Below are 72,089 nucleotides of genomic sequence, written 5' to 3'. Positions count from 1 at the left end.
TGATGTGGTTTGGGCTTAATGCCTAAGGTGTTACCTGTGCCCCCAATGTGCTATGTCACCTGGCAGCAGGTCCTAATCAGGATGTCTCTGGGGGCTCCAAGTTGTGGTCCAGGCTAGCTGTAAGGATGGCCTTAACCTAAAAATGGTGAAGCCTGAGTAATTCCAGTTGAAAATGAACCTGCAAGTCCACCAGGCACAACCTCCTGAGCCCTCTAGTATTAATCAGGCACAGCCTGATAAAGACAAGTCTGTCCACAACCCAGAGGAAACTCAGAGTGAAGTTATGGTCACTTGCCTTCACCCTGACGGGAGTTAGAGTTGAGAGGTCAGGGCAGAAATTGTCAAATCAGAAGTCGTGACCTGAGAATGTAAGACGTTACTAAGAAACACGGTAGTAGCTGATAGGGATTGAAAATGTGAGCAGAGCCCCAACATTTAGTAGAAATGATGGAGCAAGTGAACAGACATTGAGCCAGATGCACTCAGGGCCACATGCTTAAGAGCCTGATGAGGTCCTGCACTAATATCCCAACTCTTGTCATTATCTGCCTGATCCTCTGCATCATCCTCACTGCTCTGGAACTCTACAGCCACATCTTGACCCTGGTGAGAATGGTGACTTCCTCTTAGTCTCCTCAACCAGCTGTCACATCCAGCCCAGGAGAAGCGTCCATCAGTTCCTGATCTGATCACTGTGGTCTGAATGAGTGAGCATCTACTGGACTTCAACCCTAAGACTTGAGACTCTAAACTTGGCACTTGAACTGAGCATGCAAAGGGAATGTTTGTAATGAGTCTGGCATGATTAAGTGTTTGCTGTGCTCAGAGTTAACTTAGGATTTTTAGTTTTGAATTGATTATGTGTATTGCAGTGCCCAACATTAAGGATTATCATTTTCTTGATTAAGAACCTATACAATGAAGTTGTATTGTGTGATTTGAGTGAACAAAGCATTGAAAAATGCATTAGTGTGTATATATGATTTATTTCTCCCCTCCACTGCAGATGTCACACCTTTACCCATCCCAACACTAGCCGGGTTCCCTTGGTCCATGCCCACTTCCACAGCATTGTCCTCACTTTATCAATAATCTTGTGGGCTTTACAACATGCTTACTGTACATTCTCTCTGCTTAAATGTACCTGGGTTAGTTTTTGATACTAAGATCCCTGGTTGCCAGTTACAGTGGCACATGCCCGTAATCCCAGTGGATTAGGAGGCTGAGATAGGAAGATCACGATTCAAAACAGCCTCAGCAATGGCAAGGCACTAAGCTTATCAGGGAGTTCCTGTCCCTAAAGTATATTCACAATTTTCCTGGGGATGTGGCTCAGTGGTCAAGTTCCCCTCTGAGTTCAATTCCTGGTGCCCACCACAAAACCAATGATTGTTGATTTGTGAAAATATGTAGGGTTCAAGTGACCTAGAGAGAAAACTCATATGTGAAAATTATACTCCCTAGCCAAAGGCCAAGTACAGCCTTCATTCAGTATCCACAGTGAATTGATTCCAAAACTCCCCCCGCCCTTTGTATACCAAACTCTGCACAGGTTCAAGGTCCAGGTATAAATGATGCACTACAGGAGCTGAGGCAAGAGGATTGCAAGATCACAGACATACTCCAGTGTGCTTTAAACCATTTTGAGGTTCCTTATAACATTTAATACAATGGGAATATTATATAGCATTTTACACTGTGCTGCTTAGAGAATAATGACAAAAAAAAGACTCTACACATTCAGCACAGATAAACTTATTTTCAAGCATGTTCAAACCAAGATTGATTGAGTCCAAAGATCCAGACCCTACAGCCTCAGAGCCCAGATGAGAGACGCAATAGCACAGAAGTGTGAGCAGAGGCAGAAGCAAACAGAGACATCAGATAGAGAAGATGACCAAAGAACCAGGAAGAGCAGCCTTGAGAATTAGAAGCACCACAGCTCTGACATCTGCTTGGTGTTGGAACAAAAAGCCCTACACCCCTAGGGACAACAACGACATTTCTGAGAGACAAATAAGACTAACAAAATGCACCTGATAAATTTCATTCAGTGCCTAGGTTTCAATAATGAAGGGAATTGTGTCTCTATTAATATTTTAATGAAACAGTTCAATGTTTCATCTTACTTCAAAGCAATAAGCTTCAGAAATCAGGAACTGAACTAATAGGAAAGGCGTAATTGCCCAACATGTTGTATAATGAAACTATTCATTTGCTATAACTTGTATTTACTGAATTTAAAAAAAAATGCTAGAACTGTGGCTCAGTGGTTTAGTGTCCTTGGGATCTACTCCTGGTACCACAGGGGGGGAACAAAGAGGAGAAAAAGTAAAAGTGACTTATTTACCTTGTTCTTTTGCTGAATAAAATTTTGGAGTGGGTAGCTTTAATAAAGGTGGATTGCAGTGGACACAGTGGCAAAACCTCTAATTCCACCAACTCAGGAGCTGAGGAAAGAGGATTGCAAGATCACGGACATTCTGAGCAAGTTAGTGATAACCCCTCTCAAAATAAAAAATAAAATGTACTAGGGATGTGGCTCAGTGTTAACATAGCCCTGGTTTCAATCCCCACTCCCTCCATGAAAGGGGGAGTTTGGATGTGGTTCAGTGTGTAACAGGGGTTTACTTGATGCTTTCATTAAATCCCTTGTGGCTTTGAATCTTACATATTTTTTTTCTTTCCCCCAAGTCTTCTCCATAACTTCCTCCTTTGATCTTCTTGTCCCTAGTGTTCTCCTTCCTTGTTTCTTTTCTCTAATCTAATTTTCTCAGAATCACCTCTAAAAAACAACCTGTTCAGCACTAATCTCTAGGGCATATAAAGAACTCAAAAAGCTAAGCACCAAAAAAAAAAAAAAAAAAAAAAAAAAAACAAACAAACAAGTAACCCAAACAAAAAATGTGCCAAGGACCTGAACAGGCACTTCTCAGAAGAGGATATACAACCAATCATCAAACATATGAAAAGATGTTCATCATCTCTAGCAATCAGAGAAATGCAAATCAAAACTTCTCTAAGATATCATCTCACTCCAATCAGAATGGCAGCTATTATGAAGACAATCAACAATAAGTGTTGGTGAGGATGTGGGGGAAAAGGCACACTCCTATATTGCTGGTGGGACTGCAAATTGGTAGAGCCAATACAGAAAGCAGTATGGAGATTCCTTGGAAATCTGGGAATGAAATTACCATTTGACCAAGCTATTACTCTCCTCAGACTATACCCAAATGACTTAAAAACAGAATCCTACAGGGACACAGCCACATCAATGTTTATAGCAGCACAATTCACAATAGCTGAACTGTGGAGCCAACTTAGATGTCCTTCAGTGGATGAATGGATAAAAAATATGTGGCATATATACACAATGGAATTTTACTCACATTAAAAGAGAATAAAATCATAGCATTTACAGGTAAATGGATGGCATTGGAGAAGATAATGCTAAGTGAAGTTAGGAATTCCCCCCTCCCCAAACAAATGCCAAATATTTTCTCAGGTTTAAGAAGGCTGACTCATAGTGGGGTATGGAGAGAGACCATAGGAAGAATAGATGAATTCTAGATACGGCAGAGGTGTGGGAGGAAAAATAAGGGCGCAGGGGATTAGCAAGGATGGTGGAATGGGATGGACATCATTATACAAATACATGTATGAAGACAAGAATTGGTGTCAACATACTTTATATACAACCAGAGATATAAAAAATTGACAACCAGAGATATAAAAAATTGTGCTGTATACATGATATAAGAATTATAATGCATTCTGCTGTCATTTATTTTTAAAAAATCAAGTAAAAATATAACAACCTCTTCCTCTGATAGGCAGAATGACAGTCTTTAAAACTCCCCACCCCAAAATTTTATTCAGGAAAAGAACAAGGTACCCAAGTCACTTTTTCTTTTTCTCCTCTTTTTCCCCTCTTTGGTACCAGGAGTAGACCCCAAGGACACTAAACCACTGAGCCACAGTTCTAGCATTTTTTTTTTTAATTCAGTAAATACAGAGTAGTGGGGAATTGCTCCTCCAGGCAGAAGACCCCTACCACTTGGGTGTCAGGGGGAGATCTTATACCCCTGTAGCCATGGTAAAGGGTACTTTCTCCTTCAGGTGGGTGACCCCTCCCACTTGGGTGGCTGGGGAGTTCCTATACCACTGCAGGCGGGGTAGAGGGAACTCTCCCCTCCAGACGGGAGATCCCTTCTATCTGGGTGTCCTGGGGAGCTCCTATAAAGCTGCAGACAGGGTAGAGGTGAGTCCCAGCTCCAGGAGGGAGACCCTTCCAAGTGGGTGTCAGGGGGAGTTCATATACTGCTGCAGGCAGGGTAGAGTGGACTTGCCCTTCTAGTTCGGAGACCCCTCCCACCTGGGTGTCTGTGTGAGCTCCTATACCTCTGCAGCCAGGGTAGAGAGCACTCGCCCCTCCAATCGGGAGACCCCTCCCACCTGAGTGTCCAGGGGAGCTTGATTACTTCAGCATCCAGGGTAGAGGGGACTCGCTCCTACAGGCAGGATCCCCACCCAGCTGGCTGTCAGAGGGAGCTCCAATGCTGTGACAGCAAGGGTAGAGGGAACATGCCCCTGCAGGCAGAAAATCCCTCCCACCTGGGTGTACTAGGAGCTCTTATATGACAAAAGGTAAAGTAGAGGGGACTTGCCCTTCCAGGCGGGATACCCCTCCCACCTGGGTGTCAGGGAAGCTTGTATACCGCAAAAGCCAGGGTAGAGGGGACTCTCCTGTCCATGCAGAAGACCACTCCCACCTGTGTGTCTGCAAGAGCTTGTATACCTCCACAGCCAGGGTAGAAGGGACTTATTGCTCCAGGAGGGAGACCCCTCTCACCTGGCTATGGGGGGGGCTCCTATACCCCCTCAGCCACTGTAGAGGGGACTCGACTCTCTAGTCGGGAGACACCATAACCTGGGTGTCGGCGGGAGCTCCTATACCACCAGAGTCAGGGTAGAGTGGACACGCACCTCCAGTTGGAAGACGGCTCCCACCTGGGTGTCAGGGGAAACTCATATACTGCTGCAGCCAGGGTAAAGTGGACACGCTCCTCCAGGCGAGAGACCCCTCCCATCTTGGTGCCAGGGAGAGCTTGTATTCTGCCTTAGCCAGGGTAGAGGGGACTCGCCCCTCCTGGTGGGAGACCCTCTTTTACCTGGTTGTCAGGGGGAGCTCTTATACTGCTACAGCCATTGTAGAAGGGACTCGCCCCTCAAGGCAAGAGACCACTTTCCCATGGGTGTGGGGAGGAGCTCATGTATCTCCAGAGCCAGGGTGGAGGGGACTCGCCCTTTCCAGTGGGAGACACCTCCCATCTTGGTATGGGGGGGCTCCTAAACCACAGCAGCCAGAATAGAGGGGACTCGCCCCTCCAAGCAGGAGACCCCTCGCACCTTGGTCTTGGGAAAGTTGGTAAGCCCCTGCAGCCAGGGAAGGGGGAAATCACCCTTTTAGGCTGGAGACCCCTCCCACCTGGGTGTCAGGTGGAGCTCATATTTCCCAGCTGCCAGGGTAGAGGCAACTTGCACCTCCAGGTGAGAAACACCTCCCACCTATATCACCTTAGCCAAGGTAGAGGGGTCATGCCCCTTCAGGCGGGAGACCCCTGCCATCTTGGTATGTAGGAAGGATCTCTTATACCACAGCAGCCAGAATAGAGGGTTTTAAGCAGGAGACCACTCCCACCTGGGTGTCTGGGAGAGCTGCTAAGCCCCCGATGGGTAGTGGGAAGTCACCCTTCTAGGTGGGAAACCATTCCCACCTGGGTGTCAGGGAAATCTAGTATATCACTGCAGCCAGGGAAGTGGGGACTCGCCCTTTCATTCAGGAGACCCCTCACATCTGGGTATGAGGGGTGCTCGTATACCAAAGCAGCCAGAATAGAGGAAACTCACCCCTCTAGGCAGGAGACCCCTCCCATCTGGGTGTCTAAGAGAGCTGGTACACCCCCTCAGCTAGGGTAGAGGGAAGTCACCCCTCTAAGTGGGAGTCCCCTCCAGCCTGGGTGTCAGGGGAATCTCCTAACCGCTACAGCCAAGATAGAGAGGATTCGCCCTTCCAGGTGGAAGACCCAATCCACCTGGGTGTCAGGTGGAGCTCATATACCCCAGCAGCCATGGTAGAGGCTACTAGCACATCCAGGCGAAAGACACCTCCCACCTGTGGGAATGGGGGTAACTCCTATACTGCCTTAGCCAAGGTAGAGGGGAATCACCTCTCCAGGGGGAAGACACCTCCCACATGGGTGTCTGGTGAGGTGGGGATCTTATACACCTGCAGATGGGGTAGCAGCAAATCACCCCTCCAGGCGAGATACCCTCCCTCCTGGGTGTCTGGGGGAGCTTGCATACCACTGCAGCCAGAACAGAGTGGACTCACCTCTCAAGGAGAGAGACCCCTTCCACCTGGGTGTCCTGGGGAGCTCCTATACCACTGAAGCCAGGTTAGAAGTGATTCGCACCTCTAGGAGGGAGACCCTATCCACCTTAGTGTCAGGGGGAGTTCCTATACCTTTGCAGCCAGGGTAGAGTGGAATTGCACTTCCAGTTGGTAGACCCCACCCACATGGGTGTCTAGGTGAGCTCCTATATCTCCACAGCTAGGGTAGAGGGGGCTCGTCCCCCCTGCATGTAGGGGGGAGCTCCTATACCACCGCAGCCAAGGAAGAGGGGACTCACCCCTCCAGGCGGGAGACCCCGCCCCCCTGGGTGTCAAGGGAGCTCCTATACCACTGCATAGAGGGAACTCTATCCTCCAGAAGGGAGACCACTTCCACCTGGGGAGCTCCTGTACCGCTGCAGCAGGGTAGAGGGGACTCCTCCCAATTGGGTGTCAGGGGAGCTCCTATACTGCAGCAGCCAGGGTAGAGGGGACTCCCAAGTCTAGGCAGGAGACCCCTCCCACCTGGGTGTCAGGGGCAGATTTTAAACCACTGCTGTCAGGATAGAGGGGACTTGCCCTTCCAGTCAGGAGACCCTCCCAAATGGGTGTCTGGGTGAGCTCCTATACATCCCATCTGCATCCAGGATAGTGGGGACTTGCCCCTCCAATTGGGAGACCCCTCCCTCCTGGGTGTCCAGGAGAGCTTGATTACTGCAGCAGCCAGGGTAGAAGGGACTCGCTCCTACAGGCTAGAGACCCCCCACCTGGGTCGGGGTGGGGGCCCCTATACTGCCACAGCCAGGGTAGAGGAAACACACCCCTGCAGGGGACACCCCTCCCACCAGGGTGTACTGGGAGCTCTTGTCTGGTTAGAGCTAAAGTAGAGGGGACTCACCCTTCCAGGTGGGATACCACTCCCATCTGGATGTCTGGGAGAGCCTGAATATAGCCACAGTGAGGGTAGAGGGGACTCATTACTCCAGGTGGGAGACCGTTCCCATCTGGGTGTCTGGGGGAGCTCATATACCCCTGCAGCCAGCGTAGAGGAGACTCACCCCTTCATTCGGAAGAACCTATATCCTGCATGTCCTGGCAGCTCCTATAGAGCCAGAGCCATGGGAGTGGGGACTGGATTCTCCAGGTGGAAGATCCCTAACACCTGGTTGCCATTGGAGTTCATATACTGCCATAGCAGGGTAGAGAGGACTTTCCATTCAAGGCAGTAGACTCCTCCCACCTGGGTGTAGGGGGGACCTCCTATACCACTGCAGCCAGGGTAGAGGGGACTCGCCCCTCCAGGTGAGAGACCCATCCAACCTGGTTGTCATGGAATGCTAGTAAACCACTGCAGCCAGCGTACAGGGGACTCGCCCTTTCAGGCGCAAGATCCCTCACATCTGGTTATGTTGGGGGCTCGTATACCACAGCAGCCAGAACAGAGGGGACTCTCCCCTCCAAGCAGGAGACCCTTCCCCTCTGGGTGTCTGAGAGAGCTGGTACACCCTCTCAGCCAGGGTAGAGGGACTCACCCCTCTAGGCTGGAGACCCCTCCCACCTGGGTAACAGGGAAAGCTCCTTAACTTCTGCAGTAAGGATAGGGTAGCTCTGGGGAAATGCATGACACTGTGTGCTGCCTGGTCTGACACCAAGATCCCCTAAATGATGGCTCCTGCTGAGGGCTCATGCTAGTGGGGTTGTGCAGTGACCTAAGCCTTAGCTTCCCATCTGAGGGGAAGGAAGTCCACCCAATTTTTATTTGAGTTTTCCTAAAGCTGCTTGTTTATGTGTTTTAATTTGAACCTGAAGGCTTCTCCACACATAGTGAAAGGGAACTGAATTTGATGTGTAACAGACTGTAGCTCCCTCTAGGAACAGGTAGCAGAGTCCCAGCCATGCACAGCCAGCCCATCTGGCCCCCACACAGAGATCTTTGTGCTTCACCACAGTTTATGACACTTCCTTTCCTCGGGCTCTAAGTCTAGCTTGCACATGTGGCAGGTGGAAAGTTCAACAGCATTTATTCTGCACTACTGCTGGATTTAGGGTCAAATAAATGCAAGAAAGGTCTGCAGTATGAGATTCGTCATTTGTTCTTTTAAGGATCTTCATGATCAAAAAGGGACTTTAAGATATTCTGGTGTGTCCAGACTCCTTGAATTGTATAAGGACTGTGAGGTCCATGTGTCCCCATACAGCCCTGGGGATTAAAGCACCCAGACTGCTATTTGAGCTCCTCATCTTTTGACTCTAGTTTTATGTGTGCTGTGAGAGAGCATACGAATATAGGATGTCATGACAAACAGGACCGGGTGTGTAAGTGTGGCTGGGTCAGAAGGGGACTGGGTTCCACTCCCTGGAGTGCTACTCAAAGATGCACATTCCTTTGTGCATCTGCATCAAAAGAGTCTAGATCCCCTTCTGGGACACTGGCCAATTTCACCTGTACAATCTAGGAACCCAGAACCCATGCTTTTCTACAGAAATGAATGAACTTCATAAAAATTAACTGAGGGCCTGGGGACATAGCTCAGTGGTAGAGCACTTGCCTATCATGTGGAAGGACCTGGGTTCCATCCCCAGAACCACAAAAGCACATAAACAAATAAGTGAATAAATAAATCCAATATTGACATGATTCCAGAGGAAAGTTTTCATTTGAAGAAAATTGTCTGTCGGGAGTCTTGAAAAGAAAAAAACAGAACCCACGTGAAAACAATGGATTGCATTTTGTAATTGGTATGCACAGGAATGGAAAAATGATCTCCTTAAAGATTCTTTTTCCAAACACAACAGAAATCCTGGGTTGGTGTGGAAGGGAAAGTGAGGAAGAAGAGACAGATAAGCAAGAAATGAAAGATGAGACCAAGCAGAGATACACAGGAGAGTTTATTTTTCAGACTTGACAAGTAAAGGCCATCTCTCTATAGGAGAGAGGGGCAAAACTGGGAAATTTATGGGGGAGGATCAGGAATCAGAGCCAAGTGGGTCCTCATGCAGATGGTTAAGTGTTGGGTTTGTATGAAGATGAGGTGAGCCTTTCTCAGAAATGCCCTTTGGTGGGAAAATGAAATGTTTTCTTTAATATGGGAGCTGTCACTTAAGATGGCCATCCAGGTGCTAAGCAGTGACCTTATAGTGAGAAACTGATGTGACTCCATGTTTGAAATAACCAGCCTCTACCTCAGAGCAGGGCCTGTCCAAAGTGGGGTGGGGGGAGATCCAGCATTCCTAGGCACATAGCTACCCCTAACTGCAGTGACCAGATAGCCTTGACTCAACAATGCAAGACCAAAGAATGCTTGAGACCTAATTTTGGTCTATAGCAACAACCAATCAGAGTGAGACAGGGAACATATCTGAAATGCCAGGTAGTTTTGGTGATTGATAACATGTTAAAAAAAACATGTAGTTTAGCACATACACCCCTCACTGCTTAAACCAATCAGTTCAAATGTATCCACCTCTTGAACTAACCAATCACCCTTACCCAACTTGTTCCCACCAGTGAATGTGCTAAACAATGCTAAGAGTTTTTGTTTGATTTTCTCACGGTGTGAAATGGTTTGCTGTGTGATGGATGTTGTGATGCATAGAGTATCCAAAAAAAAAAAAAAAAAACCCTATAAATCCTCACTGAACTAAGGGCCAGGACTCATTCCCTGGGACTGCTGCATTGGAAATGGTTGTGAGTCCAATCTGGAGCTTGCAATAAAGACTCTTGTGTGATTGCATCAGATTCAGCTCCTGGAGGTCTAATGGGGTCCCATGAATCTGGCGTTACAATAGGTACTAAAAAGAAAAGAAAAATTGTAAGGGAGTTGTTAGAGACACAGCAGAGACTCCTGAAACCTTACACTACCCTTGGGGACAGGCACAGAGAAGCAGTCTTTGGTTCCCCTACAAGGAAAATGGTGTTTGGGGGGATTGGCTCAGCAAACAGGCTTGAGAAGTATAAGATTCTTGCTTAGTATCTGGATGGCCATTTTAAGTGACAGCAGCCATTTTAAAGAAAAAATTTTGCTTTCCCACCCAACCCTAACCACTCATATTAGGACCCACCTTGGCTCTGATTCCTGAGCCTCCCAGCATCGGGTTCCCTGGTGTGCCCAATCTCCCCTTTGAGGTTCAATGAGTTTCCCCTGGCCTCAATCTGGATTCCATCATGGAATTAGGCTTCTCCATTCTGCCGAAGGCCCTCTCTGCCCCCACCACCATACATTTCATCTCCAGTCAACCTAAAGGACCTACAGTTCCTGGGAAGTGATGGGTGATCATCTGGCACTCTATGTGGTTGGGGTCACCCCAGAACAACATTCACAGCTACTGCTGATCCCTCCTATTGACTCAGTGTATAAGTGGTCATTTATTTGGGTCCTGGGTTTTGAGACAATACCACCAAGGATGATTGGGAGTTGTTCCTGGTAAGACTACCTCTCAGCCTTGGGTTAATCTCTATGAACTTTTCCTCCATTTATGGGTGTCTGTCCCTTATGCGGCTTTTGCTCCTACTACATAGTCCTGGCTGGTTCCCAAGTGCCTCTATGGGCTCCTGGTCTTATGCTTACCCAGCGGGGTTGATAGACACTTGAGCATAACCATGCTCTCAACAAGACTGGGGGACAGCCCACATTTAAACTCACATCCTATGTCTCATGGGTGGCTTTTCACCCATCCCCTTCCAGAATCCTCTAGGCTGCCTCCTGGTTAACCTAGGGTCTCTTTCACCCCAGATCTAAACCCTGTGTTAGAGTCTGTAAACAAGTCAGGATGGCGCCTGGCATTTTGCCAGGGGAATGTTAGAGTCTGTAAACAAGTCTGGATGGTGCCTGGCAAAATTCCAGAGGGAGTGGTTTGTGAAGTAAGGCCAGCGAGCCATTAAGTGTGGAGATTTCTTATTGGTTGACTGATGTATCTAGTTTATGCTAATTAAGATAAGCTGTGTGGAATGTATAAATACTGCTCCTGTCCTACAATAAATGGGTTCCACTCCTGCTGTATCAATCTACACAAGTTGTTCGTCAATCCCTGGCTATTTTGCTGCAGCCGGAATGCGGCAACCCTGCAAAACTTATCTGCTTGTGCAATCAGATCTGGTTTCAATATCCTTTGAATAATGACTCTTAATTGCTGCTTGAGGGCACTCTAGACCCCTATGCTATCAGGGATCTCCTCAACTATTCTGAGTGTTCTGGAAAATGGAAAGAGAAATCATATGCTCAGGCCTTCTCTTTTCCATGACCTAATCCCTCTCTCTCCAGCTCTTGCTCTACCACACAAGTCCTCTTAGCCCTCACCTCCCCTACACCTTCTTCCAAAGGGACAGAGAATTCTACCCAGGGCTCTTCCTCCTTTGACCCAATGGGTGAGACACTCACCTTGCCACAGTTCTCCTTCTGATGAAGCTACCACAGCAACTGTCCCCTTGGCCCCTCCACCTTCTCTCCTCCTGCCACACGCTCACAGGCTGCCAATGCCCAACCCATATCTCTGTGTCTGATACACGAGGTGGCTGGGGTAGATGGTATAACCCGGACTCATGTGCCTTTCTCTTTGTCATATCTTTCCGAGACAGAAAACTGGCTTGGGTTCATACTTCAAGCCCCACCACATATATCAAAGAGTTTCAATATCTGACTCAATCATATAATTTGACCTTCCATGATGTCCATTTGATCTTGTCTAACACCCTCTTGCCTGAGGACCATAGGCAATTTTGGGAGCAAGCTAGAAATTATACTGAAATACATTATACATCAGACCTCCCCTGCCCATCTGATTGACATTGAAGCAGTCCCTGATTGGGACCCCAACAGGGATTATAATTTTCCTGGAGGAATAACTAGTAGAAACCAATGCATTACTTGCCTCATGAAAGAACTTAGAAAGGCAGCCCATAAGGTTACCAATTATGAAACACTACAAGAAGAATTCCAAGATAATAATGAAAACACTTTAGCATTTTTAGATCACCTGACTAAGCCTTTATTACAATATATTAATCTGGACCCTGAGGCTCCAGATGTGAGACAACAACTAAGGACATAATTCTTCCCCCAGATTTTCCCTGATATTAAAGCCAAACTAAGGTATGTTGAGAGGAGGCCCCTAACTCCCCAAGTGAGGTTCTGGAAGTGACCTTTAAGGTGTATAATGAGGGGGATGAGAAGGCCTGAGAGCAGAGATATCACATGCTTGCTCAAGCCATCTATCTGGCCTCAGCATCTATGCTTGGTTCCACTGGCCCAAGTAAGTGTCCTTCAGGTCTGCTCAGACCCCATTTTAAATGTGGTCAGATGGGTCACTGGGCTCGTACATGTCCTAAGCCTTGTAAGGCTCTAGGTCTTTGTCCTAAATGCCATCAACGGGGACACTGGGCCATTGACTGTCCCCAAGCCCATAGGAGCCCCCAGAATCCAGCCCTCCTGGTTCCTCTTTTCAATTCTTGGAGTGGCTGCAGAGGACTGACAAGACCCAGGTCCCCATCACCCAACCACTACCATCGCTCCATTGGAAACTCAGGGTAACACTGCATATATCAGGTAGGCCCGTCTCCTTCCTCCTAGACACTGGGGCTACATATTCAGTTCTCAAGGTGTTTGGGGGGCCGACTACCAACTCTCATAGACACCTATCCTTGTTTGTGCTTGTGGCTCTCTAATTTTTACTGGTTCCTTTTTGGTCTTTCCACAGTGCCTGTTCCCCTTCTGAGAAGGGACATCCTCATAAAGTTGGAGGCTATGCTCTCCTTCTCCCCTCATAGACGCTTCCATGCAGACTCACCTGCTGTTCCCCTGACCCTCATCTTGGGACTATCCCCTACTCGGTTGGCCAGTGCCTTCCCATTACCTGCTTCTGAGGTGGACGTTTCCAGTCCTCCTATCACCTCAAAACACGAGCCCATTCACATCTGTCTCAAAACCTCCCCCATTTTCTGCCCAATCACAACACCTGCTCTCCCTCCCCTGCTGATGCTGTCCCTCTCTATGCAGAGCAGCCTTGATCACATTCTTCCATCAGCTTTGCTCTTTCATCCAGGTATTGGGCTGCTTTGGACCCTGGCCTGAGGGCTCAGGACAATGACCCCACACTTTCTTCCATTCACCTAGGGCTCTTCTTTACCACACACTGGATTCCCTTGGGGAAGTGACTTTGCTCTTCCTCAACCTTCCTTCTCACAAGTCTACTTCCTAGAGATGGCAGTGACAAGTCTCCACTCTAGAGATGAATGTTAACTTAGACCTTGGCCCAGCACCAAGATTCTCGATATTCCCATCCATTCCCCTTGGCGAGTTCACTCTCGAGTCTTGGTTCTCAGCTCCTCTGCAGAGCTCATGAAAGCCCTGGCCAGGCACCAAGACTCTCTTTGGCAAATCCTGGAACTAGGGGACTAGCGGGTGAGGACTCCCTTCTCTCAGTTGCAGGAAGGCTTCAGCTCCAGGGTGAGAAAATTGTGTGGTGGTGATCCCTTTTCACTCTGTCCTCTCTCTCACTCTGATTTGTCCTAGAGCTGGGGATGCCTCCATGTAGCCACTCCAGAAATCCAACTTTTCATGGACAACTCCCAGTCCAGAATCCCATCTGACTCACCTCTCAGCTGCCCCCTCACCCATGTAGTTTCACTCCATTTGGCTCCTGAATAATACCACATTCCACTCAGTCATGGCCCTTTTATGACTTGGAAAATGACCACCTAATGGCACCTTAGGGTCCAATATTTTATGGAATCTTTATAACTTTTGAAAGCACTCAGGAAATGGATGGAAATCCCTTCTATGAAGGTTTCTCCTCTGTCCACTCTAAGCCTTCCCTGGCTCCTCTTGCTTCTGCGCCCAGCTTATACTTGCCACTAAATCTCTGGATTCCTCCAGAGACCTTCCTTCTAGACAAACAAGGACCCAGAAGCATCCTCCCTTCTTCTATTGGCATTGAACCTTGTCAATCTCTGGGCAGCAATGTCCCTGGCCAAGGCCACACTGAAGCTAACATTGAAATACAAAGGACAGACTTGGCTGGCTGGATAAAAGACCTAAGACTTAAAAAAAGTGTCAATTTAACTTTTCCTTTGGCTACAATACAGAAGAAAAATTTCTCTCTCTCTCTCCATCTCCCTGACTCACATGCCATTTTCACCTTTATGTGGTTGAAAAACAGTGGTTTGCTCTACATGTCCTTGGACACATGCTGGTTCCAACCTTTGCCCCGGGTCATTTATCTATTGAAGGGTCTTGACCCTACTGTTCAGAGATTGGCTCCTTGTGGCTGCAGCCTCTGGACTCAAACTAAATTTGCGGACCCAACTCAACATCCTGGCACCCCCTCATCTAAAGGAACTCCCCACCTACAAGGGCTTACATTCCTTACCCCCCTGTCGCCTTTAATATCCTCATTTTTTTCTGGTGGAAGATCCTACTCTTAGTTTCCACACCTGCTCACTTTTAAACACTGAGACTCCCATTTCCGCTCCTCAGGACTCTTCCACCTCTTTTCCTGCTAACCATTCATGCTTAGAAACTTTGGAGGAGCTTCTTCACCATTCCTTCCACACAAAGTAAGTCCCCTCACTCCAGGCAACATACACATGGTTCACAGATGGCTCCCCCTTAATTCAGGTGGGAATTCACTGGGAAGGGTAGGCAATAGTCTCTCTAGCCTCAGTTGTGTAAGAGCCTCCACTCCCAATATCAGCAGGCTGAACTTGTTGCCCTCATCAGAGCCTTCACTTTGCAAAAAGAAAGCCTCCCTCAATGTCGATTGCCCCTTGAATTACATTTAGACTGAACCAAACTCCTTCCTTGGCTCTTCCTTTGTCACAGGCCCTCCAAAAAAAGCCACTCAACATCTCCCCTTTGAGCTTCTATATGGTCAGCCCACCTCCCTGTTCAGCTCATCACCCTCTGATTCTCCACTACCCCTTGTTCCGCATCTTTTCTGGCCCCTTCTTGCATACACTAGGATCCTTCTTTGGCAACACAGGGATGTTGTTCTGGCAAAGCCAATTCTACCTCTTCTCTTTCTCCCACTCTGTCTCCTGGTGACCTGGTACTTTTACCACCCCCAATAAGCTCCTCTCCTCCTCTCAATTCTCTGCAAAATGGACTGGACCCTATTATGTCATTCTTAACCCTTGCTTGGTGGCCCACCTTGAGGGCATCCCATATCGATTTCCTAACCCCCATTTATAACAGTCCTCTCTGCCCTCTTATACACTGAGACCCACAGGCCCTCTCAACTGTGTCTCTCCAAAGTTGAAACCCCAATCTTCCTTTGGTCTCTGAGGACCATGAGGACACTGCAGAACCATGAGTGCCATCTTCCCTTTTTTCATTTTTGCCCTCCTCCCTCACTCTGCACTCACCTCCCGCAGGTGCTACCACCAGGGACTAACATTCCAGTTTCCAGGAGACTTACAGCAACTTGCTCAAACCATACTAGCCATACATTGGCAGCTTGATTCTTTAGCTGCTGTGGCTCTGCAGAATCCAAGAGGCCTTGACCATTTTATGGCCAAGAAAGGTGGATTTATCTGAACCTACAAGAGAAATGCTACTAACATGTCAATCAATCTGGTATAGTAAAGGACAAGTAAAACAACTCCAATAAGACCTTGAACACAGAAAAACATAGCTCTCCTCTGCTGAATGAATACTAATCCCTCACCAAAACTGGGCCACCTGGGACAGCATTCCACTACCACTGAACCTCCCTCATTGTCCCAATGATTCAAACACTGCCCCTTCCCAGCAGTAAGAAGTTAGAGAAGATTGACCTACATTCCTCTTCCCTATGGGGCCCAACAAAAAAAAAAAAAAAAAAAAAAAAAAAAGAGGGAATTTAAGGTCCTTGCTGAGTACCTGGATGGCCATCTTAACTGACAGCTGCCATCTTAGGAAAAAAGCTTCACTTTCCCACCCAAGGGTGTTTCTGAGAAAGGCTCACCACCCCCTCATACCAACCTGACCCTTAACCACCAGCATTGGGACCCGCTCAGCTCTGATTGCTGAGCCTCCCCCATAAAAGATCCACAACTCAAGCCTGTTTTGCCCTCTCTCCAGAGAGATGGACTTTCCTTGTCAAGTCTGAAAAATAAACTGCCTTATGTATTTCTGCCTGGTCTCCATCTTTTACTTCTAACTTACACTTCAATCTCTTCCATTAGGTTGTATTTACTGAATTCAAAAAGACTAGAAATATGGTTCAGTGGTTAACTGTCCCTGGGTTCATGACTGGTGCCAAAAAAAAAAAAAAAAAAAGGAAAAGAAAAAAGTGTCTTGTGGCTGGGGATGTGGCTCAAGCAGTAGCATGCTCACCTGGCATGCATAGGGCGCTGGGTTCGATCCTCAGCACCACATAAAAATAGAATAAAGATGTTGTGTCCACCGAAAACTAAAAAATAAAAATTAAAATACTCTCTCTCTCTCTCTCTCTCTCTCTCTCTCTCTCTCTCTTAAAAAAAGTGACTTGTGTTATCTTCTTTTACTGAATAAAATTTTGGGGTGGGTGTTTTAAAAAAAGTGGTTGTAGTTGACACCATGGCACACACCTGTAATTCTGCCAACTCAGGAGTTGAGGCAGGAGGATTGCAAGCTTAAGGACAATTTGGGCAAGTTAGTGAGACTTTGTCTCATTATAAAAACATAAAGGACTGGGGATGTGCTCAGTGATCAAACAATCCTGCATTCAATCCCCAGTTCCTCCACAAAAGAGGGGGTTGGGAATGTGTAACAGGGCTTCACTTGATGCTCTTTTATTATTGATATGCTCCAGTTCGGGACCCCCAAAAGACCACCAGAGACTGAGATCGATGTAAGCAGCAAAGAGGCATTTATTGCGAGCCAGCTGGGTCCTCTGTGCACACAGGAATTGGGGACACTGAGAGGCTCTGAGCCCAGGGTTTAAGCAGTTTTATACACTCTTGGGGGAAGGCAAAGACTTCACATACATCATAGCAGCTCTTAGCAAATTATCACACGCCATGGGAAAATCATAAAACAATTCTAAAACAGGATTAGCACATTCACTGGTGGGAACAAGTTGGGTAGGGGTGATTGGTGAGTACAAGAGGAGGATTCTTTTGAACTGATTGCTTTAAGCCATGAGGGGATTATGTGCTGATCTACATGGTTTCCCAACATGTTATCAATCACCATAAACTACTGGGAGGGTCATCTGGCATCCCAGGTATTTTCCCTGTCTCATGCTGATTGGTGGTTGCTAGGGGGTTGCTATGAGTCCTCATGTAGCCTGAGTCAGGAACACCTGGCACTCCAGATCTCTCCTGTTATTTGTAGATAAACAACTCAGCAGGGTGGTTATATGCCTAGGAGTGCTCTGTGGGTTTTTCCAAGGACAATGGTCATGCCCCCTTTCTTGGACAGGCTTTGCTCTGAGGTAGAGGCTGGTTTCTCAAAAATGGAGTCACATCAGTTTCTCACTATATCCCTTGTGCCTTGAAACTTACATTCCCCCCCCCCCAAATCATCTCCCTAACCTTCTCCTCCCTGAACTTCCTTTCCCTGATATTCTCCTTCCTGGTTTCTCCTCTCTAATCTCATTTTCTCTGAAACACCTCTTTAAAAACAACCTGTTCCTGCTGATGGGAAGATCACAGCCTTTGGGACAGGTGTCCTCTGTGCTCCTCCTTTGCTAGCAAAGTAATAAATATTATTTTTCCTTTTTCTGAAAACTGTGTCCTGGTTATTGGATTGACACTGGGGACACCGACCTTTTACTACCCTTGTATAGAGCCCCTGGGTTCAATCTTCAATACTAAAAATAAATAAATAATTGGGCAAGCAAGCAGGATCAGCATACCTATCACTAGGCCATTGGCGATTATTTCTTTTATAGTCCCCACGCTTGCCTTCCTGATTTTAAAGGGTTTTAAACACCTTACTACAACCACACACACTCCAAACTGTTGCCATCAGTTTCAGACAACTCAAGGAAACCAACACTTGTTGTGTTCTTGCTGAGGATGTCTATGAGCCATGAACTCCTGTGTACTTACAGGTGGAGATAATTGTGAAAGTTTTCCATCAAAATGACACCACTCCATGTCAAAGTCTGACAAAACAGGGCTGGGGGGAGGTGCTAGGAAGAGGGCATCTTGAACTACCCAAGTAGCTGGGATTACAGGGGCATGTCACCAAACCAGCTACTACACTATATTTTTAATAGACTGAAGTTTTCTGATCTATTTCTTTCCCTGGATTTCACTCCACAGTGGCACACTGTCATGTGTACAGGATACACATGACAATCGAGCCCCATCTCAGAATTAGCATTTTCCATCTCTTATTTCCAAATGCTCTCAAATACTATATGTGGCTTTTAGCATGGCTTACATTTAAACTGAGCATGGTGGTACCTGCCTATAATCCAGCTATTCAAGAGGCTGAAACCAGAGGATCATGAGGTTGAGGCTAGTCTGGAAAACTTAGTGAGATCCTGTCTCAAAATAAAATATGGCTAGGAGCCAAATGTTGTGGCAAGTGTCTGTAATCCCAGTGGCTTCAGAGGCTATGGCAGAAGGATAATGAGTTCAAAGCCAGGCTCAGCAACTTACCATGGCCCTAAGTAACTTAGTGAGAACCTGCCTCAATAAATAATAAAAAGAGCTGGGGATGTGGCTCAGTGCTTAAACACCCCTGAGTTCAATGCCCAGTATGAAGAAAGAAGGAGATGAAGAATGGGGAGGAGAAAGAGGGGCAAAAAGACAATAAGGAGGAGGAGGAGGAGGAGAAGAAGGGACAGAAAAATAAAGCAGCTAAGGCAAAATGCACAACCCCGACCTGAGGCAGAGTCCACCCAGGAGCTGACCATTCCCTCTACTGGGCACAATGAAACCTGACTCTAGAACCCAGCAGTAGAAAATTGCTTGGGGGAGAGGGGATGCATTGGGACAAGCCTGCCCCCTAGTGGCTAATTTACAGGTGGGTCTGGCTTCAGATTTCATTTTTCTGTGTTTGGTGCTGTCTCTGGAGAGTAGACTTGAAAATTAATTCAAAACTAGATCTTCCCCATCCCAGAAAGTGATTTTCTGTTTGTTTCTTTTTGTTATTGGACACAGTGGGTGGGGGAAGAAACACTGTTCGTGCCCCTGGGTAGTGTCTTGATGCTTGGAGAGCTTGAACTTGAATGCAAAACGATGTTGGCCTTCGCATCTTTTAGGGCTCACCTTGAGGTCTCTGTCAGCTAGATGTGAAGGTGCTGGCCCCAAGGACTTGATTTCTGCACCTGAGATAGGGGCATCTTGGAGGTCTCTGGGTAGATGAAACTGGAAAACTGGATCCTAGTTGCTGGTGAATCTAGCTTTCCTGCTGGGTTTTGCTTTTCCTGGACTAGGGATCCTGTGACTCCTGCTGCAGGCAGAGCCTGGCTTCATGTCATCTCTGGGAACCCAGGGCCTCAACTCCTCATCTGCCTTAATGGCCAGTCTTGCTACCCTTGTCACTACAGAAATATCCCTGACCCAAGAGAAGCTTTACTCCTCTATGTAGTGCAAATCATCAGCCTCCAGTCAAGTTGCCCAGGGTGCCAAGTCACTCAAGTACAAGCCAGTCTTCCCCACCTGGTGCCACTGAGTCCTCTGATAGTGTCCCTATTTCTTGTTAATTCACTCTGGGGAACTTGGTCCTCTCAACAGCCTTCTGGAAATGAAAATGACCTCAGGCCATGTTGAAACATGATGCAAGCCTGCCAACTGCCTTTTGGCAAGCTTTGCCCTGGGGGCACCTCTCCAGCCCCACCTCCCTGCTCTCCCTAGTTCAAGGTGATGAGTTGCCATTACCCCAGCTAAAACCAGTCTAGTCAGAGGACCTTAGCAGGCAGAGTCCAGTCTCTATAAGCTCTTTGAGAAATTGGGGAGAAGTGTACATGGGTCAAAGGCATGTGTCCCAGTCATGGTTTGGGTATGAGGTGTCCTCTAAAAGCTGTTGTATTAAGAAGGGTTACTCACCCTTTATGTGAGAAGGACAGTTTCACTGAGAAAGCCAATGTCACTGAGAAAGCCCAGAGGCCCCTTTAAGTCACCAACCCCCAGTGGCAACTTCAGTGTTTAGTAGCAGAGGATTTGCAGCCTCTCCCAGCCTGGGCCAAGGATTTAGGAGTTTCTAGGTGCTTTCTATGGCCCACCCCTCCTCGGCGAGATGCCTTGGTCCCCTAAACTTTAGCATGCCTGAAAAGCCACCAAGGAAATTGTTCATCAAAGATTCCTGGGTCCCACTCTCACAGACTCAGGGTCGGAGACTGAGAATTTGAGTGTCCAGCAGCTCCGAGGTGCTCAGTGCTGAGAGCATTGATGGCTCCCCTGATGGCACTGCCCTGTCTGCTCTTGGGGACTTCCTTCTAGGTGGGCAGTGCAGGACCGCCTCATCACAAGCTCTTTTTGTGCTGTTGTTATTTCTGGAACAAGACCTTAGAAGGGCCCTGGATCCCTTGGACTAGGGCAGTGTGGAAAAAGTTGGAGAAGCTGGCGGGGCGGGGGAGGGGTTGGAGCAAACCAGGTGGAAAGTGGGGAAGTGCCCTTCTGTCCAGATGGGGAAGCTGTAAGTCCTTGCAGGAGGCAGAGACTTCCTAAGCTGCCCCGAAAGCCAGCCTTTAACTTCAGAACGCCCAGGTCTGCAGGGAGAGCTGGTGGGGAACCCAAGGGCCACACCACAGATAGCGCACCTGGGAGGAAAGCTACCTGCAAGGACTCGCATCTGTTCCCACTGTGCTTTGGGTGTTCCCCTCAAGTCCTTGCTCACTTTGCTTTATTAGAAAAAAATTACATAAGATTTACTTACAATTTTAGGGGCCATTAGCAAAAATCAAACGTTTTGGAGTCAGAAGTCCTGGTAGCCCTCCCCTTGCCTCCACGAGGTTGGGAGTAACCATGTAGGAAATGGTGGAAAGGCTGGGGGCCTTCTCCGAGTCTGTTTCTTCATGATTGATGGGTCAGTAATGCACAGGGCTGTTCATGCGGATGGAGCGATAGAATATGTGCGCAAGGTAGCCCCAGCACACCATGCCACTGCTATGTAGCCTCCAGCCAAAAGAAAATGATTCAAATAATTTAGGCTTTTTTTTCCCCACCATGGAATTCTCTTCCTTCCTGCATTTATTTTTATTTTTATTTTTTTATTTTATGGAGCCAAACCTGGCCTTCCTCAACCGTATTCCTGCACAATGTCCCTGGTACAATATTGGCACATCCATGTGAATTCTTTAAGTAAATGGATAGAAACTTGAGAATTCAAGGGATGAACTCTTTGGTTTCCTGTTGTCAACAATTTCTGAAGTGGCATATCCCAGTAAATCAGTAACTCTCCTGTATCCTCAGGGGACACTTTAAGACCCCAGTGGATGCTTGAAACCACAGACAGTAGCAACCCTGAGTTCTTTCCTGCACATACATACCCATGAGGAAGTGTGATTCATACATTAGTCACCATAAGAAAACAATGATAACCAAAAATAGAACAATTTATTACAGTATATAAGTATGTAAAAATACACTGTAATAAAAAAAAAAACCTTTAAAACTTAAAAAAAAAAACAGCTGCTATATTAATGCAAGAGGAGAAATGATCAAAACAAGAGAGTTGTAATCTAATCAGTGGATTAATCCATCCAATGGATTAATTAGTCATTTTCCAAGCACACTCAAGTATTTTCCAAGTATATTCTGATAATTAGCATTTCTCCCTCATATTTAACAATACAAATAAAATCAAAACAGAACCATGATATTGTCAACCACAAATAAGAAAACTAACAGCTAGACATTGGTTCAAAGGAAATTCTAGAGGCAAATAGAATTTCTCTTTATAAGATAAATTATAGTTTTCTGTATGGGATGGATAGTGATGAACCCAGCCTGATTCCATCTTAAGATTGAGAACCATCTCGTCACAAAGCCATGAAAAATTCATTTCTGTTTTACTATAAATTACTGTAATTTCTAAACTTGTTTGCAATTCCTGCCTGTGCCTTGAACTCACCCATGCCTGGCTTTCCATGACCAGATAACAACCTTCTCTGAAACCTCAGTGGTGCCTCATAAATTCTAATATTGGGATTTAAATTTACTCCCTACTTTGAAATGTCATGCCATGTATATCATTAACCTAATATCTGCCTTTGTATTATACTTGTCAAAATCCTGTTAGCTATAAGTTCTCAAGACATCCCCTTTGCAACTTTTTGTGATATAAAACCTTGTTCCTGTAGTGCTGAGGGGCTGGTCATTAGCCTGTGTTTGGAGGGACAGCCACTGATCAGTCTCATCATGTACATAAACACAAACTTGCTTTCATTTAATTTAAAATTGGAGTTGGTGGTCTTTTCTTTGCATCAGTGTTCAAAAATAGATGCTTAGGGTATATTTGTAGAGGAACTCAATCATGCTTAATTGGAGATGATATATGGGGTTTACTTTATCAAATTCATAGAAATTTTTTTGTTTGTATCTAACTTAAACTGTTATAGTTCAAGCTTTGTCCCAGGGTTTCATAAACTGACTTCCAGACCACTCATGTATAATCAAATCAAGCCTTTATTGAAGCACACTGGTGGCGTCTGACCAGAACATAAAGCTGTTCCCCTGATCAGCCCTGAACAATTGCAAGGGCACTCTTTATAAGCCTGAAAACCTCAAAAGGGATGTTCAGGGGGTCTAGCCAATGCAAGCAAGCCAGGTTACAGAAGCAGGACAGTGCAGTCAGGCGGAGGGAAGCCTAAACAATCACAGTTAGCCCAGTCACCCCAGTTACAGAAACAGAGCCCTGTTACCCTAGTTACAGAAACAATGCCCCATTAGGTAGTTCTGTGTTCTTAAAGGTTTCTTTAGCAAAAGGAAAAGAACATCTTGCCCCAGTCATGACTCTTTTACTTGGCATGGTTGTTTTACAGGATGAAGTCATAAAACAAAATGGAGTCACATTTGCTCCTATTATCACATTCCCCACTGGTTTTAGTAGGTTTGATGTCAATCTTGCACATCATTAGGCCTCAGTTTTTGTTCCCTCCTTCTGTGTCTAAGGGACTATACTGGGCTCGCAAGAGCATAAGTCTGACCTCATCTACATTCTTGTGTATATGGTTTAGGAGGGTTTTTAAGAGGCAAGGTCCTACAGTAACACCAATCAGGAAAAGGACTAGGGGCCCAAATATGGCTGAAATGATGTTAGTCAACCAAGGGGACCATGAGAATAGGTTTTTGGAACCAATTGTCTGAAGTTTAAATTTATATCTATTTGATATATATCCTGTGATAAGAACTGCAGTTTCTAAAGCAGTAGATCCAGCTATTCCCAAACCAGCCAGGAGGGGAACTAAAATGGGGGCAGCCACTCTATGTTGATAAATCAGTGGGTCCTGGCCTTTTAATAAGTCCAGGTGTTCTTTTCCTTTTACTCCATCAAAATAGTTAGGTTACATAGTTTAGAGTTATTGACAGTTTGGAGATTTAGTCAAGGAGTTCAAAGTGGGACCCAGGAAGCACAATTTTTGGTGAATAGTGAGTTGTCCCACTTATAAGTTGGGTTGTGGAAGCAAATGTCTCTTTATGGGTGATCACCCAGGGTGTTCTTGGGAGCAGTTTCCCAGGTACATCTTCCTGAGCTAGACATATTGACGAACATCTATGTTGACCGTAATTTTTCCTCTAATATTAGGGACCTCCAACTGCCATAAGGGAAAAGGGTGATGACCGTTCTTGCTACTTCCAGCTGAAAGGAGGGCGATGTGCAGTGGGCAAGCAGTTTGGAGTCCCTTTTTAGAAACTGAGTGGGTCAAGGAGTCCATGGTAAAAATCTGGCTCAGGAAGAACAGGATGTAAATTCACCTGGGGTGGGCACTTCTATGAGAGAAACAAAAAGACATGAGTGCTGAAATAAGATTAATACAAATAGCAGATGTAGCATCTGGAACCTGTCCATGAATATCATGAAAATGACAGAAATTAATAATTGTTTACCAGGAGGCAGAAGACCTGAGAAAATGTCCCCATAACAAGGCCTAACAAAGCCTAATAAGGCACTTTATTAGGGAACATTGTCAGAATTATCAAGAATGTAGACACAAAATTTAGTTAAATTAGTTAATGTAATCTGGTTTTTGTAAAAGTACCTTTTTGGCATGACCTCTGTGTTCAGTAAAGATCCTTTTGTTACTTAGGACTAGATAATTATGTTAATAAACATTGATTACATCTACCTGTGTTGGAAGTTAGGAAGATCTGTAGGACTTAAACTGACTAAAAACTTCTGGTAGTTTTTTTTTTTTTTTTTTTTATTGATAGTTATCAGGCATTTTTGCCTAAGAATTTCTCTGTTGTTGCCTTCAGTCTTACTTATTTTGAGGGGTGCTAACATTAGTGTACATTTTAAGTTACATTAAAATAACTGTTGTTTCTTTTTAAATGTCCAGAAATGGCTGTGCTTTGGTTTTAGCTGTTTTTGCTAGGTGTTTCAGACCAAGCAGGTCAAATTGACCTTGTTTTTATCTATTGGTAAGAGTCAGCTGAGTTTCCTTGGAGGACATTCTTGGGGAACTTGTGAGCAGAATTTTAGCTCTGTTAGTGTCATCTGCATTAGGATGAGTCAAGGTCTTGCTGACCATATGTCTTCCCTTGGAAGCATCAGGCATGTCTCCTTTTTAAATGACCCTCCTCTTTTGCAGCATGTACACACTTTGTCTTTCTGTTCTCCAGGTGTCTCATTAATCTCCCTTATGGGGAGGTTTTGTGGCCCAGAGTTGCAAAGCTTTTCCCCTTGTCCTGGGTTCAGGCTGACTCATAGGGCTAGAACCAAATATTGTTGTTTTTTTTTTTGGCCCCTTTATTTTAAACTTAATATTTAAATTGGGCCTTAAACATCCAGCAAGTCAGTTTTACCAGTTTTAAAGTAAGAATGCTGGGCTTTAACTTTAATGTTTATAACTTTACAGTTAATTTTTACATAACACAATATCATTGTTTCATTTATTAATTTATGTAATGCTGAACATCTGCCTGATGGCAGAAGTTGACACCTTAGCATCTACTGTATGATCAAATCACTGTACACCAACAAGGCAGCTTGCAGACCTAGAGACCCCATTAGATTTTGGCTATAAAAACTCTCTCTTGCCAGATCTTCCACTTTTGCTCTCTCCTTTTTCTCTCACTTCCCCTGTCTCTCATTGTCCTTCTCACTTTTTTCCCTCTCTCTTTTTCCTTCTCTTTCTCTCTCTCTCTCTCTCTCTCTCTCTCTCTCTTGCTTTTCTCTCTTGCACTTTCTTGTCTCTCTCTTTTGCATTTCTCTCTCTCTCTCTCTCTCTCTCTCTCTCTCTCTCTTCCTCTCCCTCTCTCTCTCTCTCTCCCCCTCTGTCTCTCTTTGTGTTAATCAGAAATTGTCACAGTAAAGGTCTCTTGGTTGCTCTGAGTGTAGTGGTCACATTTTTTTAGTTATAATGAAAATACAAAGTGAAATTAACAATAGTAAAAACATATTTAGCTCGTATATAATTTTGAACCTTGCCTGAGTTATACATTTATTTTTTATTTGAGATCACAGTAATCTTTCCAATAAAATTGATCTTTGAATATAACTTTAAATTAACTGAAATCTGGCCTACTTTAAAGTTATTCTGACATGTTGTAAGGTGGAAGGCAGAGCCTTGTCTCAGGTAAGGCAGGGTTCTTCACAATTTTAGGTAAAATGTTTTAGTTCTAAAATTGATCTTTGTCTCTCTTTTTAGATATCATTTTATAAAGTTTGCATATATTGTTTTCTGACTCTGTATGAATGTTAGTAGTACAATATGACATACATATAAAACATTAATTAAGGAAAGGCTGAGAGCCCTTAACATATTTTTATGTGGAAATGTAGCAGAATGTTTTATAATAGTTAACCTTTAAATAGATTAGTCTCTCATTACTTTTTAAAATATCTTTAAATTTTTATATCTCAATGTAAAAGATAACATAAGGTTTGGTTACAAAACATCAAATAATATAAATCCCTAATAAAATTTATTATCTTTATAAGTTTAAATTACCATTACAGACAATTTTAGTTTGGAGAATACCACCTTGATATAATGTTTCTTTAAACCTTTTACCTTAAAGACTTCTATACCTGAAAGATATGAACACATTTGATCTGTAAACAAGAGTAATGTATCACACTTTTATTGATGTTTTTATATTAACCAAGGTTAGCTTTTAAAGGAAAATCTAGACTCCGTAATGTAGGACAATACTTTAATGTAACAGTTGCTGTTTAGCCACAGATGTAAAAACCTTAATTTTTCCAAGATTAGTTGTTCTAGTGGATAAAACTTAACAGACACAATGTAATTAATATTTTTAGAAGTTTTTGTCATTTTAACATATAAATATATCAGTACATTATTATTTGTCCTTCTTGAAAAACCTTGAATAGTTTTAACTATTTGTATTACATATATAACCAACTTAGTTACATATAAACATTTTAATATTTGTCTTTTATTTATAGACCTTTATATTACTTAATTAGACTCTTTTGTTGTTTACTTAGATGTATTATAATTATACTTTATCACATAAAGACTTTTTACCTGGAAACCTTTTGTAATTAAATATATTTTTATATTTAGAACTTTTTAATAATTTTCTTAACCCATTGATCCTTTATTTAACCTTGAAATAACCCTTATAAATTTCTGAATTTAGATAAATTAATTCATTTTAATAATATGAAATATTTGTTACTTACAGTACTTTAATTGAAATACAATTGAAGCATCTTGACTCTTTGTATGTAGAATTATACCTGTTGGGACTTTGTAATTTATAGTAACATTGCTTTTATAATAACACAAAATAATTTTAAACTTTCTTTTTAGTTTACCAATTTATGAAAACACCAACATTGTTTAAATATTTTACCTTATGGAATTTAAGGAGTTAAGAGTACTTGATATTATATTTAACAGTTAGCATTTTAACTTTGTACTAATTAGATGTCTTTAAAAAACACATCCATGATTAATTTTATATACGTTTAGATAAAATTTATGTATCTTTTTTAAAAACAAGTTATCAGACAAGTGCATTGAATAGTATTAGTAATCTTTTTTTTCTGTTGAATAAAAATCCTAGAGACAATGGATATCAGACACTTTATAGACATTAACATTTTAATAGCTGTTTACCCATGTAGAAACAAAACTGTGTATTAGTAACTTTAAAGACATTTGTACTTTTATCTATTTTCCCAATTTGAATTGAACCTTTTAAATCATATTAACCAAAAGTATTTGGATACATTTTTTAAAATTTTAATTTATGAGCTCATTTGTACCAAATATATTTAGACATGGCAATAAACATAGACAGACAGTACACCAGTGCACCCACACAAAGCAAATAGACAAACAAAAGCCTTGTAGCTTATTATTATTATTTTTTTAAAAAAACCTATTAGATTGAGAGTTAACCCTTGTAAATTGGCCTTGGAATAAAGCAGAGTGTAATCAGAAAAACATATTAACCTAGGCATATTGGATCAAAATTATGAGTTTAACAAATATAGAATTTTAAAAGTTTTCTTACCTTTTTCCTGAGGTGGTCCTGTTCATGAAAGCTGAAAAGAGTTGAGGGAACATAGACAAATGAAGGGGGTTTATTTCTCCCTGGAGGAACTTCCCAATGATGCAGCTTTATTGGTCTCCTTGGGAGAGTCCCCCAGGTTGGGATCCCATTTTAAACTGTTTTTTTCTGGTTTCTTGGATAGCAGCCACCAACTTATTTAGCCTGAAATTGAAAAATCTTTAGACCATTTTTTAATAGTTGGGAGTTATGCATGCTTGCAAATACTGAGAGACAAAAGCCAAATTTTCTAGACAAAAGTATGCTTTTTATTATACAATTTAGGAATAATAAATAATAATTTTATAAAACACTTTAACTTTCATCTGTCCTCTATAGGAACTGACATGATTTACCCAGTTGGCCACCTGGCCCAGTTCCTAAATGAAGGCAATCTCTAGAATGCCTTTTTTTTTTTTTTTTTTTAACCTTTAGCTTTTACTTTTGACAATTCTTTTTGTTCTGTTGGCAGTATTTTACATTTTAAGGCAAACTGTAGTGAGCACAGTTAAAACCATTTTAACCATTTTTTTTTCCATTAAAAACAAACTGAGGTAGAAATTAACACAGAACACAAAGGGAATAAACAAAAACAAACCAACAGACAAAGTCCTGAAAATGGTTAAGAAAACAAGTTAAAGGAGTCCAGGTAGAGATCTCTGTAGCGCTTCCTTGTCTCTGATGTCAGTGGAGTGAAGGAATCCTGGTGAAAGAAGAGCAGTTATGAGAACAAGAAAAGGACCCCACACACAACACTCAGACAGATAAACACAAAACAAACGGCTGGTGAACAGACACTGGACAAATGACAAACAGCAAGAAGATGCTGGAGAAATGAAAAACAGCAGAACGGACACAGGACCAGCAACAATCACTGAGATCACACAGGGAGGCCTCTAATGGGGCAGAGACCCTACAAACAGAACAAATGGCTGGCAAACTGACACTGGACAAATGACCAACAGCAGAAGACACTGGAGAAATGACAAACAGCAGAACAGACACTGGACAAGCAACAATTGATGAGGTCACACAGGGAGACTTCTAATGGGGCAGAGACCACGTCTCGTCCTGCCCCCAGACAGATGAGGCCTCCCAGGGAGGCCTCCAGTGGGCCCCACATACAGACAGATGAGGTCACACAGGGAGACCTCCAGGGATACAGTGACAACGTCTCGTCCTGTCCCGGGGAAGGTGTAAGCGACTGTGTCCAATCTGACCTTTTCCCCCTGAGTCGACTCCCCAGAACTGACAGCCGGCAGGAGGCTTTTCAGAGCATCCTAGGATGGATTGGAATCGTCCTCGGAGTGAGGCTGAGGAACATCTCTCAGGAGCTCCCCTCTACTCCAGGGCCGAGGTCCAAAGGCCCATCATTGTTGGCAAATTTGGTGTGAGGGTAAGGAAGAAATGGATCCAGGGTGAGCCCCCAAATGTTATAGTTCAAGCTTTGTCCCAGAGTTTCATAAACTGACTTCCAGACCACTCATGTATAATTGAATCAAGCCTTTATTGAAGCACACCAGTGGCGGCTGACCAGAACATAAAGCTGTTCCCCTGATCAGCCCCGAACAATTGCAAGGGCACTCCTTATAAGCCTGAAAACCGCAAAAGGGATGTTTGGGGGGGGGGGGTCTAGCCAATGCAAGCAAGCCAGGTTACAGAAGTAGGACAGTGCAGTCAAGCGGAGGGAAGCCTAAACAATCACAGCCCAGTCACCCCAGTTACAGAAACAGAGCCCTGTTACCCTAGTTACAGAAACAATGCCACATTAGGTAGTTCTGTGTTCTTAAAGGTTTCTTTAGCAAAAGGAAAAGAACATCTTGCCCCAGTCATGACTCTTTTACTTGGCATGGTTGTTTTACAGGATGAAGTCATAAAACAAAATGGAGTCGCATTTGCTCCTACTATCACAAAACTACACATTCCTCCTGTCAATATGCAGAGGAAGATGTGGTAAAGGACTGTGACATCATACCACCACCAAGAGTTGGATAATGGGATTCACTTTGACCCTTTCTCTCATGAATGCTAGATGATTCACCTTGTGTGACAACAACAACAAAAAAATAAAATAAAATAAAATTTTCCACCTAAGTGGGTTGAGCCCAGTAGCTCATCCTGTCTCCTACCTGAAAAGGCCAGAGATCCTCTTAAAAAGCTGGAGACATCCCTAACTTAAGGTCCTACATGTATTGACCTCTGATTAGTCTGTCATATGTTACCAAGCCCAATTGTTTTGTGCTTCAGAGAAATGTGGCCCTGTACTACACTCCAGGATGCTTTTGGCTCTTGATAATCTTCTCAAAGCAACTTATATAACCTTACCAAGGAAGATGGGTCCATGAGACCAATGCTAGGGACAGATAGACCCAGGATTGCATCCAATGCTATTTATTGGAGACTAAAGGACAGAAGCATTTCTCAGGCAGCAGCAAGATGCTGGACTGCCACTGGGATGATACCTGGACATTCTCAAAAACAATAATGTCTCTGACACATCAGTGGATATTAAGAAACAGGTCAGGCCAGGCTGGGTGGGGTCATGCCTGTAATCTCAGCAGCTGGGAAGGCTGAGGCAGGAGGATGGCAAGTTCAAGGCCATCCGGGGAACTCAGAAAGATCTTCAGCAACTTAGTGAGATCCTGTCTTAAAATAAAAAAAATAAAAAGTGATGGTGGGTAAAACACCCTTGGGTTACATCCCCAGTACAAAAGAAATGGCAAAAGAAAAGTAAAGGTCTGAGAATCAGAGACTGGGACAACATGTTTCTGTGATTGTTAACAACTTTGTTGGCCTCCAGGGCTTGAGATGTGTGTCAGGATTAACTGGTGGGTAAAATGGCAGTTATGACTGAGATGGCTCTGGTCACATCAAGCTGTATCCCTATGCTATGGTTTGGTGCAGTTTTGTGTATTAGAAAGCTTCATGTATTAGAAAGATAAACCTCATTGTGGTGATTTTAGGAGGCAGAATCTCCTGGGAGGTCATTGGATGTGTGTTCTTAGAAAGGAATGGCTCTCCTGAGATGCTGAGTCAGTCCTCCTGAGAGCTGTTTAGAAGCCTGAGCCTGAGCCCTGGGTTTTGCCCTGGCTTCCTCCCACAGGCCAAACCAAGAGGGCTGCCTGATTTTGGCCTTGCATCTTTCAGAACTGTGGGATAAATAAATCTGTTTAAAAAAAATAAACTGAGCCTGTCTCAGGTATTTTATAACAGTAACAGAAAATGGATTAATGTACCTATGACCAGAAAGGGCTAAGGATTTCATTCTTCTGTAAGTGAAATTGTACCTCAGGTAGGAATCTCTAAATTGGAAAGAAAACCACTTATTAATATTTTAGCAACTGTTATAAAAAGTTTGAACACTTTGAATTGTCTACTTGCAGTGCAATCTGAGAGGGATTTGGCCTAGGAGGACTCCAGAGGAGAAGTGATCTCTTTGTCCTGCTGTTCATCAGGAAGTCACTTGTGCCATAACTAGTAAAAAGTGATATTTCTGATAAAAATCTAAATGTTTTTAAAGAAGAAATGAGAGCCTTTTATCAATGAGCACACCCTACATCATTGACATATTCAGCAGGATAAATCTGGGTTCCCTGGAAGCTTCATCCAGAGGAATTTTGCAGTCCAAGGCTATTATTCATCTTATAGGTATGCTACTTGCCCACTGGTGCAATGTAGTCTCTCAAGGGTTTTAAATGATCTATGGCCAGGTACCAAGATGCACACCTCTAATCCCAGCAACTTGGGAGGCTGAGTCAGGAGGATTGAAGGTTCCAATACTGAGATCCTCTCCCAAATTAAAAAAGAAAAAGTGTTCAGGATGCAGCTCAGTAGTAAAATGCCTCAAGTTTAATCCCCAGTACCAATACACACACACAAACACACACACACACAAACACACAAACACACACAGTCCAGCAGCCATGTGTGTACCAAATGATTGCCATCAGATTTACACAACTCAAGGAAGCCAACACTGACCATGGCTTAGAATATTCCATGACCACAGTGTCCCTGCTGATGCTGCTACCGTGAAAGTCTGCAAATCAAAATGAATTTATTTGTACCAAAAACCTGACAAAAATGGAGGCCAAGGGACCATGCAGGAGACGGTCCTTAATCTTGGTAGTTTGATCAAAGAATCTTTCAGGAGGACTCTGCCAAAACCACTACCTTATCCAAAAGAAATGATTCCAAACCCCTGACTTTCCAAATAAGATCATAACATTTTATCTTTGGTTCTCAAGAGATTAATAAAACACAGAATGGGACCCACAAATTCCAAGGAACTCCATGAGAGCCTTTCTCCTGCATTCCAGCTGAGACTATTATGGTTCATTCTTAAGCACATTTTGAAATTGGTGGGCAAATGTTACCAAAGATAATTAAAAATTGTGATGGCTTTCATGTGAATGTTCCAGATGAACAGCTGTCAAAGAGCTTCACTCTAAGAAGTGCATTTCAAGACAGGTGAAGTGGGCGATGCATGTAATTCCAGCTTCCCAGAAGGCTGAGGCAGGAGGATGTCAAGATTCAGATGAGACTTGGCAATTTGTCAAGCCTATTTAAAAATAAAACCAAAATGACTCAGCATGTGGCTTAGTGGTAGAGTACCCCTGGTTCAATGCTCAGTACTGGGGGGAGGTAACTTTTTATGCTTCAGATTAGGTTTATTTGGGGGGTGGTGTGGGACACAAACTGGGGATTGAACTCAGGGGGGTACTCGACCACTGAGCCCCATCCCCAGTCATATTTTGTGTTTTTCTTTAGAGACAGGGTCTCACTGAGTTGCTTAGTAGTGCCTTGCTCTTGCTGAGGCTGGCTTTGAACCTTCAGCCTCTGAAGTTTTAGGTTGGTTTTAACAAGGTCTCTGATTACTTGAAAAAAAGGAAAACTTAGTCATCTATGATAAAAGTTGAAGTACTATTTCCTATGACATAACTTTCTGTATTAGCTTTCAAAATCTTTCATCACTCTGGCTAAATGACTTATCTTTTATAATGATCTAAGACCCTACTTTCACTAAGTGCTTTAAACCTTTTGAGATTGTTGACTAACTTCTCTAGGATCAAATTCTACATTGTCACTTGACCTTGAGCTAACATTGGGATATTACAGAAAGGCTCCAAAAATTCTCAAGTGATTTCTAGAAGAGAGATATTAACCCAATTAGCCTAATTTGATATGATGGGAAACCCTGTCAAATAAGACATAACTTTTTCAAGTTATATTTATTTGGCTGTTTATTAATATTTGCTTCAAAATCGCACTAAATTTATTTAAAAAAAACTAACATATTGTCAGACATAGTTCTGGACACTATATTAAAACAACCAAATCACCTTGTTAATAGCTGGTTACAGCATATTACCAACAGATTTTTAACCATGGCTCTTCTAAGTGTTTATCATATGAATTACCATTTGGATTTTTTTCCTACAAGTAACTACAATCAGATTCATGGAAAAAACAAACAAATAAACAACCTCTAACAAGTATACTTGAACACAGGTTTTGGATTTACAGGTTTATTTATTTTTGGTGCTATGGATCAAACCCAGGGCCTTGTACATGCTAGGCAAATGCTTTACCTTTTAAATTTTTAATTTGAAATAAGGTGTGATGGTGAACACTTGTTATCCCATCTACTTAGGAGGCTAAGGCCAGAAGATCTCAAATTCAAGGACAGTCTCAGCAATTTAGCAAGAACCTGTCTCAAAATAAAAAAAAAAAATTATAAAATAAAAATAAAATAGGCTGGCAGTGTAGCTCAGTGGTACAGTGCCCCTGGGTTCAATCCTCGGTATCAAAACTACATAAATGAATAATTTAATTAGTTAATTGAAATGAAATGAAAAGGGCTGGGGATGCAGCTTGGTGGTACAGCTCCCCTGGGTTCCATCCCCAGTGCCAAAGGAAAAGAAATTAATGTCAGTACCTACATTGTTTAAAAAAAAAAAAAGGAGACTGTGACAGGAGGATGGCAAGTTTGAGGCCAGCCTCAGCAACTTAGTGAGGAACTAAGCAATTCAGTGAGAACCTGTCTTTAAATTAAAAAAAAAAAAAATAGAAAGGGCTGGGGATCTGGCTCAGTGGTAGAGCACCAATGGGTTTAATCCCCAGTACAAAGAGACAAACTGAAGAGGTCTTTCCTAAGCCTTGAAGACTGATTCCACCCTCCTTGTCCATGCCTTCTCTCTCAGTGGGTCTAGATATGCTGCAAGGTAACTGGATACCTACGTGACTGTTGGCAGTTGGATATCTGGTGTCCATTCTGTTTTCTTCATGGGTGATGCTACTTTTCTTCAAAAACCTGTTTTCTCTCTGGAATTTTTTAAAATTATTTTTTAATTAATTTTGATATGAACAAGGTTTCCTTTACAATGATATTTTGGAGTTTTAGTTTTTCTTAGTTTAGGGATTAAGGGCTTTTCTGTCTCACAGGCAGGAGCAGGAGGGTCACATATGGGCAAAATTAGTCTATGGTGTGGAGTGCAGGGACAGAGGCATCCTTGACCCTCACTATCCCTGATTCTGCACGCATGCATGAAAATCTGACTATATCAGTTAATCTGGAGAAAGAAAATCCAATCTGGGTTACATGGGTGGAGATTGGGGAATGTGATCAGATACTGCTTTCTGATTGCATGATAGTCAAAAGGTGGAGTTGGGGGCGTGGTCAGGGAGGTCAATAAAAGCTTCTTCAGAGCCAGAGGAGAAACACAAGTGTCCTGGAGCCCAGGAGTCCAACCCTGGCATGCTGAGGATCCCAGCCTGGCCATCTGCTCAGGTCCTGTAAGTCATTCACCACCCTGAGCACTACAACATTCCCACCTCATCTGTGCAGAGGTAGGAACAATTTTGTATTTGATTTTTTCTTATGCACCAATTTAAGACTTAGATTTTGCCTCTCAGTGTGATTTTAACTTTATGCTGAACATTAGGATTTCCACTTTAGTTTATGTTGCTTTCAATTTTCTTTCTTTCTCGACTTTTGTTCCAGAGATTGAACTCAGGGCACTCAACCACTCAGCCACATTCCCAGGTCTATTTTGTATTTTATTTAGAGACAGGGTCACACTGAGTTGCTTAGCACCTACTCTTCTGAGGCTGGCCTTGAATCTACTGTGATCCTCCTATCCGTTTTCCCAGGTGCTAGAATTACAGGCATTTGCAAAAGGCCCAAATCTTCTTTTTTCTTTCCTTTCTTTTTTTTTTAGTTGAGAGGGACACAATACATTTATGAATCTATCAATGTATTAGGTGGTACTAGGAAATAAAGCCAGGGCCTTGTGTGTGTGAGCAAGCACTCTACCAACTAAGCTATATCCTCTGCCAATTATTTATTTATTTTTATGTGCTGCTGAGAATCAAACCCAGGGCCTCACACTTGCTAGGTGACCACTTCACCACTGAGCTTCAGTCAAAGCTGCTTTAATATTTCTTAACCAAGGAGAATGATTGAAATTCTTTATCATTCTAATTGATTGGAATTCTATTTTTGATGTTTAAGATATTTACTTTGTGTGCCTTTAAAATGATACTTTATTGCCAGGTGATGGTATGTGCCTGTAATCCGATCAGCTCAGTAGGCTGAGGAGCAAGAGGATTGGTGTTCAAAGCCAGCCTCAGCAACAGTGCGGCCCTAAGCAACTCAGGGAGGCCCTGTCTCTAACTAAAATACAAAATATGGCTGGAGACGTGGCTCAGTGCTTGAGTGCCCTGAGTTCAATACCCAGTCCCAAGTCCCCAAAATTATACCTTAAGGCCTACATGGTTTTGTGATTTTATTGTTTGTTTAAACAAATTAAACAAAAGCTTAAAACTATCTCATGCAACACTTCACAGACTCTGTTCTGATCTATTTGTTCTCTTCAACTCCCTCTAAGGAGGAAGAATCTCACAAGGGTAACAGATATCCATGAGACTCTGTTGTAATTTCCAAGTATTTTATAACATGGGCATGTGCTTTTACAATTGCTCATTTAATTTTCTAAAACTAAAACTAATGTCACCCATGTGAGGACATGTCCTTTTCCAGGCATGGTAGTTTCAGAAACTGAGGAGCCTACTGCCTTAGGTCACATGACACTCCAAATCCACTTTTACAAGGACAAAATAATAATTGAAGGCTTTCCCCCATAAGGGTGAGGTGTGCTTAGACTCCCCAGTACCCCATTCCCAGTGGCTGGCAAGGTATGGGATAGTGGCCTTTTCCCTGGACCATTTTACAGGATCCTTCTTCTTTCAGACTCCCCAGGATGAGCATCCAGTCCCCATCCATGCTGCTGGAGCTGGCAGGGAGCAACCTGCTGAGCGACAAGTCTAGGGCCATTCTGGATTTGGAATACCTGCCCATAGAGCTCCTCCCACCACTCTTTTTGGAGGCTTTCAGCAGGGGACACACTGAGGTCCTGAAGAAATTGGTGCAGGCCTGGTCCTTCACCTGCCTGCCCTGGGGGCCCTGATGAGGAAGCCACAGCTTGAGATGATCCAAGTGGCCCTGGATGGGCTTGACAGGCTTCTTGCCCAGCAGGATAGCCCCAGGTAAGGGGGACCCAGGTAGCCTGGAAGGGAACACCCTTGGGTTCCAAGAAACTGACCATGACTGATAGATCCAGAGAAAGTGGATGTTGAAGGGTGGACCAAGTGTTTCCTACTCTGCCAGCAAGGAGGTGTGGAGAGGCCTTGGCCATGCTGAGTCCCATCTGGGAGTGGCTTCTGTATGTGGAGGTGCTTGGGGCAGCTAAGGTGACCCATGATGGAGGCTGTACCTGCCCCTTCCTCAGCCTGTAGAAGTGGGGTGACACTAGGCTGGATTGTAGGGGAAAGGTGTAGAGAAGAGTGAGACAGAAGGAAGAAGTGGAGCAGGGAGAAGCAGCTGAGAGGTGAAGGAAGGGGCCTCAGGGCTGATACTCTGATTTCATCCCCACAGCAGGTGGAAACTGCAGGTGCTGTATTTGCGGAATGTTCCCCAGCACTTCTGGAAGACATGGTCTGGAGCCATGGTCGATGCCTGCACATCAGAGGCCATGAAGAAGAATTGAACATTAAACCTGGTCCAGCAATGGCAGGTAAGCCACCCTTGAAGGTAGTCATAGACTTGTGCCTCACAGAAAGGCCCCTGGATGAATTCTAGGCCCAGTTGTTCCTGTGGGTCACACAGAGAAGGGACATGGTACACCTGTGTTGCAAGAGGCTGAAGATCTTTGAGAAACCCACTGGCCACACCAGGAAGGTCCTGAGATTACTGCAGTTGGACTCTGTCCAGAAGGTGGAAGTGCACTGCACCTGGGCACCCTCCACTTGGATGCTTGTGCTCCTTTATTGGCCCTGATGAGCAACCTGAGGAAGCTGCTTGTCTCCCAGGTCTGCGTGCCTGCCCATACCTCCCCAGAAGACCAGGAGTGGCTGCTCACCCAGCTCACTTCTAAGTACCTCAGGATGGACTGCCTGCACCACTGCCTGCAGAGACTCAAGCTTGGATTAGACAACTCCACCTACTGAAAGAGAAGAGAAGAAAACGGAACTCTGAGAGTAATTTGTTGTTTGTTTGTTTTGTTTTTTGTTTTCTTCTCTTCCATTTTATCCTCTTTCTTTCTCCTCTACCCCTCCTCCTCTGGTCCTCACAACCCCAACATATGTGCAACCAAGAACTTTGTATGAAATAGAACTTTAAGAACTGAGTCACCAGAATAATATCATATAGAGGAATTGCATAAGACCCTCTTTTATATTTCTCTCTCTGTTTTCTTTTTATTTTTCTTCCTCCCTCTCTCTCTTCCTATTTCAACCTCCTAATTTTTACTTCTTGTAATTTTCTAAATACATATATTTTTTTTATGCATTCTACTGTCCTCCCTCATACTTGTCTCCCCTAAATTACCTCCTGTCTATTCTCCTGCTACTAACACTGTTGATTAGAGTTATCCTCCAAATTTCCTAAGATTTATTAACCCCCTTTCCCCCACATATTTCCCTGTTAATATATCATCAGTCACCTGATCCCCAGTTCTCTGTCCACCGCCAGAAAGTGTACATCTTCTATGATATTACTGATTATATTTTAAATTATAATTGAATCCTACATTACTAGACATTGAGACTAAGTATAAATGTCTTAATAGCAGTAATTTACACATAGGTGATGTATTGTTGATATTGGGAACTGTCAACATTGTCCTTCCCCACAAAGGAGGGTTCTTGGAATATAAAAGAGCACTACAAATCTATAAGATAAAAGCAATAACACCAGTCCCACAGAGCAGGAAAGAAATGCCAGCAACATGAAAAGACAAGGGAAGAAAATAGCAGAAACAATTGAAGACACACATCATTAGAAGAATTATCAGAAACAGCAGAAAAAAAATGACAGAGAAACATTTCAAGATTAACATTATTCAGATGTTTTGGAATCTCAAAGAAGACATTAGACAACAAATACAGACATTGAAAGATCACTTTGACAATGAGCTACATAAACAAATGCAAGAAGCAAAATATCACCTCTACAGGGAGATTGAGGTATAAAAAAAGAAAGAAAGAAAGAAATCCTTGAAATGAAATAAATAATAAACCAAATTAAAAACACAAATGAGAGCATCACCAGCAGAGTAGACAACTTAGAAGATAGGACATCAGGCCAGGAAGACAAAGTCTATCATCTTGAAAAGAATGTAGCAGCACAGCAAAGATGATAAGAAACCACAAGCAGAACATCCCAGAAATATTGGATAGCATAAAAATACCAAATTTAAGAGTTATTGGGATAGAGGAAGGCACACAGGCCCAAACCAAAGGAATAAGCAATCTGTTCAATGAAATAATATCAGAAATATTTTCAGAAATGAAGAATGAAATGGAAATCCAAATCCAAGAAGCCTACAGGGCGCCGAAAATGCAAAATCACAAAAAACCCACACCAGGACACATTATAATGAAAATGCCAAACATTCAGAAATAGGAGAGAATTTTAAAAGCCAGAAGAAAAAGGAATCAGATTACATATAAGGGAAAACCAATTAGGATAATGGCAGATTTTTTTTAACACAGTCCCTGAAAGCTAGAAGATCCTGGAACAATATATTTCAAACTCTGGAAGATAATGGGTTCCAACTAAAATATTGTATCCAGCAAAACTAAGCTTCAGATTTGAAGAAGAAAGAAAAACTTAAATGATAAACAAAAGTTAAAATAATTTACACCTAGAAAGTCAGCACTACAAAACATCCTTGGCAAAATATTTCATGAAGAGGAATTGAAAAACAACCATGAAAAACAGCAGAGGGAGGTAGTACACTAAACGAAAAACTAATCAAAGAGGAAACAAAGTCACATTAAGTAACAAAAATAAATAAATATGGCTGGAAATGCAAAACATATCTCAATAGTAACCCTAAATGTTAATGGCTGAAACTCACCAATCAAAAGACCTAGGCTAGCAGATTGGATTTTAAAAAAATGATCCAAGAATATGCTGCCTACAGGATTCTCATTTGATAGGAAAAGACATACACAGACTGAAGGTGAAAGGTTGGGAAAATCATACCACTCACATAGACTGAGAAAGCAAGCAGGGGTCTCCATACTCATATCAAATAAAGTAGACTTCAAGCTAAAGCTAATCAAAAGGGATAAAGATGGACATTACATACTGTTCAAGGCAACCATACACCAAAAGACTTAACAATCATAAATATCTATGCCACAAACAGTGGTGTAAAAATATTCATCAAACAACTCTTCTCAAGTTCAAGAGTCAAATTGACCTCCCAGCACAATAATCTTGGGTGTCTTTAACCCACCTCTCTCACCACTAGACAGATCTTTCAAACAAAAGTTAAGTAAAGAAACTATAGAGTTCAATAATACAATAACTTAGACTTAACTGACATATATTGAACATATCAACCAGCATCAAGCAGATACAATTTCTTCTCAGCAGCCCATGGATTTTTCTCAAAAATAGACAATATACTATGTCACAGGGAAACTTTTAGCAAATACAAAGGAGTAAAGGTACTTCCATGCATTTTATCAGATCATAATGGAATAAAATTGGAAATCAACAACAAACTAAACATTAAAAATTCTGCATCACATGGAGACTGAACAATATGTTGCTGAATGAACAATGGGTTACAGAAGGCATCAAGGCAGACAATAAAAAATTCTTAGAGGTAAATGAGAACACAGACACAACATATCAAAATCTCTGGGACACTATGAAAGCAGTACTAAGAGAAAAATTCATTGCATGGAGTTCATTCCTTAAAAGAAGAAAAAGTCAACAAATAAATGACCTCACACTACACCCCAAAGCCCTAGAAAAAGAAGAACAAATCAGCAGCAAAAGCAGTAGAAGGCAACAAATAATTAAAATGAGAGCTGAAATCAATGAAATCAAAACAAAAGAAAAAATTGAAACAATTGACAAAACTAAAAGTTGGTTCTTTGAAAAAATAAATAAAATTGACAGACTCTTAGCCATGCTAACGAAGAGAAGGAGAGAAAGAACTCAAATTACCAGCATACGTGATGAAAAGGCAATATCACAACAGACCCTACAGAAATACAGAAGATTATTAGAAATTATTTTGAAAACTTATCCTCTAATAAAATAGAAGACAGTGAAGGCATTGATAAATTCCTTTAGTCATATGATCTGCCCAGATTGAGTCAGGAAGATATACACAGCTTAAAGAGACCAATATCCTGTGAAAAAATGGAAGAAGCCATCGAAAGAATACCAACCCAAGAAAAGCCAAGGAACGGATGCATACACAGCTGAGTTCTATAAGAACTTAAAGAAGAACTAATGCCAACACTCTTCAATGTATCTCAGGAAATAGAAAAAAAGAGAGAGTACTTCCAAACTCATTCTATGAGGCCAATATCATCCTGATTCCAAAACCGGACACAGACACTTCAAAGAAAGAAACCTTCAGACCAATATCTCTAATGAACATAGGTGCACAAATCCTTCATGAAATTCTGGCAAATCCAATATAAAAACATATCCAAAAGATTGTGCACCATGATCAAGTGGGATTGATCCCAGAGATGTAAGGTTGTTTCATCATAAAGAAATCGAATAAATGTAATTCATCATATGAATGGACTTTCAGATAAGAATCATATGATCATCTTGATAGATGCAAAAAAAGCATTTGACAAAAGACAGCACCCCTTTATGTTCAAAACACTAGAAAAACTAGGGATAACTGGAACATATCTCAACATTATAAAGGCTATCTATGCTAAGCCTCAGGCCAATATTATTCTAAAGGGAGAACAACTGAAAGCATTCCCTCTGAAATCTGAAAAAAAGTCAGGGATGCCCTCTCTGACCACTTCTATTCAACATAGTTCTTAAAACACTGGCCCAGATCAATTAGACAGAAGAAAGAAATTACAGGAATAAATATAGGAAAAGAAGAACTTAAACTAGCACTATTTGCTGATTATATAATTCTATACATAGAAGACCCCAAAAACTCCACCAGAAAACTTCAAGAAATAGTAAATGAATTCAACAAAGTAGCAGGATATAAAATCAAAACCCATAAATGAAAAGCATTTCTGTGTATCAGTGACAAATCCTCTTAGCAGGAAATGAGGAAAACTATTCCATTCAAAATATCCTAAAAAAAAAAGATACTTGAGAATCAACTTAACAAAAGATGTGAAAGAACTATACAATCAAAACTACAGAACCCTAATGAGAAAAATCAAAAGAAGACCATAGAAGGTGAAAAGATCTACCTTGCTTGTTTATGAATAGGCAGATTAAAATTATCAAAATGACCACATTACCAAAAGCACGATACAGGTTCAACACAATTCCCATCCAAATCCCAATGGCATTTATCATAGAAATAGAAAAATGCAATCATGAAATTCATGAAAAATAAGGAACCCAGAATAGCTAAAGCAACTCTAAGCAGGAAGAATGAAGCAGGTTGTATCCCTATACCAGACCTTAAACTATACTACAGAGCAATAGTAACAAAAACAGCATAGTATTGGTACCAAAACAGGCTGGTAGACAAATGGTACACAATAGAGGACACAGAGACTAACCCACAAAATTTAAATTATCTTCTATTAGACAAAGGTGCCAAAAACATGCACTGGAGACAAGAGAGCATCTTCAACAAATGGTGCTGGGAAAACTAGAAATCCATATGCAACAAATAAAATTGAAACCCTATCTCTCACCATGCAGAAAACTTAAATGGATCAAGGACCTAGGAATTAAACCAGAGACTCTGTGTCTAATAGAAGAAAAAGAAGGCCCTAATCTTCACCATGTGGGATGAGGCCCCAACTTCCTTAATAAGATTCCTATAGCTCAATAATTAAAAAGAAGAATCAATAAATGGGATGGATTCAAACTAAAATTTTTATTCTCAGCAAAAGAAACAATCTGTGAGGTGAACAGAGAGCCTACATCCTGGGAGAAAATTTTTACCCCTCACATATCAGATAGAGCACAAATCTCTAGGGTATATAAACACCTCAAGAAGCTAAGCACCAAAAAAACAAATAATCAACAAATGGGCCAAGGATCTGAACTGACACTTCTCAGAAGAGGATATAAAATCAATCAACAAATATATGAAAACATGCTCATCACCTCTAGAAAGCAGAGGAATGCAAATCAAAACTACTCTATCATCTCACTCCAGTGAGAATGGAAGCTATTATGAAGAAAAACAACAAGTGTTGGCGAGGATATGGGGGAAAAACGTACACTCATACATTGCTGGTAGGACTGCAAATTGGTGGAGCCAGTTGAGAAAGAAGTATAGAGATTCCTTGGAAATCTGGGAATGAAACCACCATTTGACCCAGCTATTCCTCCTCTCGCACTTTACCCAAAGGACTTAAAAACAGCATATTACAGGGACATAGCCACATCAATGTTTATAGCAGCACAATTCACAATAGCTAAATTGTGGAGACAACCTAGATGTCCTTAGATCAATGAATGGATAAAAACGTGGCATTTATACACAATGGAATGTTAGTCAGCATTTAAAAAGAACAAAATCATGGCATTTGCAGGTAAATGGATGGCTTTGGAGAAGATAATGCTAAGTGAAGTCAGCCAATCCCCAAAAGACAAATGATGAATGTTTTCTCTGATATAAGAGGAGTGACTCATAGTTGGGTAGAAAGGAAGAGCATGGGAGTATGAGATTAATTCTAGATAGGGAAGAGGGGTGGGAGGGAAAGGGAGGGGGAAGTGGAATAGCAAGGATGGTGGAATGTGATGGACATCATTATACAAAGTACATATACGAAGACTTGAAATGGGTGTCATCATAGCTTATTTACAAACAGAGATATGAAAAAATGTTGTTTATATGTGTATTAAGAATTATAATGCAAAAAATATCGTACATGTGTAATGGCATAAACTGACATGAACATACTTTATATCCAGAGATACAAAAAATGTGCTCTATATGTGTAATAAGAATTGAAATGCATTCCAGTTGTCATGTATTAAAAAAATAAAATCAATTTTAAAAAAAGAAATAGCTTCACTAAATACATGAGAGTCTACTTTTGGATTCTATTTTATTCTGTTGATTTAAATGTCTCTTTCTAGGCCAAATCTCAAATCTTGAATCCTGTATGTCTACAGTGAATCTTAAGCAGTCTAAATTCTCTAAAATTTCTTTGGCTCTTCCATATCTTTAACATTTTCATATAAATTTTAGAATCAACTTGTTAATTTCTGCATAAAAACGTGCAGGGTTCTTCCAAAATCCTATATACTCAGCAATAAAAGAGAATAAAATCATGGCATTTGCAGATAAACGGATGGTGCTGGAGAAGATAATGCTCAGTGAAGTTAAGCAATCCCAAAGAAACAAATGCCACATGTTCTCTCTGATATAAGGAGGCTGATTCATCGTGGGGTAGGGAGTGGAGAACCAGGGAGGCATAGACCAACTCTAGAGCAGAGGGGTGGCAGGGGAAGGGAGAGAAAATGGAGTTAGAAATCATGGTGGAATGAGATGGTCATCATTGTGCCAAATACATGTATGGAGACAAAAATTCGTATGAATATACTTTGTATATGAGCAGAGATGTGAACTATTATGCTCTATATGTGTAATATGAATTGTAACACATTCCACTGTCATAAGTAACTAAAAAAGAAAAAAAAAATGTGCGTTTTATAAGAGATCAAGAAATGAGATGTTTTTTTTCATGTTAGAAATGCAAAATAATAGCTTTTTGTAATATATAAAAAATCTCAAAGTCTAAAAATTATTCCAAGTATAATATCATGTGGTATATGTTTTTTGTCATTTTACCCTTCTTACATACTAACATTTCTGTTGTAAGGACCCAGTTCCCTTGGAACATTTCAGCAACCATTAATGGCAAGAGTAGCTGCCACCAATAAGTTCAGAAAATGGAGATATCCCGCAAGATGTAGATACTGTGAATGCATTGTCACATTCCGAGGTGTTCAATGCAAAGAGGAAAGATCTTTTTGGAATCGCAATTTTTAATTTTGCTGTATACTTTTTTGTTATGATCTTACTTATTTGGAGACGTGTGTATGTGTGTGCATACACACACACACACACACACACACACACACACACACACACACATATATATATATATATATATATATATATATATATATATATATAATTTTTTTGTTTGTACTCCTGAGAACTAAATTCAGGGTCTTGTGCATGCCCCACAAGCACTCTACCCATTCTTAAAATTGTGTTTTGAAATGGGGTCTTGCTAGATTGGGCTGGCCTTCAACTTGTGATCTTCCTGTTTCAACCCCTCAAGTAGCTGGAATCATAGGCATATGCCATCACACCTGGCTCTGCCAGTACATTTTTAATAAAGTCCCACAGTTTATTTCTAGTTTCTACTTTGTTTTGCTGTTAAATGTAGTTCAAAAACCACAAGTAGTACTTTTTAACTTATTTTTGTCATTATTAGTCTGCCTGTACTTTGCTTAGTTGTGAATAATTTTAAGGTGTGTCAATCATCTTTCAAAAAACATTTTCTTTTAGTGTCTTCTTGTCTGCCATAAAAAAGGCATGGTAAACTTAGCCATTGTTTGCGGACATCAGAAACTTCAGGGGAAAACTCACTTATTTAGAGCAGAATTCTCACGCATTGCCAAAAAGGAGCCAGATGGCATTCTTTTCATAATAAAAATGTGTTCTACAGAGATTGAAAAGACAGCCTTGTATTTAGAAGTATGTTGTTAACTCTTAACACTCTAAAAACATAAATGCCTTTTTGATTTGTTTTAATGAAAAAGAGAATTTAAGAAAATCAGCACTCTTTCTTTGTAATAACTGAATTTATTCATATTTATTTGGAAAATGTTTATTTATTTGATTCAACTTTTTAAATACCAATAAAAATTGAAGTAGATCCATCAACTCTGTTTAGATGTCTGTATTTAGCCTTTTGTTGTTGAGAGCCACAGCCGAAGGGGCCCCAGCAAACTTCCAGCTGCCAGCAAACTTCCAGCTGCCGGCTGATGATTGGCTCACAGCGGCCCCAGCAACATCTAGCTGATTGGCTCCTCTGCGGTGATGCTCATTGGGCTGTTTCCCTGCCCTTTCAGACCATGGAGCTGCTCATTGGGGGACTTTTTTGGCTCCACCCACGTGACCCAGCCAATAGGCCTCAAGAGCAGGAGGATTGTGGGAGGTGGAGTGAGGCTTGTGTTGGAGAGAGAGGCTTGTGGAAAGCTGGTGGTGGCAGTTGGGGCTCTGAGGGTTTTTCCTGAGAGACTGTTTTGTTTGGCGTGTGTGGTTCTAAAAATAAAGTTAGTTTCTTTTGACAAGTGGCTTCTGATTGTGCCCAGCCAGACTGCGGCACTTTGTACTAAAGTAAAATATTGCATACTGTTTTTCTTTTCTCTTCAAGGGAATTTATCGTGTCAGTGGCAACAAGGCAAAAATGGCAAGACTGTGTCAAGCTCTGGAAAACAGTAGGCATTAAGCAGATCTGTCCCAATTTACTTCGCACAACATCTGTGAAGTGTTAAATTTACACCTTTAACAGGTTAAATTTGTATTCTAAACCTATCATCAAATAAAAAGAAAAAATATTTTATATTTCATATAAATATTGCTCCCCCAATTATTCTAAGATTTTATAATGATGTACTTTGATGTGGATATATTTCCATCCAGTATTCTGGCCACTCCATGAGCTCTGCCAGTTGTGAGCACTTTAGTTCTTGGAACTTTTCTTTATTTTTATTGCCCATTTCCCCACCCATCCTCTCTCTTTGTAATTTGCACCTGAAGCTCTTATTTTGAGATGTGTGTGTGTGCACACATACACAACACACATATAAATATTTATAAATTTGTTTTTTGTAATCCTGGGAATTAAAAATTCAGGGTCGTGCACTTCCCTGGCAAGCATATATGTTCTCTACTTCCCTTACCTTTCCTGTATTGTTCTTTTTTTCTTCAAAACCTTTCTAGGACATTTCTTTGTCTTTTTCTTCTTGACTAATGTAAATTACTCCATTTGTGAGATCATGTTTTGATTTTCAAGAAGTCTGATTTTTCTATTCCTTTGATAATATTTTTTAAAAGACTATATTATGCTTTTTATTATGGATATTCATTGATTTTTCTCATTAAGTGTTCTTTTCTCTATTTAGCCTCTAACCTCTGTAGAAATACAATGTCACCCTCATATATAGCATTAAGTTTTTTATAGCAACATAAAATTTAAAAATTAGGTGAAGAAAATTTTAATATATCATTTAATAATTTGAATATCTAGTGTTTTAAATTATGAGGTATTTTGTTTATTTATTTATTTATTTATTTATTTGTGTTGCAGCTCTTCTTCTTTTAAATCTGGTATCTATTTTTCATTTAGAGCACATCTCAATTTAGATCAGTTGCATTTCCAGTACTCTTTCACCATATCTGACTGGTTGCCAGAATATTGACAGTTTTAGACCTTCAATTTGTTCTTTTTCTAACCGTTTTGATTTTTGTCTTTCATGGTGTCTAGTTATGTTAAAGTTTGGACTTGAAATCGCATTGGAAGCACTTGAACACATCAAGGCTTTTTAAAAACTTTGAACTTTACTATAAAGTGGTCTAGGTGGACTGTTTGTTATATGCCTAACTACATTTCTCTAGTTCCCTGTTCTAGAACTGGTGTGATCCTTCCAGGAAGGCATTTTTTTTTAATTGTATATGGACACAATACCTTTAGTTTATTTATTTATTTTTATGTGGTGTTGAGCATCAACCCTAGTGCCTCACACATGCCAGATGATTGTACTACCACTGAGCCACAGCCCCAGTTCCCCAGGAAAGGGTTTTTTCCTTGCCTAGAGATACAGTACCAATACTGTGGGAGCCAGAGTGCCTAAGATGACTGTAGGATCTGTGTTTTCAGTGTGTATATACCCAACAAATCTCCATTGGAAGACAATTACCTCTCTGTGCCTTATGTTTGGCATTGCCTCAATTCAGAGAGCCTCTGTATCACATTGCTCAGAGAAAAAATTTCCAGTGTTATACGAAGGAGATTGCTCTAGTAAATGGAGTAGAGACAGGATTCTATAGAGAGCTAAGCTTTCTCAGCTAGCCTGCATGCAACCTAACCCAAGATCAACCTAACCTAAACCTGGTAGTGATTGTCCATGTCCCTTTAGGATTCTGAAAATCATGTTGAGTGACAAAGGGTCAACTCTCTTGTCAATGCTGCATCAGGACTTGTTCATCTGCTCTTCGACTTGTGAATTTTGTTGCTTTTTGTTTTCTCTATTTTCCTAGTCCTTATGAGCGTACAGTATCTTAGTGGGGTTGCAGGAGGGAAAGAAATTAAGTATAAATTGCTGGATCTACAATGTTAGCCCAGAAAAGCATTGATAACTCTTTAATCACATTTTACAGACACCTCAACTGAGAAATGGAGGTTGATACCTTTGAATGACGGGAAGTCTCATAATGTGTCATCCTTAATCTTGTTTAGTCAGTCAGGGAGAGGAGATGAATAGGGTCCAATATAATAAACTTGCATTCTGTTGAGAAATTTTGTATGTCTAAGACTTTCATTTGGGAAAGTGTGCTCAGTTCTTGCAATAGTGTCAGAGAGTAGCCTTTATTTGACTCATTGACCTAAAGCTCCAAGAGTTAAAGTGACTTGCTTCAGATATCAGAGTGGTGAAGAAAGAAACTGATCACAGGGAAACACCCTAAATTGCTACAAATATTATAGGACATCAGGTAGCTAAATGTTCACTGAATTTTCTATTGTAGATCAGTAGAAACATTGAAATTCTTATGGCAGTGGATATTTGTTGTAAGAATTTTTTCTTTTGATCTATTCATTGCAAATCAGCCTGTTTTAAAGATTCATGAGATGTTGACAGTATGGTTTTGTAGGTCATATTATCTTGTGCTGATCTTCATTCATGCCCAAGTAAAATCTGGGCCCTGTAGCACTTTGATATTTTTACCCCGTACTCATAAAATCCATGCCTTTTCTGATTCATTTTATTGATTTGTGTACTATCCTATGTTTGTTCCAGTAAAACAGCTGAATATCACGCTATTTGAGAGGCAGAAGTTAGTATAATGTGTTTAGAATAAAGATGAAGACTTAAAATCCTATCATAAATCTTAAAGTTTAAAATTCATTTAAAGTTTAGAATTTCACTCATTATCTATTAATTTGTTACTATCATAAATAAAATTTATAGTTAAGATTTTGATTTGCTTTCTAAGTCAATTCCTTACCAAACACATATATTTTATGGGAAGGGATGAAGCTCAGTACTAGAGTGCTTGACTATCATGCTTGAGGCCCTACGTTCAATCCCCAGAACTGAAAAAGAAATAAAAAAATACAGATTGTCTTTAGATTTTGTAAATCTAAAGGGACATGCTAAATTATTTGAGTAACTCTCACTTACTGTTTACTATAAAAAAAAGTTGATTTTTTCAAAATATTTATTTTTTGGTTGTAGCACGATGCAATACCTTTATTTTATCTATTAATTTTGATGTGCTGCTGAGGATGAAACCCAGGTCCACACATGTGCTAGGCAAGTGCTCTACCTCTGAGCCACATCCTCAGCCCAAAGGTATTTTTAATATAATTTTATTTCTTTAGCTACCAGAACCATTGGTTTTATTCCAATGGTACCAGGAATTTATGGAGCTTGCAAATGTCATTCAACAGATTAACCAAGAACAGGACACAAAAAGGGACAACTATGAAGACAACACATACCGAAATATGTGTATGGAAATCAACCAAATTCTTCTCAAAACCAAGGACCTTCTAAGACAATTGCCACCATCCAATTTTAACACTCTACAATACCTTGTCGTCCATCTTAAGTGGTAAGAATTTTTCTACCATCTTAACCATTTTTAATTGTACACGGCAATAGTCTTCAGTACATTTATATTGTTGTGGTATAATGTTCAAAATGATTTTTAGGATGTTTTTATTATGTGTTGGGAAAGGGAGACATTGAATATATGTTCATTCAGCAAACATGGTTCTCTCAGATGCCTCCTGTGTGCCAGGCTCTGGCTGGGGAGACTAGGATGAAAACACAGGGTTTCTACTATTTGTGGGCTCATCATTTTGGGGAACAGACCTGTATATAACCACAGTATATCATCATCCTTTTTCTTTTAGCTGTGCACAGCTTGCAGGCATGCATAGAAAGTTTTGGAGGTAGGGATAGAGCAGAAGAGGCAAAAGCCCTTGAGTTCAACTTTAAGAACTGTGTGATGATTTGGTAGAGAATGTGCAGAACAGCATACTAGGCAGAGTGTAACAGACATGGAGACACAAGAAATCATTTTGCATTTGGAAAATTTGATTTTATTAGGATACAATATAGCAAGCAGTAGCAGGAACTGTGCTACCCTTCCTAGAAGCCTGATAAGAAAATCTTACCTACCTGGCAGATGAGTTGACCATATTGTTTCTGTATTCACTAAAGAAATTGGCATCAGGAATTTTACATATTCAGATTTGCCTGCTAGACCTTCTGACAGCAATTCAGATCTCCTTTTTAACATTTTGTTTAAATGTATTTTGGGGGGGCTGGAGTTTTGGCTCAGAGGTAGAGCATGTGCAAAGCCCTGGGTTCAAAGATCAGCACCACATAAAAATAAATAAATAAAATAAAAATTTAAAAAATATATATTTTTTAGTTTGAATCAGTTATACATGACAGTAGAATGTTTTTAATCCATTGTACACAAATGGAGCAGAAATTTTCATTTCTCTGTTCATGATGTAGAGTCACATCTCATGTGCCATCTTACATGTACCTAGGGTAATGATGTTTTCTCATTCCACCATCTTTCCTACCACATACCCCTCCTCTTCCTTCCCTCCCCTGTGGCCAATCAATATTCCTCCAGCACCAAACACCCAATTATGGATCAGCATTTATTTATCAGAGAGAATATTTGGCTTTTGGTTTGGGGGGACTGGCTTATTTCATGGTATTCACTAACTCCATCCATTTACCTGAAAATGCCATTATTTTATACTCTTGTAATGCTGAGTAAGAGTCCATTGTGCATATATACCAAAGTTTTTTTTTTTATCTATTTGTCTGTTGAAGGCCTCAAATTATTCCATAAAATAGAAAAGGAGGAAACCCTTCCAAACTCATTCTGTAAAGCTAGTATCACCCTAATACCCAAACCAGCCAGAGACATATCAAGGAAAGAAAATTTCAGATACATATCCCCAATGAACATAGAGGCAAAAATTCTCCATAAAATCTGGCAAATCACATACAAAAACATATGAAAGAAACAATCAAGTTGTGTATTCCAGGTTTGCAAGGTTGGTTCAATGTACAGAAATCAATAAATTTAATTCATCACACCAATATATTTAAAAAGAAGAATCCTATGATAATATCAATTGATGCAGAGAAAGAGTTTGACAAAACACAGCATCTTTTCATGTTCAAAACATTAGAAAAAGTATGAGTAGTAGGAACATACCTCAACTTAGTAAAAGCTCTCTATGCTAAACCTAAGGCTAACATCATTCTAAATGAAGAAAAATTGGAAGCATTCCATCTAAAAATTGTTCAACATAATCCTTGCCTCTCTAGCCAGAGCAATTAGATGAAAGGAATTCAAAGGAATACTAATAGGAAAAGAAGAACTCAAACTATCATTCTTTGCAAATGATATAATTTTATAGTTGGAGGATCCAAAAAACTCCACGAGAAAACTTCAAGAATAATAAATGAATTTGGCAAAGTAGCAGGATATAAAATTAATACCCATAAATCAAATGCATTTCTATACATCAGTGATGAATTCTCTGAAAGACAAATAGCAAAACTACCACATTCACTATATATATATATATATATATATATATATATATATATATATATATATATATATATATATCACAGCTTCTTTACCCATACATAAGGCTAGTATCATCCTGATAGCTAAACAAGGAAGAGACAGATTTCCTTGGATAGTCATAGAAGTAACAAGCTGAGAGTTTTTGAAGTAAAACCAGACATTGATGGTGGCCATAGAATAGAGAGATGTTCATGAGAAAGAGTCATCTAGGCTAGAAAACTAGCTGTGGTGGCTGGGAGTGTGGCTAGTTGTAGAACACTTGCCTAGCACATATTAGACACTGGGTTTGATACTCAGCGCTGCATAAAAATAAATAAATAAAATAAAGGTATGTGTCCATCTCTAGGTAAATATGTTTTTTTTTTTAAAAAAAGAAAACTAACTGGGCAGTGAGAGAGAAATTGACAGTGCTGTTTCAGTTTCCAGTATAAGAAATGGGGAGTATATCCCACATACAAAGATGGAGCAATTTTTAGGGGTATTTTTCTTCCTTCTGCTACTAAGAGTTCAGTAGTTCCTTCTACTTACATGCATTTTATCCTAATATAGTACTCTGAAATTCAGTTTGGTGTGTGGTAAGTATCATAATGAAACAAAGAATTCTTTCCCTAGACCCCCAAACTTGACCCTTGACAAACCCTTTGTAGTCTTCTACAGCCTGAGTTTTCTTGACCCTTCTCAAGTCATAGTAAACTACCATTAAGGACCTCTATTAGGCAAATCTCATACACTTTATGTGTTCTTCTTTTCAGGGCTGTAGACCATTCTAAAGAAAACCTAATGAACTCAAAAATGTTGGGGTTGATATTTGGACCCTGTCTCATGAGGCCCAGGCCTACAACCATTCCTGGTACCATCTCCTCCTCCCTTGCTGCGTATGCCAATCAGGCCCTGTTGGAAGAGTTCCTCATTACCAATGCACAGATGATCTTCGATGTGTCCCTAGAGCCACAAAATGTTCCATGTAGTACTTATGTTGTTGAACCTCGAGTGGGTAAAAGCCCTCCTTCCAAACCTGTAATATCAACAGAACATTCCACAACGTCAGAATATTTTTCTACAAACAAGTGAGTTTTGACCATTATAGAATTGCATTAAATTTGTGATGTTTATGTTAACAAGTTAATAGTCTTTGAACTGTTTGTTTTGAGATATATTTTGCTCTTAGTTTAAAACTTTTCTTGTATCAATAGGATATCCACACTGCAGATATTGAAATTCAAAATTTTGAATTGGCTACATCATTTGAGGAATCAGAATGCAAGAAAAATGCATTGGAAAAATGGGATGCATGACTCATTGGTGATTGGTCATGTAACATATATGTTTGCATATTTCAAACCTTGCCAAGAAGTCATGATTAAAAACCAAGGTGAGGACTGGGCTTATAGCTCAGTGGTAAAATGCTTGCCTCAGCATGTGTGAGGCCATGAGTTGGATCCTCAGAACCATATAAAAACAAATAAATAAAAATGAAAATATTGTGTCCATCTACAATTCTCATTCTTTAAAAAAAGGTAAATTAAGGTTGGTTCAAACTTCAAGGTTTTATTAGTTAACTTTGCTAGCCATTGAGAAAGTTTAACGAATGTCATTTAAATGAATATCGTGCTTTGTTTCTTTCTTGTGAAAGATATTTTGAAATTCATAAATTATTTCTGTTCTCTTTCTGAAATTTGTTTTCACCTTTACTTCTTTGTCATCAATTAAAGTCAAAGGAGGAAAAAAGCTGTACTTCTTAAACTCAAAAAAAAAAAAAAAAAAAAAAGACTCCTAAAGTTTTTTGATGTCCCTTTACCTGTGGCCTAACTTTAGCACATTAAGCACACATGTCTTCCATTTTCTTGGCTCCAGTCTTTTTGGTCACTGTTTTTTGATCATTTTATTTCAGTGAATGGTTTCTGGTAAGGGGGTTGAAAACCTTCCATTCATTTATGCTTTAGTAGCGCTAAATCCAAATGTTTCAACATATAGCAATATATGTTAAATTTGACATATTAAATTAATGAAATATCAATGAGTGTAGCCTGAGAAAGTCTGAAAACAAAGACAGTCCACTACCTCTGCAAAGAAAAGCACTGAACTCACTGATTCCATTTATCTGATTTGATCTTATTAGCATTTCTGTGCTATGAAACTTGGCCTCATTTAAGCCATAGCTAACAGTCTCAGCAAGGTAAATAATGCCAAGGGTCATATCCCTAAATTATTGTAGATTCAGGATTTGAACCTCATCCTGTCTCATTCCTAAATGTAACCTTGTTTCGCAGTCCAAGAAAATTGGATTTCCAGGTAGGTATAGTAAAAACAATAAATAATTTTAAAATATTTGAAGTTTTCATTATATACCAGGTATTTCTGAGCCTTTTCTTTAGTAGATCATTAATACTACATGCCAACATATCTCCACATAGGAGTCTGTCTTGACACAAGAAGGCAGGTAGGAATAATGCACTAGATTTGCCCAGGGCAGAACTGGAGCAGGAGATGAGCCAGCACCCAGGCAGCTGGCTGCAGAGCCTGCACTCTTCATGGTGCTAGAAGTTCTGCAGGAATGTAAATACGTTCTGGTGTTTACCATCCAACCACAATGGCTCAGCTCCCTTCTATCAATGTGGAGAAGGGCCCAGGACCACAAATCATATGAGCACTGCCTGGGAACCAGAGAAGAGAGCCCAGCAGCCTCAGGTGAAGACGAAGGTCAGATGAGATGATGACTTGCAAGTGATGCTGGTGTGCACCTGTCTGCAAACCACTGCCCAAGGATATGGTAGAAGGACAAGGTGGCAGGGATGAGGACTGTGGGATATGAACATGGCCATTGGAAAGCCGTCAGACCACTGGCAAGGCACACAGTTTTCTGATGATTCCCAGGAGGGAGATGAGGATCTTGGCCAGAGGGCTGCACCTTTCTAGTAACAGGAGCTTCTGGGGTATATTCAGCAAAGACAGAGTGTGAGGAGCTAGGGTTCTAGGTGAGAAAACAGGGACCTTAGGGCCAGACTAGAAAAGAAAGAGAAGAAGTTAAATCTGTAGTCTTCAGGACCAGTAGCACAATGGCAATTTTGACAGCTCTTCAACCTTCCTTTGACCAGAGGATGTTGCCATGTATTAGTGGATCAGCTGGGAGAGCATCCAAGTCCTCTCTGGTGTGTTGCCCTCAGTATGGAAAGAATGTATCTGGGAAGCAGATTGATTGACAGGAAAAGTCCTTGGGATTCAGGACATGGCTTTGGTTGGTGTACAGAATAGTGTTACTGTTGTAGAGTTACCATTGTCTGCCTATTGAAATCAGGAATGTTCTAACCCAGAAAATAATCATTCATGGATAGTATATTAAAACAAGTTACTGGGCTGGGGATGTGGCTCAAGCAGTAGCGCGCTCGACTGGCATGTGTGCGGCCCGGGTTTGATCCTCAGCACCACATACAAACGAAGATGTTGTGTCTGCCAATAACTAAACAATAAATATTTAAAAAAATCTCTCTCTCTCCCTCTCTCTCTCTCTCTTAAAAAAATAAAAAAAAAAAACAAGTTACTTCAGGAAGTGTTCTTTTTTAAAATTTTGTGCTTTGTAGCTAATTGTTCTATTGATTTAGATAAATTTTAAAAAGTAATGCTTTAATTCAAAATGAGCCTTTAATGGTGTATGGATTTTTAATTCCTCTGCATAGATGACTGAGAATATCATGTAGGAAAAAACATGTAAGACTATATTTTTTGAGAGAGTGCCCATTTATAAATAACCACACTTCCTTATTAACCAATCTCCATGAAGTTAAAAAAAAATCTCTTCTTTTTCAGATAATAAACAACTTGAATCATCATCCCAAAAGATGGATGATATGTGTAAAACCACAAAACCACTTAGTCTGAAATCTGATGTGGCAAAACATGATATACAGTGGCCTATGCCAAGCACCAAGATCAGACATTTCCATTTGCCTACAGATAGGTTCCATATTGCAAGCTCTCCTAATGAGAGAAACAGCAGAAATGTGGGAAATGTGAATTCAGACAAATTTTGCCAGAATCTTACTTTTGAAGTACTTAATAGAAAAGATACCCCTACTACTGCTGGTTTCCAATTTAATGGCTTTGATCAGCAGATTCCACAAAAAACTCAGGAACAACAATGTGAACCAAAGAACTTAACTGGCATGAGTGCAGTGATTGTGCCAAGTGCACTCCAGGAAAAAGTCACAATGAGCTTCAGGGTTAGTGGTGACCATTCCAGCGATGACACACAGCCCAACACGCCAGCCAGTTCAGCAAGAGAGGCACCAGTGAGACATTCCTCTCATTCTCACCATCTTGCTCCTTCAAGAGCACCCAGAATATTGCAGACCCATCTTGGGACCACATTTTACAAACCACCTACTCTGACCAGCAAAGTCAGGGGGACTGAGGAGAGACCAGCTTCACCTTCAGCAGCAGTGCCTCCTAGCACAGCTCTTACTCTCCTGAGTCATGTAGAGAAATCTGTTCCAGAGGCAGACAGCACATCAGCTTATGTTTTGAAGCCAGCCGCTGAGCCTAAAGAGAACTGTGAGGAGGTTGGCCTGCCTGACATGAATCCAATGTGCCAAGGACTGAGGCTAAAAAAAATGGAAGAGTTACAAGACCTTGAAATTGAAATGCCACAGTTTGTGTAGGGTTGTCAAAATCCATTTTTTCTTTTTCTTGTTTCATTTTTTTGGTATTGTGTTTATTTTAGGAAAGAATGTTGTGACAGAAGTCTTTTTGTATAGGATGGCCAAAGTGTGTATTTTGCCTATTGGCCTTGTGTTGTGTTTGCTAGTCATATAGAATGGTAGTGTTTTAGTCATATAGAATGATAGTGCCTCACTGGTATTGTCTTTAAATTCTGTGTTTTTGAAGTTGTGCATAAAATAAGTATTATAATTTTAAATTTCAAATGATTTTCTCTATAAAATGATCCATGTAAATGTATCCTTAATATATGGTATTGTTCTCAACAAATAGGGGCAGTAGGGGAAAATGAGTTTTATTTTGGAGCAAATCTGGTGCTGATTCATAAAATGCTTCTGAATGCAAGTACCTGAAAAATGTTGATTGGGTATGAATATATTTCTTCCCACATAATGTTCTGGTGCATCTTTGACCATTGTGTTATTATACTATGTATGGAAGCATTGGCAATTCACTTAACTTTTTAATATTTACCTAGTGGCCAAAATGCTTGCGAATCTATATTTAACTACTTGACAACTTTTACATATGGTAGTCAATAGAATTGCAGAAATAAAATGCACTTCAATACTAAAAAGTTTCAGACATTGGCAGGGACAACACAGATGGACAGAGTTGAGGTGTCTCAGTGTGACAGACCCGTAACCTCATTGCTCTTAGCTGCAGCCTGTTGCTAGATTGCCTGTGTCTTCTGGCTGTCTGCTTCTCTGGCTGCTGACCGAGAGCAAGTGGCCAACAGCTATGGCAAGATGAAGCTCTCTCTGGTAGCTGGGGTGCTGCACAGCAGACCTGGCTGAGGATGAGGACAAGAAGGAGGACATGGGTACCGTGGATGGCATCGACCTGGGGACCACTTATTGCTGCATCAGGGTGTTCAAGAATGGCCATGTGGAGATCATCTCCAATGATCAGGGCAACCTCATTATGCCATATTATGTGACCTTCACCCCTGTAGGTGTATGTCTGATCAGTGATGCATCCAAGAATAAGCTCACCTTCAATCCTGAGAACACAGTCTTTGACACCAAGGGGCTCTCGTCCACACTTGGAATGATCTGTCTGTGCAGCAAGACATCAAGTTCTTGCCTTTCAAGGTGGTTGAAAAAAAAAAAAAACTAAACCATACATTCAGGTTGATATTGGAGTTGGGCAAACTAAGACATTTGCTCCATAAGAAATTTCTGCTATGGTTCTCACTAAAATGAAGGAGATTGCTGAGGCTTATTTGGCAAAGAAGTTTACCCATGCAGTTGTTACTGTACCAGCCTATTTTAATGATGTCCAGCAGCAAGCAACCAAAGATGCCAGAACTATTGCTGTCCTGAATGTTATGAGGATCATCAATGAGCCTACAGCAGCTGCTATTACTTGTGGCCTGGATAAGAGGGAGGGAGAGAAGAACATCTTGGTGTTTGATCTGGGTGGTGGAACCTTTGATGTGCTTCTTCTCACCATTGACAATGGAGTCTTTGAAGTCATGGTCACTAATACTGATACTCAGGGGATGGAGAAGACTTCGACCAGCATGTTATGGATCAAACTGTACAAAAAGAAGACTGGAAAAGATGTTAGGAAAGACAACAAAGCTGTGCAGGATCTCTGGCATGAAGTAGAAAAGGCCCAGCAGGCCCTGTCTTCTCAACATCAAGCAAGAATTGAAATTGAGTCCTTCTATGAAGAAGAAGACTTTTCTGAAACCCTGACTTGGGCAAAATTTGAAGAGGTAAACATGGACCTGTTTCAGTCTACCATGAAGCCTGTTCAGAAAGTACTGGAGGATTCTGACTTGAAGAAGTCTGATGTTGATGAGATTGTTCTTGTGGGTGGCTCTACTCAAATTCCAAAGATTCTGCAACTTGTTAAAGAGTTCCTCAATGGCAAGGAGTCGTCCTGTGGCATAAACCCAGATGAGGCTGATGTATATGGTGCCACTGTCCATTGATCAAGATACACGTGACCTAGTACTGTTTGAAGTATGTCCCCTGACACTTGGTATTGAAACTGTGGGTAGTGTCATGACCAAGCTGATACCAAGGAATAATGTGGTACCCACCAAGAAGTCTCAGATCTTTTCTACAGCTTCTGATAATCAACCTACTATTCCAATCAAGGTCTATGAAGATAAATAACCCCTGAAAGAAGACACCCCACCTTCTGAGTACATTTAATCTGACTGGAATTCCTCCTGCTCCACAGGGGGTCCCTCAGATTGAAGTCACTTTTGAGATAGATGTGAATGGTATTCTTTGGGTGACAGCTGAAGACAAGTGTACAGGGAACAAAATTAAGATTACAATTACCAATGACCAAAATCGACTGACAACTGAAGAAATTGATGAGAAGTTTGCTGAGGAAGACAAAAGACTCAAGGAGTGCATTGATACTAGGAATGAGTTTGAAAGCTATGCTACTCTCTAAAGAATCAGATTGGAGATAAAGAAAAGTTGGGAGGCAAAGTTTCCTCTGAAGATAATGAGACCATTGAAAAAGCTGTAGAGGAAAAGATTTAATGGCTGGAAAGCCATCAATATGTTGACATTGAAGACTTCAAAGCTAAACAGAAGGAACTAGAAGAAATTGTTCAGCCAATTATCAGCAAACTCTATGGAAGTGCAGACCCTCCCTGGACTGGTGAAGAGGATACAGCAGAAAGAGAAGAGGTGTAGACAACGTTTTGCTAGTGCTGTAATATTGTAAATACTGGACTCAGGAACTTTCATTAGGAGACAATTGAGAGAACTTAAGTCTCGAATGTACTTGGAATCTTCACCTCAGAGTGGAGTTGAAAATGCTATAGCCCAAGTGGCTGTTTACTGCTTTCCATTAGCTGTTGCTCACATGTTTTGGGGTGGAGAGAGAGGAGGAATTGGCTATCTTAAAAACTGGATATAAAAACGTGGGTGAGGAAGAAAAAAGATGGCCGCTGCGTACGGGGGTTGCTGAAGTGCTGAGCGTGGTGCTCAAAGCAGCGGCTTTAATAGAGATTTCTGTTAGAGCTCATTTCACCGTTAATCTGTAGCGGACCACTTTGCCAAGGAGCAGGAAGAACAAAGAAATCGAAAAAGAGACGCTTGGCTGCCCAGAGCCGTGGGCGCTTTGCTCCCATCTGCTTCCTCTTTCGCTTCGCTCCGGGCGGAGAAGCTGAATGTGTAATCAGCAGTGGATTGTAAGTACCCGAGGCAAAGAAAGCTCAGTGCGCCCCGCCTTTTTTTTTTTTTTTTTTTTTGAATACTTTTTATACAGGGAGAGTTTGTGGATTGGGTTTGTTGGCGGGGCTGTGGTTTCTGTGCCGAAAATCCACTCCGCGGGAGCCGCCATTTGCTTTCTGCTTGCTTTCTTGATGGCTCTGTATACACTGTCCGGCAGCCGCACCTAGAGGTTGGAGCTGGGCTGCGTGCCGAGCCCTGTCCTCCGAAGGCTGGACTGCAGCCTCGAGCGTCTCGGTGGCCTGTTCGCCGCTGCACCTTCGGGCAGAGCCTGCTCTGGGGTCGTTCTGCACCCCCCTGCCAGGGGACCCGTGCTCCGGAGGAGGGGGACGGAGAGCCGCGGCGGCAGCCGCTTGGGCCCCTGGGGCCGCGCACAGGGCTGAAGAGCTGCGGAAGCCAGGGCGGCTCTGCTACGGTCGCAGACAAGCGTGGCCCAGAGACAGCGACAGCGGCAGGGTTTCATTTCTAGAAATCTGGACTGGAAACAGAAGCAGCAGTTTGTATAATCCCAAGAACTTGCTTATACCAGGAAGCTGTAAGGGCAACATGAATAGCATTGAGGAGATGTAACTTGGTGGCAGGCGCAGAGAGATCAAGTCTCTGACATCTTCAACTGCGCGGGCATAGGGAGCCGTAAACTGTCTAAATGCTGTTTGCTCAGGATCACTAGGCAATGCTGAGCTGACGTGGATCTGGGGTGTACAGGCTGGGCCCCTCAGAACACACACACAGAGCCCGAATCGGAAGCAATTAAGCTCCGGTTCGCCTGCTTCCTGTGACTCAGCACTAACGATCCCGCTGAAATAATTGGCCGGCCCTTAGGAACTTACAGAGGTAAAAGCCAACCGAGCCTTCATAGGCAGTGGCCACAGGACTGAAACGGGGATTGGGAGAGACAGTCAGGACCCACCCGTTGCATTGGTCACCTGGCAAAGGGAACAAACGGTCACCATTTGCATGGGATATCACCATGGCAGAGAAATGGCGTCACGGGCGGAGGAGATAACTGCATTGAAACCAGCGCGACAGGTGTGTAATCCCCTAGTCATCTCTCTCCACACAGCAGGGAAAACTTAAGGGCCACTCCCAGCTCTACTGTGAACGCAATAACCAGACCGAGGGAATCAGGAGTAGCGCGGGACTCGCGGCGCGGAACTCCCGGCTACCGCTCCCACCAGTGCTGACAACTGAGGTCTCTTGCACCAGCTACCGGGGGCGTGGCTACAGGAGGGCAAGCAAATTCGCTGGGGGATCTCAGCCCCAAGCTCTACAAACTTAGGGTCTGAGGGAGGCAAACAGGGAGAGTGAGCCCAGGTGTTCATGAAAACAGGGCTCCCAGGAGCAGCAGACCTGGCGTGTAGCCAGTATTGTGGTGAGCGCCACAGGTGAGCACGGCCTGGCTTGAGGAAATACAAGACAAGGCCCTAGACACTCAGGATTGGAGACCCGCCCAGTCTAGGAGAAAGAGCGGCTGCACAGTGAATGGTTCCCACCTGTTGAGAGGAGAAGCATGGCCCAGTGGGCACAGCTCCACCTACTGGAAGAGAAGTTAATAGAACTCTAGGACTGCATTTATTATTATTATTATCATTTTTTTTTCTTTTTCTTTTTTGTTTTTTTTTTTCTTTTTTTCTCTTCTTTTTCTTTCATTTTCAATTTTTATTTGTTGTTGTTCTTTAACTTTTTTTCAATGTTTCTATTTTTTTTTAATTTTTTTATTTTATTATTATTATTTTTTTTAATTTTAATTTTAATTTTTTATTATCACTATTATTTTTCTTAAAAAATTTTTTTTTCATCTTTCCTTTCTTCCTTTATTATCTAATCTTTGTTATTCTTGTTTCTTTTGTCTTTTCATTTCTTTTCAATTTTCTTATTCCCCCTTCCTTGAATTCTACCTGCCTACTCTCATTCTCTTTAGTGACTTCTTCCCTTCCCTTCTAATATCTTTCCTCTCAAGCATCAAATAAATCTATAAGAGTAAACAGTAACTCAGCAGTCAAACAGAACAAGAAGAAACATGAGCAGCATAAAAAAGCAAGGAAGAAAAGTAGTACAAACAATGAAGGACAGCCTAAATATTCAGGAGGACTTAGAGTCAGCAGAAAAATGGTCATATAAAGAACTCAAGGAATACCTTAGACAGATGGAATGGAACCTTAAAGAAGATACGAGACAGCAAATTCAAACAGTGAAAGAACACTTTGAAAATGAATTACATAGACAGATAAAAGAAGAAGTTAAGCATCTTTATCAGGAGATTGAGATTATAAAAAAAAACCAAACAATAATTCTAGAAATGAAGGAAACGATAAACCAAATTAAAAACTCAATTGAGAGTATCACTAACAGAGTGGAGCAAGTAGAAGCCAGAACATCAGATAATGAAGACAAAATATATCATCTTGAAAAGAGCCTAGCCAACTCAGAAAGGCTGGTTAAAAACCACGAGAAAAACATCCAAGAGATATGGGATAACATTAAGAAACCAAACCTACGAGTCATTGGGATAGAAGAAGGTACAGAGATTCAAACCAAGGGAATGAGTAACCTGCTGAAAGAAATAATTACAGAAAACTTTCCAGAAATAAAAAAGGAAACGGATATACAAATTGTAGATGCATACAGGACACCGAGCACACAAAATCACAGTAGACCAACGCCAAGACACATTGTTATGAAGATGTCCAATATACAGAACAAAGAGAAAATACTAAAAGCTACAAGAGAAAGGAGGCAGATTACATTCAGGGGTAAACCAATAAGGTTAACAACGGATTTTTCATCACAGACGCTGAAAGCGAGAAGATCCTGGAACAACGTATTTCAAACACTGAAAGATAATGGATGCCAACCAAGAATTCTGTATCCAGCAAAATTAAGCTTCAGGTACGATAACGAAATAAAAATCTTTCATGATAAACAAAAGCTAAAAGAATTTGCAGCCAGAAAACCAGCATTGCAAAGCATCTTGAGCAAAACACTACACGAGGAAGAAATGAAAAACAATAACCAAAACCATCAGTGGGAAGTGCCTCTATAAAGACAGAGGGCGGGGGGAAAGCTAACCATGGAGAAACAAACTAAATTAAAAAAAAAGAAGAAGAAGATAAATAATCAAACATGGCTGGAAGTACAAACCATATATCAATAGTAACTCTAAACATTAATGGCTTAAACTCTCCAATAAAGCGACATAGGCTGGTAACATGGATTAAAAAAACAAATCCAACAATATGCTGCCTCCAGGAGACACATCTGATTGGAAAAGACATACACAGGCTGAAGGTGAAAGGTTGGGAAAAAATATACCACGCACACGGTCCTCGTAAGCAAGCAGGGGTGGCCATCCTCATATCGAATAAAATTGACTTCAAGACTAAATTAATCAAAAGGGATAAGGAAGGACATTATATACTGTTAAAAGGAACCATTCACCAACAAGACATAACAATTATCAATATTTATGCACCAAATAACGGTGCTGCGACGTTCATAAAACAAATTCTCCTCAAGTTCAAGAATCAAATAGACCACAACACAATAATTATGGGTGACTTCAACACACCTCTCTCACAATTGGACAGATCCTCCAAACAAAAGCTGAATAAAGAAACTATAGAACTCAATATCACAATCAACAACCTAGACTTAACTGACATATATAGAATATATCAACCATCATCAAGTGGATATACTTTTTACTCAGCAGCACATGGATCCTCCTCAAAAATAGACCATATATTATGCCATAGGGCAACCCTCAGTAAATATACAGGGGTGGAGATAATACCATGCATTTTATCTGATCATAATGGAATGAAACTGGAAATCAATGATAAAAGAAGGAAGGAAAAATCCTACATCACATGGAAAATGAACAATATGTTACTGAATGATCAATGGGTTACAGAAGACATAAAGGAAGAAATCAGAAAATTCTTAGAGATAAATGAAAATACAGACACAACATATCGGAATCTATGGGACACAATGAAAGCAGTTTTAAGAGGGAAATTCATCGCTTGGAGGTCATTCCTCAAAAAAAGGAAAAACCAACAAATAAATGAGCTCACACTTCACCTCAAAGCCCTAGAAAAGGAAGAGCAAAACAACAGCAAATGTAGCAGAAGGCAAGAAATAATCAAAATCAGAGCGGAAATCAACGAAATTGAAACAAAAGAAACTATTGAAAAAATTAACAAAACTAAAAGTTGGTTCTTTGAAAAAATAAATAAGATCGACAGACCTTTAGCCATGCTAACGAAGAGAAGAAGAGAGAGAACTCAAATCACTAACATACGGGATGGAAAAGGCAATATCACAACAGATACTACAGAAATACAGAAGACAATTAGAAATTATTTTGAAAACCTATATTCCAATAAAATAGAAGATAGTGAAGACATCGATAAATTCCTTAAGTCATACGATTTACCCAGACTGAGTCAGGAGGATACTCACAACTTAAACAGACCAATAACAATAGATGAAATAGAAGAAGCAATCAACAGACTTCCAACCAAGAAAAGCCCGGGACCGGATGGGTATACAGCGGAGTTTTACAAAACCTTTAAGGAAGAATTAATGCCAATACTTTTCAAGTTATTTCAGGAAATAGAAAAAGAAGGAGCTCTGCCAAATTCATTCTATGAGGCCAACATCACCCTGATTCCGAAACCAGACAAAGACACCTCAAAGAAAGAAAACTACAGACCAATATCTCTGATGAACCTAGATGCAAAAATTCTCAATAAAATTCTGGCGAATCGGATACAAAGGCACATCAAAAAAATTGTGCACCATGATCAAGTAGGATTCATCCCTGGGATGCAAGGATGGTTCAATATACGGAAATCAATAAATGTTATTCACCACATCAATAGACTTAAAAATAAGAACCATATGATCATCTCAATAGACGCAGAAAAAGCATTCGACAAAGTACAGCATCCCTTTATGTTCAAAACATTAGAAAAAATAGGGATAACAGGAACTTACCTCGACATTGTAAAAGCTATCTACGCTAAGCCTCAGGCTAGCATCATTCTCAATGGAGAAAAATTGAAGGCATTCCCCCTAAAATCTGGAACAAGACAGGGATGCCCTCTATCACCACTTCTATTCAATATTGTTCTCGAAACACTGGCCAGAGCAATTAGACAGACGAAAGAAATTAAAGGCATAAAAATAGGAAAGGAAGAACTTAAATTATCACTATTTGCAGATGACATGATTCTATACCTAGAAGACCCAAAAGGGTCTACAAAAAAACTACTAGAACTAATAAATGAATTCAGCAAAGTGGCAGGATATAAAATCAACACGCATAAATCAAAGGCATTTCTGTATATCAGCGACAAAACTTCTGAAACGGAAATGAGGAAAAACACTCCATTCACAATATCCTCAAAAAAAATAAAATACTTGGGAATCAACCTAACAAAAGAGGTGAAAGATTTATATAATGAAAACTACAAAACCCTAAAAAGAGAAGTAGAAGAAGATCTTAGAAGATGGAAAAATATACCCTGTTCATGGATAGGCAGAACTAACATCATCAAAATGGCGATATTACCAAAAGTTCTCTATAGGTTTAATGCAATGCCAATCAAAATCCCAACGGCATTTCTTGTAGAAATGGATAAAGCAATCATGAAATTCATATGGAAGAATAAAAGACCCAGAATAGCAAAAGCAATTCTAAGTAGGAAGTGCGAATCAGGCGGTATAGCGATACCAGACTTAAAACTATATTACAGAGCAATAGTAACAAAAACAGCATGGTACTGGTACCAAAACAGGAGGGTGGACCAATGGTACAGAATAGAGGACACAGAGACTAATCCACAAAGCTACAACTATCTTATATTTGATAAAGGAGCTAAAAGCATGCAATGGAGGGAGGATAGCATCTTCAACAAATGGTGCTGGGAAAACTGGAAATCCATATGCAACAAAATGAAACTGAATCCCCTCCTCTCGCCATGCACAAAAGTTAACTCAAAGTGGATCAAGGAGCTAGATATCAAATCAGAGACTCTGCGTCTGATAGAAGAAAAAGTTGGCTACGATCTACATATTGTAGGGTCGGGCTCCAAATTCCTTAATAGGACACCCATAGCACAAAAGTTGATAACAAAAATCAACAAATGGGACTTACTTAAACTGAAAAGTTTTCTCTCAGCAAGAGAAACAATAAAAGAGGTAAATAGGGAGCCTACATCATGGGAACAAATTTTTACTCCTCACACTTCAGATAGAGCCCTAATATCCAGAGTATACAAAGAACTCAAAAAATTAAACAATAAGAAAACAAATAACCCAATCAACAAATGGGCCAAAGACCTGAACAGACACTTCTCAGAGGAGGACATACAATCAATCAACAAGTACATGAAAAAATGCTCACCATCTCTAGCAGTCAGAGAAATGCAAATCAAAACCACCCTAAGATACCATCTCACTCCAGTAAGATTGGCAGCCACTATGAAGTCAAACAACAACAAGTGCTGGAGAGGATGTGGGGAAAAGGGTACTCTTGTACATTGCTGGTGGGACTGCAAACTGGTGCGGCCAATCTGGAAATCAGTATGGAGATTCCTGGGAAAGCTGGGAATGGAACCACCATTTGACCCAGCTATTGCCCTTCTTGGACTTTTCCCCGAAGACCTTAAAAGAGCGTACTACAGGGATACTGCTACATCGATGTTCATAGCAGCACAATTCACAATTGCTAGACTGTGGAACCAACCCAGATGCCCTTCAATAGATGAATGGATAAAAAAAATGTGGCATTTATACACCATGGAGTATTACGCAGCACTAAAAAATGACAAAATCATAGAATTTGCAGGGAAATGGATGGCACTAGAGCAGATTATGCTTAGTGAAGCTAGCCAATCCCTAAAAAACAAATACCAAATGTCTTCTTTGATATAATGAGAGCAACTAAGAACAGAGCAGGGAGGAAGAGCAGGAAGAAAAGATTAACATTAAACAGATAGATGAGGTGGGATGGAAAGGGACAGAAAAGGGAAATTGCATGGTAATGGAGGGAGACCCTCATTGTTATACAAAATTACATATAAGAGGTTGTGAGGGGAATGGGAAAATAAACAAGGAGAGATACGAATTACAGTGGATGGGGTAGAGAGAGAAGATGGGAGGGGAGGGAGGGGGGATGGTAGAGGATAGGAAAGGTAGCAGAATGCAACAGTCACTAGTATGGCAATATGTAAAAACGTGGGTGTGTAACTGATGTGATTCTGCAATCTGTATTTGGGGTAAAATTGGGAGTTCATAACCAACTTGAATCTAATGTATGAAATATGATATGTCAAGAGCTTTATAATGTTTTTTTTAACAACCAATAAAAAAAAAAAAAAAAAAAAAAAAAAAAAAAAAAAAAAAAAAAAAAAAAACGTGGGTGAGGATGTGTGTTCACCTCACAAATGTTCTATTTAATGATTGGGTCATGCACATCTCATGTAGGAAAGTTTTTCAAACATAAGTCACACCAATAAATGTTTGGTATTTAAAAAAAATATTAAAAAGTTTGGAACTGTCATAAAATAAAAATTTATACAGATAAAGCTAAGGGAAAAAACACTATCAGAAGCATTAAAACCATCTAAAGCAAAATAACTAAACTATATAATTTAAATTATATTTATATATAATATATTATGTATTATGTATTATATATATTATATATTACATATTATAGAATTACATATATATATGATATATTATAAGTCATTTATATATAATTATTATATAATCCATATATTTTATATATTATATTAATATAAATTAAACTATAATATAATAATCATATCATTATCTTATTAATAATAGAATTTATATTATTATATAATTACATTACAATAAGTAATATAACACAAATTAATATAAATTTAGATATATTATATGATAATAATGTTATATATAATATAATAATATATATTTATATTTAGTTTATATATTATTATATGTGTATATAAAATATGTATTTCATATATTATAAATAAGTTGTATTAGATATGTATAAATCATATATATTTTATATGTAATACATAAAATTTATATAATATATGATTTATATCATATATATACTTTACATATATATTTACATATTAATATATATAATTTATATATAAGTATATAAATATATTATATATATAATTTATATAAATGTATAATATATAAATATATGAATATATAACATATAATATAATTTATATTATATATTACATATTATTTATATTATTATATAAATTATATGTAATATATAATTATATATTAGTATTTATAATTTATATATATTTAATTTGTATATAATTTATGTGTATAAAATAAAATAATAATATATAATATAAATTAATATAAATGAGAATGTTATATGAATATTACTATGTATTTTCTCTTGAGATCATGTGGGTTTTGTTAAAACCATTCCTTTTGGCCAGGAACAGGGATGTATGCCTGTAATCCCAGTAGCTCCGGAGGCGGAGACAGGTGGATCTCAAGTACAAAGCTAGCCTTAGAAATGGCGAGGTGCTTAGCAACACTGTCTATAAATAAAATTCAGAATAGGGCTGCGGATGCAGCTCAATGTTTCAGTGTCCCTGAGTTCAATTACCAGTACCAAAAAAAAAAAAATCCTTTTGAATGAAATGTTTTTACTTATAAATCACTTTACATACTCTTTCTACCTGGACTATCAACCAGTGAAAACGTTTATGTCATTAGAATAGAGCAATAATTTATTTAAGTTCATTTTGAGAGTAGAGTAAGTCTCATTGTTTGCAATTTGAGAGATGTAGATTACTGAATCTGTTTCATTTATAAAATACCCAGTTTTTATAAACTAATTCATTCCTGTTATTTTCTGGGTTTCATCATCTTGCCTAAAATAGGATGTAAAAGGGACAAAAATAAAATAGCCTTCTTTTATATGTTTGAACTATATTGTGAGTCAATGTTTTTGTATGATCATATTATACTTGATAAAAAATTACATGTACAGGTTTATACACACATTATTATATGTAAATTATTTCAAGTACATCAAGTAATTGTGGCTTCTCTGAAATTGTTGCCTCTTGGAGTATGATACCTTAAGATTATTAACTATTGACTCAGTGGTCAACACATGGGCTCATCACTTGACTATAATATGAAATGGGTTTTAGGGAATGTTGTCTTATAGTTCTCCATAACATTAAGGACTAAGGACAAATGAACAAATGGCGTTTTTTATACTAAAGCCATTTTTTTAGCCTTCCTTATACAAAGTACAATAATCATATTGGTTTGAACTTAAAAATAAAATCGGAGCTAGCATTTATTTAGCTTCTTTTCTGTATTTAGACTTTACCAAGTTGAAATTTCACAGCAACCTATAATGGGTACATAAGCATTTTATAATTCTTCTGTTACAGGTGAGGAAACTGAGGCTTAGCTAACTGACATGACTTTAGTTTCCAGAGATGCAGCCATCAGATCCAAATCTCAAATACAAGGCGGTCAAATTTTGATTAGTGCTTCTTTTTTTTTTGGCGGGGGGGTACCAGAGGTTTAACTCTTAATCACTCAGCCACTGAGCCACATCCACAACCCTATTTTGTAATTTATTTAGAGACAGGGTCTCACTGAATTGCTTAGCACCTTGCTTCTGCTGAGGCTGGCCTTGAACTTTCAATCCTCCTGCCTCAGCCTCCCAATGGGATCACAGGTGTGCAGCAGTATGCCCGGGTGGTTAGTGCTCTTAAAGAATGTGATTACTGAATAATAGCAGGAAACACTGAAATATAAAAAATGCATCTTTCGATGATTTTATTGTAAAATACACATAAAATTAGCCATTTGAACTATTTTGAAGTTCAGGAACACTAAATATATTCACATAATTCTGCAACTGTACTCAAGGGTCCATTTCCAGAACTTATTCATCATCCTGTGAGAAAACTTACTTACATTTAAACTCCTTCAGTTTTAAGACATGGATACAACCCAGTCAAACCTCACAAATAGAGTTGCACTTTCATGTCCTTCCTGGGATTTTGTTCAGCTTGGAGCCTTCAGCCTGAATGTTCCAGCTTCCTGGAGGCACTGAAGCAAAGTGTCTCTGGAGAAGGGGTTGCTGTTTCTAGAGTACCCAGAGCATACACAGTGCCCTGCTACCAATAATGTGGCAGAAATTGTTCATTGAAAAGTTGTTTTAGGATACTTGGAAACAGATGTGAGCAAGGGGAAAGGGCATCATGGAGATTCCTTTTAGAGCTGCCAGGCCACCAGAACACTTTTTGCAAGGCATATTCTTCATGATTATGAGAAGTATTTCCTTTCATGGGCCTATTTTACATGCTGAGAATTTCAGGAGAATTTATGAGTATTTTAAACTACTTTTAATGTACAATGTTGGTATGAATGTATATGTAGACAATTCAGTGAATATCTGTAGTTTGGGAAAGTTTCATTCACCATCAGTCTGGAGTAGTCTGTCCTATTCCTGGATATGGGCCACTAACAGAAATTAAGATCTCTTTAATAATGAAATGAAAAGTGGAAGGGCTTAAGAATTAAACTGTATAAAATATCTTCATGGATAAAATTTTAGACCACATTAGAAATTAGAAGCCTCAATATTTTAAAGACATTCATTTAACTTACATTTATGGATTTAACATAATCCCATCCAAAATATTTTTGGATCATTTGAAAATTAAAGACATAATTCTCTGTTACCTCTAACCACTTGAGTGTGTACTTAAACAGTGATGTTCCTTTTTAACCATAGTATACACATCAAACTCTGGACATTAACATGATGACATCTAACCCATAGATTGAATTCACATATTGGTAATTGCCCCAATAATGCTGCTGTCTTCAAGCATCCCAATCTAGGATCACATGGTGCATTTTGTTGTCTTATCTCTTTGGTCTCCTTCCATCTGGAATATTTTTTTGGTCTTTTCATTCATGACCTTGACACTTGAGGAGCATAAGCCAATCTGTATAGTGTTGCTTGCTTAGTTTGGGTTTCTGTAATATTTCTCATGATTAAAGTTGGGATATACATTTGTGTCATAAATATCCGAAATGATGATTGATTCTTTTCATTGCATTATACTTGAAGATTCACCGTGTTTATTTGTCCCCTTACTGGTGATGTGTTCTTTGGTCACTAGGTTAGGATAGTATCTACAAAGTTTTTCCATTGTAAAGTTAGTAATTGACGAGATTCCTGGAGACCATGAAATGTTCTAATTCATACTGAATTGCTGACAGCTAGTTTGAGTCTGTTGACAATTCTTTCCTGAATCAGTTACTATTTTGATTGCCAAGTGGTGAGTCTACCACTTCTGCTTTGATATCCTATAGTAAAGAAGAACCTTCACTTCTCTATGTGTTTATTCATTTATATCAGTTTAGGCTTCTGGGTTATCATTTTACTTGAGTAGCTGATAATATATTATTGATTTTCATGCTGAAAATTTCCCAGATTTTGTCTGTGGGAATCTTTTTACACTATCTTCTAAGTCCCTTCGACATGTCTACATGTCTTTTTGGATTCTTCCTTATTTTTGGTACATCAAAATGTTACAAGGTCATCTTGTACTCTTCCCTACCCCAGATCTAGATTAGACAGTTTCAAAGGAACACTGTTTTCTTTAAATGGGGAATGGTATATGGAATCCAAGACTGGAGAAGGATTCATAGCTAATTGGGAAGTTACTGGCTTTAACCTATTGGGAGACAAACTTGTACATATACACATGTAGACACAAACACATTGTTGTGCATTCTCATGTAAGCATACATTGTAAACCTTGAGTTCACACTGATATTTAATTGTTCTTCTTTGATGCTTTGGGATTTCAACTATTTCCCTTTCCAAATTTGTAAATCCCTTTTCTCCTGGATTGGGATGCATGAAGACATCCCATTCTGGCTTCTATAATCCTAAGTATTTTATTTGTTCCCTTAACCTCCTGACAAGGTCAACTGCTCCTTCATTCTGCTTGTTCTCAAATATGCCAAATCCAGTCCTCAGTCATTGCTGTACTGGTTATGTCCACATGGATCCCTGAAATGCCACTTGAAACATAACCTCTACTACACCAGCCCAGACCACACTAACTGAACTCTTAGCCCCAGGGAATTTCTTGCTGAGCCCACCATTGGAATCTTAGGTCCTTATCATTTGCTAGAGAGAGGCAAAAAACAAATCAACTATCTTTTGAAAATGAGCATTTTTTGAATTTTGAGTTTACTAAGGAAAGTTTAAAAAACAATGGTTGTACATATTTACCAGAAATAATTAAACAAGCATGTATTCATGACATTTTTAGAAATAATTTGTAAAAAATAAAGTATGATTTTACTTTTGACTGTAACAAGTTTCAAATAATAGTGATAAATTAATTAGTAAACTATATATGTTATGCTGTTCTAAAATGTCTTTACAATCAGCCAGTTTAAACCTAGCACCTAAAAAGAAGAAAAAGAAAAATAATAAAATAAAATCTTATCTAACCATATATTACTAACAGATTGTTAATCAGCAACTTACATCCCTCCTTAATGATAGGCCTGTTTCTTCCCCCACCAGGGTAAACATTTGTGAATGATTGAGCTAGGGGGTGCTAGAATTAACCCAGCATTTTGCACATACCAGGCAAGCATTTTACCACTGAGCTAAAAGTCCAGGCCTTTTTTCTATTGGATGTTGAAGCAGGTTCTAA

At 40.4% G+C, this 72,089-nt stretch overlaps 1 protein-coding gene and 1 pseudogene across 1 annotated transcript; both read left to right on the top strand.

Annotated features, from left to right (window-relative positions):
* Positions 1–29,286: 29,286 nt before the first annotated feature.
* On the top strand, positions 29,287–56,070 carry LOC139707389 (rho GTPase-activating protein 29-like). Its single transcript, XM_071618624.1, is given in 10 exon segments — positions 29,287–29,397; positions 36,236–36,427; positions 36,940–37,075; positions 44,367–44,504; positions 45,063–45,253; positions 45,936–46,073; positions 49,164–49,396; positions 52,168–52,486; positions 52,609–52,717; positions 55,220–56,070. Coding segments are annotated over 10 exon segments (2,418 nt in total).
* Positions 56,071–56,877: 807 nt separating this feature from the next.
* On the top strand, positions 56,878–58,794 carry LOC139707463 (endoplasmic reticulum chaperone BiP pseudogene; annotated as a pseudogene).
* Positions 58,795–72,089: the final 13,295 nt, after the last annotated feature.

The sequence above is a fragment of the Marmota flaviventris genome, chromosome 10 (assembly GCF_047511675.1).
Source record: "Marmota flaviventris isolate mMarFla1 chromosome 10, mMarFla1.hap1, whole genome shotgun sequence".
Lineage (NCBI taxonomy): Eukaryota > Metazoa > Chordata > Mammalia > Rodentia > Sciuridae > Marmota > Marmota flaviventris.
Note: the sequence above shows the minus strand (reverse complement) of the source record. Positions and strands in the feature narration are given on the sequence as shown.